Source organism: Moschus berezovskii, chromosome 5, assembly GCF_049115385.1.
Source record: "Moschus berezovskii isolate FMDL1 chromosome 5, NW_MosBer_1.0, whole genome shotgun sequence".
NCBI lineage: Eukaryota > Metazoa > Chordata > Mammalia > Artiodactyla > Moschidae > Moschus > Moschus berezovskii.
In genome coordinates, this window is record NC_142464.1 from 53,096,580 (window position 1) to 53,157,527 (window position 60,948).

At 39.5% G+C, this 60,948-nt stretch overlaps 1 protein-coding gene across 2 annotated transcripts; it reads left to right on the forward strand.

Moving 5' to 3' along the window:
* The first annotated feature begins 13,299 nt into the window (after nucleotides 1-13,299).
* Nucleotides 13,300-60,665, forward strand: PI4K2B (phosphatidylinositol 4-kinase type 2 beta). 2 transcript variants are annotated; one of them, XM_055434423.2, is made up of 10 exons: nucleotides 13,300-13,788; nucleotides 38,311-38,447; nucleotides 40,135-40,335; nucleotides 41,119-41,250; nucleotides 43,428-43,581; nucleotides 48,657-48,718; nucleotides 52,768-52,867; nucleotides 56,166-56,299; nucleotides 56,848-56,907; nucleotides 58,597-60,665. In XM_055434423.2, exons 1-10 carry the CDS (start codon nucleotides 13,479-13,481, stop codon nucleotides 58,768-58,770), a joined length of 1,464 nt encoding a protein of 487 aa, XP_055290398.1. In that variant the 5' UTR covers nucleotides 13,300-13,478; the 3' UTR covers nucleotides 58,771-60,665. The 2 variants fall into 2 exon arrangements, with proteins under 2 accessions (XP_055290398.1, XP_055290399.1); XM_055434424.2 differs by lacking the exon at nucleotides 13,300-13,788 and adding an exon at nucleotides 19,882-20,102.
* The last annotated feature ends 283 nt before the right edge of the window (nucleotides 60,666-60,948 follow it).

Here is a 60,948-nt window from a genome sequence, read left to right on the forward strand (position 1 = left end):
AGAGATACATAGAGAAGAGCAGGCTGCGTGACATTGGAGCAGAGATTAGAGTGATGTGTCCACAAGACCAGGGGTTTCTAGGAGCTAACAGAAGCTGGGAGAAACAGGGATGATTTTCCCTAAGAGCCTTTGGAGAGAGCATGGCTCTGCCAACATCTTGATTTCAAACTTCTTGCCTCCTGAACTGTGAGAGAATAAATTCTGTTGTTTCACAGCACCCAGTTTGTGATGGTTTGTTAGGGCAGTTCCAGGAAACTAATACAGGTTTCAAAGGTTGAGCCCCAGATCTCTTTGCAGGCCCACACTTGCTCGCCTTAGTTCTTCCTCTTTCCTAGGGGCGTAAGGATTGGACCAGTTTTCCTTTTCTTTCAACAACATCACCATCTGTTTGTCTCCCCTCACCCAGACCCAGCAGCAGCATGGTACCCAATTTCCCAGCTCCTTATTTTCTTGCTAACAAGCTAACTGTCCTCTCTCTGCTTTCACTGATTTTTCAGTAAGTACTCTGGACAGGCAACCACACAAGTAAGAATACCAGGGAAGTTACAAGGTATACAAAACTTGTTAAAACCACAGTTCCTGAAGTCTGTCTTGTCCCTGGATTTATCTAGTGTCTGCAATTAGATTGGCATTTGGCTAGTTTTGCTTTCTGTCTATTGAAATAAAAATAAGACAAAAAATTGAATTATATACTTCTACACAGTTATAAAAAGTTTAAATATTTCGTAAAAATGATATTAAACTGCACAAACTGGAAGTACCAGTGTATTTTCATCAAGTACCTATATTTGTAACCACTATCACAGTTTTGTATGGCATGAACCCATTGCCCTTCCCAACCAGGATTTTGGAAAAGAAATTCTGGCAACTCTTTGCTTAACTCTCTTCTGAGATGGCCTCTGAGGAACTCGGCTTCTGTCCTTCATCTCATTCTGGAGCATGGGGCTAGCCAGCCCTTTTCCTCTTTTCTTGCTGAGGTGTAATTCTTTCCTGTGAGAGCTCTTCTTCTCATTTGGCAAGTGTGATTATTGCATGGCCCTTGACTGACATCTGGGATTCTCACTGACAACCTGGGTTCCCACCATTTCTGGTAAGAGTGACTCACTGTGCCTGAAATGTTTATGCAAACATTATGGTTTACGCTGAACACATGCATTGTTTCTAGGGATCTGGAATTTTGACTGATGCTAGGCAGAGGATGCCTGCATGACCAGCCCCAGTATAAACCTCTTACACCGAGTCTCTGAGCTTTGCTGGTAGACAGGATTTCACACTTGTTGTCATAACCTGTAGTCTAGGGAGGTGAGAGTGTCCTGTGTGCCTCCACTGGGAGATGGCTCTTGGAAGTGAGTGCCTGGTTTCCTCTCAACTTCATCTCAGGTGCCTTTTCCCTTTGCTAATTCTGCTTTGTGTCCTTTCACTCTAATAAGTCATAGATATAAATATGACCATATGCTGAGTCCTATGAGTCCTCCCACTGAATCATCAAACCTGGGATGCTCTTGGGGACCTCTCAACACAGGCTTTCTTGGTGATATTTTGGAAGCAAGTAGCAATATTATCAAAGAAAAGTTGAGGATTAATGGCTTTCATTACAGAATTTATTTACAGACCCCTTTAAATATAATTTTACTGATTTGTTCGTTTGTTCATGAATTTATAAAACCTTTGTCAAGCACACATTATGTTCTAGTCACTTTCCTAGGAACTGGGGGAAGTGAGAGAGAAATACAGAGAGAACATCACCTCCTTTGCTGCACGGACTTGCACTTTCACAGCACCTTTGAATAGAAAAATGAAGAAACTTTAGTGGGGGGGCACTGGAGGAAGTCAGAGCAAGGATTTAGGGAGAATGTAGGATAGAGACAGGATGATCTCTGTTTAGGTAGCGGGGTTTTAGAGGTGACGTAGATGACGGCCACGTGGAGGAGATGGTAGAGACATCCTGTCAGCAAGATTAAAGACAGGGACAGGGAAGCCGGGTGTGCTGCAGTCCATGGGTCACAAAGGGTCGGACACAACTGAGCGACTGAACTGAAGATTAAAGACACAGAGACATGAAACAACTGGTCCGAGAAATAGGAAATCACTCAGGATGGCTGCAGCCAGGGTGGATGTGAAGGGTTAGAGCCCAGTTTGGGGGGAATCACATGCCGTGGTAAATTTTTAGGTTTGCTTCTGTTTTCGTTTTTAAGTGGGCAGCGAGGATGGCATTAGAAGCTAGCGACTGTCTGTCAACAGATGAATGGATAAAGGAGATGGGAGATATATAATGGAGTGTTCAGCAACAATAAAGAATGAAATAATGCCATTCGCAGCAACATAAATGGACCTAGAATTTATTATCTTTAAGTAAGTCGGAGAGGACAAATATCATATGATATCAGTTATATGTGGTATCTAAAAAAAATGATGAAAATGAACTTATTTAAAGAACAGAGATAGACTCACCAATGCAGAAAACAAACTTATGGTTACCAAAGGGGGAAGGGAGAGGAGGGATAAATTAGGAGTTTGGCATTAACATATACATACTGCTACATTTAAAATAGATTATCAACAGGACCTACTGTATAGCACAGGGAATGATATTCGATATCTTATAATAACCTATAATGAAAAAGAATCTGAAAAATAATACATATATATATATATGTATTGTATACTGAATAGGGTTTTCCTGGTGGCTTAGTGTAGAAAATCTGCCTGCCAATGCAGGAGATGCAGGTTCAATCCCTGGGTCGGGAAGTTCCCCTGGAGGAGGAAATGACAACCCACTCCAGTATTCTTGCCTGGGAAATCCCATGGACAGAGGAGCCTGGAGAGCTATGGTCCAGGGGGCCACAGAGTCAGACACAACTGAGTGACTAAACAATAGTAATAACAATATAAATGAATCGCTTTGCTGTACATCTGAAACTAACACAATATTATAAATCAACTATACTTCATTAAAAGAAAAAAAAAGATCTCCTGAAGAAAAAAAAGAAGTTAGTGACAACGATCAGAACCGTGATTTAGAAAGAAACTTCCTTCGGTTCCCTAAGCCAAGAGAGGCTGTAGAATGGAACGACTGAAAGGGTGGAGTCTGACCACTGGTGTTCCAACATGAACTCTTCCACTTACATCTGGGTGACCTGGGGCAAATCACTGTCACCTGTACATGCCTTAGTTTTCCCAGGTGTAAAGAGGGGATGATAAGAACCCTGCCACAGTGGGTTGTTGTGAGGGTATGTATGCTAATTAACTCAAAGCACGTGGAACAGCATCTGGCTCTCAATAAACTGTAGCTTTCATTATCACTGCATTAAAGCAGCATTTGTTTCAGAAGTGTTTTATCTGCATGTAAGTTTTTGGGAACAGATTCTGCTTAAAGCAGGATCCAATATTAGTATGAGATAAATTTGGGAAATGACAGAAAATTGGGAATTATGTTTTTCTTTCATATGTCTGTATTCAAATTACAACATATACATATAAATATTGAAGTGGAGCCGAATACAAAGATTGGAGGGCTCATCTAGAGGATCTTTGTGTTTCTTCAAGGCAATAATAGATTCCCCATGAAGTAAAAGTCCACTGCAGCTAGCTGAACAAAGCCAATATAGATGATCAAGCAGCTATTATCAGATTTACTCAAAGGCTAGTAGTGTTCTGTTTTCTGGGGTTACACATGGCATATCAATTGAATCATAGCCTTAAAATCAACCTCATCTAATTAAGACATTCACCTAGAACCAGTAGTCTTTGTTTCTTTTTTCCCGCATTGCTATAAAAACCTTCTAGTGCACTAAACGGAGAAGGCAATGGCACCCCACTCCAGTACTCTTGCCTGGAAAATCCCGTGGATGGGGGAGCCTGGTGGGCTGCAGTCCATGGGGTCGCGAAGAGCTGGACACAGCTGAGTGACTTCACTTTCACTTTTCAATTTCATGCATTGGAGAAGGAAATGGCAACCCACTCCAGTGTTCTTGCCTGGAGAATCCCAGGGACGGGGGAGCCTGGTGGGCTGCCGTCTATGGCGTCGCACAGAGTTGGACACGACTGAAGCGACTTAGCAGCAGCAGCAGCAGCAGTGTACTAAAATCACTGTAATGTAACTTTTTAATTAAAAAAAAACACACAAAAATTAAAACAGAGCCAAAAAATTCACAGAAGAAGCTCCAGAATTTTCACATATACAGGATTCAGAAGGAACCATGTATTTGGAGCACTCATCTCAGATAGCCTAATAGCTATCATATCGTTGTCCAGTCTGTCTTTGAGTGTTTGACTGTTGTATTATTTTCTTGTTACTGCTGGCAGTTCTTGGATTCTTTGGCTTGTGGCCACATCTGTGTCTCATCTTCACATTTGCCTCTGTGTGTGTCTTTTCCTCTTTTGTCTTAAACTTTCCCCTGCCTTTCTTTTATAAGGACACTTGCCATTAGATTTAGTGTCATCTGGGATGATACAATCCCCCAGTCCTTAACTTAATTACATCTTCAAAAACTTTTTTTCCAAATAACATAATATTTACAGGTTCCAGGGATTTGACATGGAAATATCTTCTGGGGGAAATAACCATCCAAACCATTACAACCACCTTTTACGCAATAGCACCCACTTGTTTGTACCACTATCATTCTGTACTCTTCACCCTGCATCATTATTTTTCATAACATTTGTCATCATTTCACATTGTAACATTCTATTGGCTATTTTTTATTATTTGTCTCCCTCATGAGAATGGAAGCCTCATGAGAACAGAGGTGTGTTCTCTTTTCTTTCCCAAGCACTAGAATAGCACTTGGTCCAATTTATTTGTTCAGGGAATGGAGGAATAGAAACTTTCTTCAGTCTTTGTTTGCTTAGTAAGGATAGTTTTCTACTTAGGGGTGAAAATAAAGATCATTTGGGGTACCTGGGAGAGAGGAGGGTTGTTGACGGAGCCCAGCCAATACCACTAGCAAGAAACAACAGTTAGATTGCTGAAAAACATGATCAGAAATTTCAGGTGGGATTCTACTCCAGCCAAGTCTCTTCCCTACCCCTATATCCTCTTTCTTAGCCCTCTTTTCTGATTGGTCTTCCTCATATACTCTCCCAGCAGCCTGTACTTCCTCCACAAAGCTCTTAGGATACTGTATTGCAACTGCCTATTTGTCTGTAAGTTGCATTTCATCATAATTTCCATTAAGGCAAAAACCTTCAGATCTTTGCTGAGTTCTGTGAGTTGCTCTAGCAAATTACAGAACCTAAGGAGGTGATGGGCACCCCCCAAATATAGAGCCAGTTGGTTATAAATGAAGGTGGCCTGAGGACCATGAAGGGTAGCTGACATCTGAAGTAAGGATGGTCTCATGGAGGACTGACCCTTTAACTTGTAAGGCCTGTGCTAACTCTGTGTGATTAGTGGTAGATTTGAATTCCAGTTGGTGCTGGAATATACCTATCCTGAATCTTCCAGTGGTTCCTTGTGCTGGGGTGTAAAAAACCTGAGGCTCACAATGAAGATTGGATTTTGAAATACAGATGTTGGTGGAACCTTGATTAATGAACGCCCCATGAAGTAGCAACAGTGCTTCATGTCTTCTCTTATTAAGGGAGCAAAATTAGAGATTCCAAGGCAACATTTCATGCAAAGATGGGCTCGATAAACGACAGAAATGGTATGGACCTAACAGAAGCAGAAGATATTAAGAAGAGGTGGCAAGAATACACAGAAGAACTGTACAAAAAAGATCTTCACGACCAAGATAGTCATGATAATGTGATCACTGACCTAGAGCCAGACATCTTGGAATGTGAAGTCAAGTGGGCCTTAGAAAGCATCACTAGGAACACAGCTAGTGGAGGTGATGGAATTCCAGTTGAGCTACTTCAAATCTTGAAAGATGATGCTGTGAAAGTGCTGCACTCAATATGCCAGCAAATTTGGAAAACTCAGCAGTGGCCATAGGACTGGAAGAGGTCAGTCTTCATTCCAATTCCAAAGAAAGGCAATGCCAAAGAATGCTCAAACTACCGCACAATTGTACTCATCTCACACACTAGTAAAGTCATGCTCAAAATTCTCCAAGCCAGGCTTCAGCAATATGTGAACCGTGAACTCCCAGATGTTCAAGCAGGTTTTAGAAAAAGCAGAGGCACCAGAGATCAAATTGCCAACATCCGCTGGATCATGGAGAAAGCAAGAGAGTTCCAGGAAAACATCTATTTCTGCTTCATTGACTATGCCAAAGCCTTTGACTGTGTGGATAACAATAAACTGTGGGACATTCTGAAAGAGATGGGAATCCTAGACCACCTGACCTGCCTCTTGAGAAACCTGTATGCAGATCAGGAAGCAACAGTCAGAACTGTACATGGAATAACAGACTGGGTTGAGTTTGGGCTTCCCTGGTCGTTCAGAGGTTAAAGCATCTGCCTCCAATGCGGGAGACCCGGGTTCGATCCCTGGGTTGGGAAGATCCCCTGGAGAAGGAAATGGCCACTCCAGTATTCTTGCCTGGAGAATCCCATGGACAGAGAAGCCTGGTAGGCTACAGTCCACGGGGTCGCAAAGAGTTGGATACGACTGAGAGACTTCACTTCACTTCACTTCCAAATAGGAAAAGGAGTACGTCAAGGTTGTATATTGTCACCTTGCTTATTTAACTTCTATGCAGAGTACATCATGAGGAACGCTGGGCTGGAAGAAGCAAAAGCTGGAATCAAGATTGCTGGGAGAAATATCAATAACCTCAGATATGCAGATGACACCACCCTTATGGCAGAAAGTGAAGAGGAACTCAAAAGCCTCTTGATGAAAGTGAAAGAGGAGAGTGAAAAGGTTGGCTTGAAGCTCAACATTCAGAAAATAAAGATCATGGCATCTGGTCCCATCACTTCATGGGAAATGGATGGAAAAACAGTGGAAACAGTGTCAGACTTATTTTTTGGGACTCTAAAATCACTGCGGATGCTGATTGCAGCCATGAAATTAAAAGACGCTTACTCCTTGGAAGGAAAGTTATGACCAACCTAGATAGCATATTAAAAAGCAGAGACATTACTTTGCCAACCAAGGTCCATCTAGTCAAGGCTATGGTTTTTCCAGTGGTCATGTATGGATGTGAGAGTTGGACTGTGAAGAAAGCTGATCGCTGAAGAATTGATGCTTTTGAACTGTGGTGCTGGAGAAGACTCTTGAGAGTCCCTTGGACTGCAAGGAGATCCAACCAGTCCATTCTAAAGGAGATCAACCCTGGGTGTTCATTCGAACGACTGATGCTAAAGCTGAAACTCCAATACTTTGGCCACCTCATGCGACGAGTTGACTCACTGGAAAAGACTCTGATGCTGGGAAAGGTTGGGGGCGGGAGGAGAAGGGGACGACAGAGAATGAGATGGCTGGATGGCATCACCGACTCGATGGACATGAGTTTGAGTGAACTCCGGGATTTGGTGATGGACAGGGAGGCCTGGCGTGCTGTGATTCATGGGGTTGCGGAGAGTCGGATATGATTGAGCGACTGAACTGAACTGAACTGAAAGGTGATGGTGACATTGGACATGGTGCATTTAGTCCTGTGTTAAGTCAGTTCAATTCAGTTGAGTCACTCAGTCGTGTCCGACTCTCCGCGACCCAATGAATCACAGCATGCCAGGCCTCCCTGTCCATCACCAACTCCCGGAGTTCACTCAAACTCATGTCCACAGAGTCGGTGATGCCATCCAGCCATCTCATTCTCTGTCGTCCCCTTCTCCTCCCGCCCCCAACCTTTCCCAGTATCAGAGTCTTTTCCAGTGAGTCAACTCTTCGCATGAGGTGGCCAAAGTATTGCAGTTTCAGCTTTAGCATCAGTCCTTCCAATGAACACCCAGGATTGATCTCCTTTAGAATGGACTGGTTGGATCTCCTTGCAGTACAAGGGACTCTCAAGAGTCTTCTCCAACACCACAGTTCAAAAGCATCAATTCTTCGGCGATCAGCTTTCTTCACAGATGTAAGAGTCCTGTGTTAGGATGTTCTTAATACATAGGTATTGACTGTTAGATTGCAAGAGTGATGCCAAGTTTCATTTAAAGATCTTGCATCTTCAAAATACCAATACAGTATATTAACGCACATATATGGAATTTAGAAAGATGGTAACGATGACCCTTTATGCAAGACAGCAAAACAGACACAGATATAAACAACAGACATTTAGATTCTGTGGGAGAAAGCAAGGGTGGGATGATTTTAGAGAATAGCATTGAAACATGTATGTTATCATATGTGAAATAGATGGCCAGTCCAGATTAGATGCATGAGACAGGGTGCCCAGGGCTGCTGCACTGGGGTGACCCTGAGGGATGGGATGGGGAAGGAGTTGGGAGGGAGCATCAGGATGGGGAACACATGTACACCCATGGCTGATTCATGTGAATGCATGGCAAAAACCACCACAGTATTGTAAAATAATTAGCCTCCAATTAAAATTAAAAATAAATAAATAAAGATCTTGCATCTTCTGAACCCTGACTACTATCAAAGAATGGACTCCTAAGGAAATGTTCTGTGGGAACAAAGTTAAGAAATATCTGTGAGAAATTCTAGAGGCAGCAGAGCCCTAGAATTTTAAAACTGAGATGCTGACACAGGGGTATATTTTACCATGTTTGTGCTTGTGTTAAGTTGCTTCAGTCATGTTTGACTCTTTGCCATCCTGTGGACTGTAGCCCGCCAGGCTCCTCTGTTCATGGGATTCTCCAGCAAGAATACTGGAGTGGGTTGCCATGCCCTCCTCCAGGGTTTACCATATTTGTTGTTGTGAAAGTCACTCAGTCGTGTCCGACTCTTTTCAACCCCAAGGATTATACAGTCCATGGAATTCTCCAGGCCAGAATACTGGAGTGGGTAGCCTTCCCCTTCCCAGGGCATCTTCCCAACCCAGGGATCAAACCCAGGTCTCCCGCATTGCGGGCAGATTCTTTACCACCTGAGCCACAAGGGAAGCCCAAGAATACTGGAGTGGGTAGCCTATCCCTTCTCCAGTGGATCGTCCCGAATCAGGAATCAAACCAGGGTCTCCTGCATTGCAGGCAGATTCTTTACCAACTGAGCTATCATGAATTGAAAAAATACTTGTTTTCACTGACTGATTTGATTGTGGATATTGGCTTTACCAATTAGCTTTTAAGTTAGACATTTTTTTAACATACATTGAATGAACTAAATCTGTAGTCCTAAAGTTTTGGCAAAAATATACTTAAAACTCATGATAAGATAAATGCATTTTAACAAGTAATATTGTATTGCCAAAATTCTATAGATATGTTAATATTTTTATTTTCTCAACTCAATTAAAAAAATTGTGTCTTGAAAGAGTTACAGAACAATTATTAATGACTGATAAGTCTTTTAAAAGTCTTTTTGGTATACTTGCCAGAGATCGAATAACCAAAAGAGTGAATTCGGTTCAGTTCAGTCGCTCAGTCGTGTCCGACTCTTTGCATGAAAGAAAGTGAATAACTCAAACAAAAGAGGACCTAAATGAATTGCCTGATGATAGATAATAAAAAATAATTTTTGATGATAGAGCGCTGTATGACTTTTAGCATATATCTTGAAAGATAAAAAATTTGAGTGACATTGCTATTTCAAATAATCATCTACTTATTTGAACATATTTTCTCAGTGTTCATATCTGTGAATAGAATTGATGCTGAATCCTGTCTTATCTAGCAGTAAGTAGTATCCCTCTACTAACATGTGCATGTGAGTTCAGTCACTTCAGTTGTGTCCGACTCTTTGTGACCCCATGGACTATCGCCTGCCAGGCTTATTTGTCCATGGGATTATCTAGGTGGCAAGAATACTGGAGTGGGTTGCCATTTCCTCCTCCAGAGGATCTTTGCAACCCAGGGATTGAACGTGGGTCTCCTGAATTGTAGGCAGATTCTTTACCGTCTGAGCCACCAGGAAAGCCCACTAACGTAAACTACAGACAAAAAAAAAATAGCACCAGCACCATTCACCTCACTAAAAGATACATTTCCGTAAAAATATGTCATAGGAAGTTACATCAGACTAAGCCTTATACGGGCTTCCCTGGTGGCTCAGAGGTTAAAGTGTCTGCCTCCAATGCGGGAGACCCGGGTTCGATCCCTGGGTCGAGAAAACCCCCTGGAGAAGGAAATGGTAACCCACTCCAGTATTCTTGCCTGGAGAATCCCATGGACGGAGAAGCCTGGTAGGCTACAGTCCACAGGGTCGCAAAGAGTCAGACACGACTGAGCGACTGAACAGAACAGAAGCCTTTTATAGATAAAGTCATAAACTTTGGATAAAACATAAAAGCAATTATTTGAAGATGCTGAAAAGTAACCCAAAGCAGGCAGGTGGAATTTTAAGGGATGGCCACTGTTCAAAGAATTGAAATATAATGAGTGTGATTTTATGCTCAATACATCTTTTTATCTGAGGGCATTGCTCAGTCTGCACTGTGAAAAGCAGCTGGAACTCAGAAAACTACAATATTAGTGGCTTAAGGAATTAGAGAATGGAGCCTGGGGCTTCCAGAGCAGCTGGAAATTGAAGATGAAATTCCTGAAAAGGAAAGAGTAGTAGAGGAAAAGGCAACCCACTCCAGTATTCTTGCCTGGAGAATCCCAGGGACGGGGGAGCCTGATGGGCTGCCGTCTATGGGTTGCACAGAGTCAGACACGACTGAAGCGACTTAGCAGTAGCAGCAGCACTAAAGGAAAAGAACTCCAAAGCTGACACATACACTCTGCCAAAATCCTTGGTTGATTCCTAAACTCTGTGTGCATAGGGTAAAAATTAACTACCTACTAGAATACATCAGCATTTATCAGAGGAAGGATAGCAGCATCTAGAGGCTCTACAATATGCATATATATACATCTGTAATATCTTGTACACAATAAAAAGTTAGCAAATATATAAGGAACAGGAAAGTTTGACTCACAGTTTAGAGAGAAGGTAGTCAATAGAAACTGACTCCAAGATGACTCAGATGTAAGAATTAGCAAAGACTTATTAAAAATTATAGTTGATTTACAAAGTTGTATTATTTAGGTTCACAGCAAAGTGATTATATATATCCTTTTCAGATTCTTTTCCATTATAGATTCTTATAAGATACTGAATGTAACTTTCTGTGTTATACAGTAAGTCCTTATTGCTTATTTTCTATTTAGTAGTTGTATATGTTAAACTTCCAATTTATCCCTCCCTCACATTTTCCCTTTGGCAACCATAAGATTGTTTTCTATTTCTGTTAGTCTATTTCTATCTAATAAATAAGTTCTTTGTATCATTTTTTGAATCACATATAAATGATATCATATGATATTTCTCTTTCTCTGTCTGACTTACTCCACCTAGGATGATAAATTCTAGGTCCATCTGTGTTGCTGTAAATGGCATTATTTCATTCTTTTTTAAGGCTGAGTAATACTCCTTTGTGTGTGTGTCTGTGTGTGTATCTTCTTTAACCATTTCATCTTCAGTGGACATTTAGGTTGCTTTCATGTTTTGGCTATTGTAAATAGTGCTGCTATGAACACTGGGGTCCATGTATCTTTTTGAATTAGAGTGTTCTGTGGATACATGCCCAGGAGTGGGATTGCTAGATCATATTGCAATTCTATTTTTAGTTTCTTAAGGAATCTCTATATGGTTCTCCATCAGTTCAGTTCAGTCGCTCAGTCGTGTCCGACTCTTTGCGACCCCATGAATCACAGCACGCCAGGCCTCCCTGTCCATCACCAACTCCCGGAGTTCACTCAAACTCATGTCCACAGAGTCGGTGATGCCATCCAGCCATCTCATTCTCCGTCGTCCCCTTCTCCTCCTGCCCCCAACCTTTCCCAGCATCAGAGTCTTTTCCAGTGAGTCAACTCGTCGCATGAGGTGGCCAAAGTATTGCAGTTTCAGCTTCAGCATCAGTCCTTCCAATGAACACCCAGGATTGATCTCCTTTAGAATGGACTGGTTAGATCTCCTTGCAGTACAAGGGACTCCATAGAGGCTAGCAAAGAGTTTTAAACGGTTATTATACATTAGGCAGGAGGAGAAGGGGACAATAGAGGGAAAGATGGTTGGATGGCATCACCGACTCAATGGACATGAGTTTGAACAAGCTCCAGGAGTTGGTAACGGACAGGGAAGCCTGGTGTGCTGCAGTCCATGGGACTGCAAAGAGTCGGAGAGGACTGAGCAACTGAACTGAACTGAACTGATACACCATACAAGGACATGAAAAAGTATATGGTCATAATAACGAGTTAGCAGAAAAACTTAGCAGAGGTACAGAAACTCTAAAAAGAGAAGGGGGGAATGGAAATTCTAGAACTGAAAAGTACAAATTTTGAAATAAAAAATTCACTGGGTGGGTCCAGCAGCTAATTAGAAATTGCTGAAGGGTTGGCAAACTTAAAAAACAGATTAAGAGAAATTATTCCAGCTGAGAAACAGAGATAAAAACTATTGAAAACAATGGACAGAGCTATCCTAATCTTTAAGATGATATTGAAGAGCTTAAGGTACCTGTAATAGGAATCACAGAAAGGGAAGAGTGGAGTAGAAAATTTTTTGAAAAAATAATGGCTGAGATTTCCCCAAATTTGGTAAACTTACAAATTAAGAAACCGAGCAAAAACCAAACAAGGTACATATATTTAAAAAAGAAAAAGGAAGAAAATTATTAAAACGTCAATGAACTAGAGAACAGATAATCAATGGACCCATAGATGGCTTTTGGAAAAAACTAAAAATTTATATAAACTTCTAGCTAGATTAACCAGTGTTTAAAAAGAGAAAATGCAAACTACAATATCAGGAATGTTTGGAAAAAATGACGAGGCCCTGGCTCTCCGGGACTTCTAGTGGGGGAACCATATTGTTAGCCATACAAAGAAATACACAGGTATACATGGTGGGAACATGACTGAGCGACTTCACTTTCACTTTTCACTTTGACACATTGGAGAAGGAAATGGCGACCCACTCCAGTGTTCTTGCCTGGAGAATCCCAGGGACGGGGGAGCCTGGTGGGCTGCCGTCTATGGGGTCACACAGAGTCGGACACGACTGAAGTGACTTAGCAGTAGCAGCACATGGTGGGAAACAGGAGAGAACTCTGCAGGGGAGGGAGAGGCCGATTTGGGTTAGAGAGGGGCTCCTCTGCAATTAACAACCACCCGCGCGCTCCACAAGCAGTAACTTCAGCCCCGCCGGGCGTCTTCCGCAGCTTAGGGAGACAGGTGGCGGCCAGGCCCCCGCACAGCGCCCCCGCACTTCCGCGCAGGCGCGGGGGAGGCGCGAGGTGGGGCTCGTCCGGCGGGCGGGGCAACCGCCTGGCGGGCGCCGAGCTGGACAGTGCACTGGCTGGGTCTCTACGTCGGGCTGACCCAGAGGCTCCGGTTCCCCGCGATGCCCAGACCAGACCCGAACGCCTCGCCGCTCTGAGTCGGTCTCCGCGCGGAAGGTACAGGGGGAGGCCATGGCGGAGGCCTCCGAGCCCGGGAGGCCAGAGTCCGCCGGCAGCGGGAGCCTGGAGGAAGACGAGGAGGACGAGGAGCGGGAGCCGCTGCTGCCGCGGATCGCCTGGGCCCAGCGGCGGAAGGTCGCTCCGGGGGGCGCCGTGAGGCTGGAGACGGCTGCTGGGGAGGAAGGTGCGGCCTCCCCGAGCCAGGCCAGCGACCGGGGACTGCCGCTTCTGCCCCGGGACGCGGCTTTCTCCTCCTCCCCGGGCTTGGGGCGCCAGCGGAGCTCGCCCACCAACCTGGACCGGAACCGCCCCGTGGGTTCAGGTGCGACCCGACTCCTCCCTACCCCCGCGCCCTGCCAGAGTGCCCCTCTCCGCCGCGCTCAGCATTCAAGCTCCTCCTCGGGTCGCTGCCCGGGCTTCTTTCTCTGTCGCCCGCTAGCCCTTGCCTAGTAGGAAAAGCTGTTCGGAGCACCGGCCGAGGGTTCAGCTGTCTCTCACACCTTGGTCACCTCGCCTTTTTCTCCCCCATCCCCGCTCCCACGTCTGCTGTCACCTTCTCCAGGGACTTTATAGGCTGCTTCTCCTGACGCCCGAGGTTGTCATTAACTGATCCTTGGGGCCGCCCCTAAGAGTGATCCTGAACTTTTGGAACCAGACAGGAAATCTTAACACTGTAAAATGACCTAAGTTGTTTGCTGAAGTTTCGCTTTGAAGTTTTGACTTAAGAACCCTGAACTACCAAGAAAGTTCGTGAATTTGCAAGGTGGATGACAGTCAAGAGATAGCAAGAATATCCGGTTGCCACTGGGACACGTTTCAAAAACTTTTGAAATACTGTTATTGTGACATTAGCCAGAGGGGGCAGAAACAGTTGAACTTCTGTATCTGCTTTCTATCTTGCAAAGTTTTCTTTCTCGAGACTTTTTAATTTTTATACAGAAAAAGGAAAAACCTTTTTCACTATTAAGCAGACTGACAGCCTCAGATGAAAGAGAGGGTTACTGAAATGTTGAAAGGTACTAAAATTTAGGCACGAAGCTGCAGCCATGGGTATTTGTTGGTAAATGGAATTTTTTGGCATAGATGGGTTGAATTAGGCTTATTTGAAAAATAGAATAGACTTGTAAGGGTCCTAGGTAGCGCTGGGACAAGCTTGTTGTGTAAAATGGTCCTGATGGTGGTAAGGATGGTTTAAATGAGGTAATGTTTGCGTTCTGCCTGGAATATCGCTCTGCACATGACAACTTAAGGAAAAAGCACAGAAAATGTAGTTTGCATTATGCTGCTGCAGTTTTTGTGGAGTAGTTAGATTTTACATGTTCTGCTACTGGTACACTAATGGGGCTTCTGCTCTTGATAGAGTAGCTTACTCTAGTTGTAGTTATGGTCAAATGGCAGAGTAAATGAATCAATGAGGCCCAAGGGAAGCAGACTTTAATGAAGAAAGCTTTAACAAACTGGTCTGACTTACAGGTCAGCTAGCTACCATTATAATGTTAACTTTTGGATGCATTGACAGTACAACATTTAACAGAACAAACAAACATGGCTTTGGAACCAGATCACAAATGGATCCACATTCACCCAGATACATTGACTATAATGGTATATATTACCTAGAACCTGTCTGTGAAGTCACTGATATTTGTGTGGCAAACTTGCCTTTTTCTACCCAAAGTTACCTGTGTAGCTAGATATTAAAAGATACTAAAACCTTGAAAATGCATTTATCCTGTGAAGGTAAGGTTTTGCAAACAAGTGCTATTAAAACTGCTGCTCCTGCTAAGTCGCTTCAGTCATGTCCGACTCTTTGCGACCCCATAGATGGCAGCCCGCCAGGCTCCCCTGTCCCTGGGATTCTCCAAGCAAGAAAACTGGAGTGGGTTGCCATTTCCTTCTCTAATGCATGAAAGTGAAAAGTGAAAGTGAAGTCGCTCAGTTGTGTCCGACTCTTAGCGACCCCATGGACAGCAGCCTACCAGGCTCCTCTGTCCGTGGGATTTTCCAGGCAAGAGTAGGGTGCCATTGCCTTCTCCTGATATTAAAGCTAGAAAAAGTAAAAGTGAGGATAGAGCGTCATATTGGAATACAAATGGATTATTAAAGAGAATTTTAACCTTTTTAAATGGCAATAGCATTTATATCTCAATTGATGGTTTTCTGAGATCTTCCCTGATGGTTCAGATGGTAAAGAATCTGCCTGCAATGCAGGAGACCTGGTTTTGATCCCTGGGTCAGGAAGACTCCCTGGAAAAGTGAATGGCCACCCACTCCAGTATTCTTGCCTGGAGAATTCCATGGACAGAGGAGTTGGTGGACTACAGTCCGTGGGGTTGCAAAGAGTTGGACACAACTGAGCAACTATCACTTTTTTAAATATATATTTCATTAATTCTTAAAGTAACACAACAAGTTAGCTGGGTTGTCATCCTGGGTATGAGGATGGGAAATGAATGAAAACTGCATTGACTAGTAGTTGATAGAACTTCAGCTGTAAACCAAAGTCAAGGTCCAGAAAGTGGAAAAGCCAGACTGAACCTAGTTCTTTCATATCCTGCATTTTTCTATAGATCCCCAACTGTTATAAAATAATTGTTACCTTTATTTATTTATTACCAAGGTCTTATTTTTAATGGATTTAAAAATAGTTTTGAACTACAAAAGCTATTTTTAAAATTTCAAACCATTCTCCTAAAATGTTTGATTAATTTAACTAGATAATTCATTATTTTTTGAATTCATTAATTTCCTTTGTCCTTTACCATCCAATTTCCGTGAAGCCACCTCTCTAGTTCCAAGGTATTCTTGTCTTTAGATTGGTATTAGCATCATTTATCAAGCTTAACTATTTTGTGTATGTAAACGGGAGCTTTATGTACTTTAACCAGTGGAAGAATGACCTAGCTCTGTTATCTTTACTTGAACAAAGTGTGTGTCAAAGTCTAGAACCAGCGTAAACATCAGGTTGTTAGATCAGTGTCAAAGTAGAAGAATTAGTGGTATTCCTTTTGCTAGTTGTCATTTTAATCAATGAGTTAGAGAGTAGTAAAGATAATATTAGTTAATACTCACAAAACAGTATGTGCAGGGCATAGTGCATGTGTTTCATATATACTAATTTATAAACAACCCTATGATATGAGCACTTTTTTTAAATTCTCATTTTAAAGAAGCACAGAGGTGAATTGAAGGTTCCAGTTAATATAAACCAGAAGTACTTATCAGTTTTTGTTGGAGAGCCTAGTGATTAGAGAATGGTGTTAGAAATTACAAGCTACCAAAGTAAAAGAAAGTGTGTGTTTATAAGCCATTTAATGATTTCATGGTGGCTTATAAATGTATGAACAAAATAAAGTCATTTAAAAGTAAGGAAGAATTATGAAATGGGAAGTAAGAGTAATGAAATAAATAAGAAGGAGGCCAGAACAAGACTACACAAAATTAACATCACACACTTGATGCAGGCAGTGCATGAATTTGATTTTTAAGATTACTGACCTGGCAGCTTGAGAGAAACACAATCACTGTGCCCGTAAAATTAAAGCAGACTAGTTATTTGAAACAAAACAAAACTGGCAAAGGATAAACTGTTAGGTATTCTCTTGGAGAAGAGACTATATGTTGAATAATATCTTGGTAATAAAAGTGATGACTTTCATAAGAGTGTTTCATACAACTTCCCTGAAGTTCATTTCAGTGGAAGTAATTCTAGTGGGTGATGTTATCAGTATTGCTGGATAAGATTCAAGATGCTGATAGTCTGGCCTAATTTAGAGGAAGGTATTAGAACTAAAAAGCCTCTTGATGAAAGTGAAAGAGGAGAGTGAAAAAGTTGTCTTGAAGCTCAACATTCAGAAAACTAAGATCATGGCATATGGTCCTATCACTTCATGGGAAATAGATGGAGAAACAGTGGAAACCATGTCAGACTTTATTTTTTTGGGCTCCAGAATCACTGTGGATGCTGATAGCAGCCATGATATTAAAAGACGCTTACTCCTTGGAAGGAAAGTTATGACCAACCTAGAGAGCATATTAAAAAGCAGAGACAGTACTTTGCCAACAAAGGTCTGTCTAGTCAACGCTGTGGTTTTTCCAGTGGTCACATATGGATGTGAGAGTTGGACTGTGAAGAAAGCTGATCGCTGAAGAATTGATGCTTTTGAACTGTGGTGTTGGAGAAGACTCTTTGAGAGTCCCTTGGACTGCAAGGAGATCCAACCAGTCCATTCTAAAGGAGATCAGTCCTGGGTGTTCACTGGAAGGACTGATGCTGAAGCTGAAACTCCAATACTTTGGGCACCTCATGTGACGAATTGACTCACTGGAAAAGACTCTGATTCTGGGAGGGATTAGGGGCAGGAGGAGAAGGGGACGACAGAGAATGAGATGGCTGGATGGCATCACCGACTCGATGGACATGAGTTTGAGTGAACTCCGGGAGTTGGTGATGGACAGGGAGGCCTGGAGTGCTGTGATTCATGGGGTCTCAAAGAGTCGGACACGATTGAGCAGCTGAACTGACTGACTGACTGATTAGAAGAATAGATAATCTCATGGGTCTTGACAATCTTCCAAAACTGAGCTTTTGAAAAGTAGTGTGTGTTTTCCTCAAACCACTAATTAGAGTGCACTTGTTGCAGAGATTCATCATTCAGTCAGCAAATGTTTCAGTGCCTTCAGGCACCAGTGGAAATCCAGCCCTTAGGGAAACAGTGGTGACCAGATACCAAATGGATGTCCAGTCACCATCCCTGTCCTTATGTAACCTTATAACTTAATTTAGGAGACAGGCAATTAAAATAGTTCTAACAGGATATATGTGCTTCATGGGGAAAGCTGACAGTTCCTTGGAGCCCTGCCCTGGATATAGGGGCCAGGGAAGACTTAGCAGAGGAAATAGCGTCCAGTTTGAGACTTGAATAGCACTGGCACCCCTGAGGGTTCCAGTTTAGTTCGGATCATCAAACTTGTGAACCAGCTACTTTACAATTTAGAAGATATTCTGGCCAGTGGGTAAGATATATTCCCAGCACTTAGGTGAGGAAGAGTTCATCTTGATTTACTTATTTAAAATGAGAATTTGATAAGTTGCTATGCATACTTATATAAAAGTAGTTAACAGGTTATACAATGGGTTCTCTTAATCCATTTTCATTTCTACTTACCAGAGGATCAACTGTAGCCCTTAAGTGTGGTTAAGGGTTTGTTGATAAGTATTTCTCACATTATTGAAGGTCTGCCATGTGTCAGGCACAGGTTTAAGTACTTGGCATATATCACAGAACAGAAAAAAGATTTCTGCCCTCCTGGGACCAAGATCATTTTGTTGCAGCATTACAAGTGGTCACATGGAGCTGAAGGATGGATAAAAATTAGCCATAGGAAAAAAACTTGGCATGTACATCAGAACAGCATGGGTGAAAGTTCAGAGGGTCGGCTGGATGCCTTGTGAAAAGTGAGGAATTTGAATAGGACTGGAGCTTGACTGGAAAGAAGGCCACCGCTCCTTAGGTGATTCCCAAAGGGAGTATACAGAGGTAGAACTGACAGTCTCCTCAGAAAATCTGAATATTTTCTAATACAGAGACAAATCAAAGTTTCACAGTTTATTCCTTAGAAGGAGTAAAAGTAATATTAACAGAACAAAATTTAAAGAAAATACAGCTATTTAAGCCCCTCAGCTATTAACAATCAAACCAAACAATGACAGTAAACCTTCAAACCAAATATCCATAGCACATATATCTTGAAGTGGTATAACTTAGAATGTATTCTCCAAGCTAAACTCATGGCTAAATATACATTTAAGTAACTAAAATGAAAGTTGTAGGATGTAATTGTGAGTTACAGAAAAATCTACTGAAAAATAATTCTTTTTATTTTTAGAAGAGTTGGTATGTAATCATGTTGCTTTTTTTCTTTTCCGGTAGTAATTAGACAGGACCAGTTGTCTTCCAAGTGCCTTTCTGGGCTGTGATGATATATCCAGACCATCTTCAAAGAACGCCAGTTTTCATGTAGGGAGATAGTCTCTTTTATCCAAAAGAATTCTTCAGTGAAGGGACAAGGTAAAGAGAAAGGGATTGAAAACATGCGGGCTGACTGTATAGGAATGGTTCAGGTTTGGGTTGAAGCTGAATTATTAAGTGTCCAGAGTATGATCCTGGGCTCCATGAGAGTAACAAAGGCAGGTTCTATGATGAACTCATAAAGCTTAACCCATAAAGCAACCTGAAAACATGTAATAGTATTGTCAAAGTCTGCACATAGTTTCCAGAAGAACTGCTTTATTACAGGATGGGAGAGACCAAAAGTGGTCCAAGAGTTTAGCCAGTTCAACGTGAATTAGTATGACAGGACTCCTAAACAACGATCGTAATACTAGAGTACTTCTTATTTTGGTATAGTGTCAAGACTGAGAGCTGTCTCTGTTCTCCTCAATGGGTTGCTCGATTCTGGAGACCATATTTTTAAAAGGCACATTGGAAAACTGAAGCATGAAGCCGGAGGGCAACTCGGATGCTGAAAAACCTGAGAACACCTCCATGTGGAAGGAGGCAGAGAATAGAGGAATCTTAGGGGAGCATGAAATGGTCTGCAGCTATGTGAAGGCCTCTCCCTGGGAAGAGAGGAGTAAGTAGACTTTTGTCTTGCTCCAAGCGGCAAGTCTAGTACTTTGGGTGAAGCTACAAGGAGACCTGTTTCTAAAAAAGAAAAGTTTTATATTTATTTTCAAAAAAACACAAAAAGTATCAACAACAATAAAATGAGTATCTCTTTTTGGAAGTGTTTAAGCATTAGCCCAGAGACCACCTGCTGGAGATGTATTATAGAAAATATGCCAGTTCTGGGAGCAAAGTTGAGATAGATAACTTTCCGACTTCTTTCTTGTTAAGAGCCTTGACCTAGAAGAAGCATCATTGGATTAATGTAGTAATTATTAGCACATTCTGCCATATAGGTAAGACTTTATTCATTGAAGTGTTTATTAAGAACCCACTAAATGCTGATCCCTCTTCCAGGTGCTAGGATACACAGTGAATGAGAAAGACAAAGTTTCTCCCTTCATTTTTTTTTATATAAATTTATTTATTTTAATTGGAAGCTTATTACTTTACAATATAGTATTGGTTTTGCCATACATTGATATGAATCTGCCCCGGGTGTACATGTGTTCCCCATCCTGAACCCCCCTCCCACTTCCCTCCCCATCCCATCCCTCTGGGTCATCCCAGTGCACCAGCCCCGAGCATCCTGTATCATGCATCAAACCTGGACTGGTGATTCATTTCATATATGATAATTTACATGTTTCAATGCCATTCTCCAAAATCATCCCACCCTCACCCTCTCCCACAGAGTCCAAAAGACTGTTTTATACATCTGTGTCTCTTTTGCTGTCTTATATACAGGGTTATTGTTACCATCTTTCTAAATTCCATATATATGCATTATTATACTGTATTGGTGTTTTTCTTTCTGGCTTAGGCTCCAGTTTCATCCACCTCATTAGAACTGATTCAAATGTATTCTTTTTAATGGCTGAGTAATACTCTGTTGTGTATATATACCACAGCTTTCTTATCCATTCATCTGCTGATGGAAATCTAGGTTGCTTTCATGTCCTGGCTATTATAAACAGTGCTGCGATGAACATTGGGGAAATGTGTCTCTTTCGATTCTGGTTTCCTCGGTGTGTATGCCCAGAAGTGGGATTGCTGGGTCGTATGGCAGTTCTATTTCCAGTTTTTTAAGGAATCTCCACACTGTTCTCCAAAGTGGCTGTACTTTGCATTCCCACCAACAGTGTAAGAGGGTTCCCTTTTCTCCACACCCTCTCCAGCATTTATTGCTTGTAGACTTTTGGATAGCAGCCATTCTGATTGACATGAAATGGTACCTCATTGTGGTTTTGAATTGCATTTCTCTGATAATGATTGATGTTGAGAATTTTTTCATGTGTTTGCTAGCCATCTGTATGTCTTCTTTTTTTTTTTTTCCCCACCCGCTCCAACCGCCCCCCCCGCCCCCTCCCCCGCTCACCCGCACGCGCGCGCACACACGCACATTCCCACCCGCCCCCCTGTATGTCTTCTTTGGAGAAATGTCTGTTTAGTTCTTTGGTCCATTTTTTGATTGGGTCGTTTATTTTTCTGGAATTGAGCTGCAGGTGTTGCTTGTATATTTTTGAGATTAATTCTTTGTCAGTTGCTTCATTTGCTATTATTTTCTCCCATTCTGAAGGCTGTCTTTTCACCTTGCTTATAGTTTCCTTTGTTGTGCAAAAGTTTTTAAGTTTAATTAGGTCCCTTTTGTTTATTTTTGTTTTTATTTCCAGTATTCTGGGAGGTGGGTCATAGAGGATCCTGCTGTGATTTATGTCAGAGAGTGTTTTGCCTATGTTCTCCTCTAGGAGTTTTATAGTTTCTGGTTTTATGTTTAGATCTTTAATCCATTTTGAATTTATTTTTGTGTATGGTGTTAGAAAGTGTTCTAGTTTCATTCTTTTACAAGTGGTTGACCAGTTTTCCCAGCACCACTTGTTAAAGAGATTGTCTTTTCTCTATTGTATATTCTTACTTCCTTTGTCAAAGATAAGGTGTCCATAGGTGTGTGGATTTATCTCTGGGCTTTCTATTTTGTTCCATTAATCTATATTTCTGTCTTTATGCCAGTACCATACTGTCTTGATGACTGTGGCTTTGTAGTAGAGCCTGAAGTCAGGCAGGTTGATTCCTCCAGTTCCATTCTTCTTTCTCAGGATTGCTTTGGCTATTCGAGGTTTTTTGTATTTCGATACAAATTGTGAAATTATTTGTTCTAGCTCTGTGAAAAATACCGTTGGTAGCTTGATAGGGATTGCATTGAATCTATAGATTGCTTTGGGTAGTATACTCATTTTCACTATATTGATTCTTCTGATCCATGAACATGGTATATTTCTCCATCTATTAGTGTCCTCTTTGATTTCTTTCACCAGTGTTTTATAGTTTTCTATATATAGGTCTTTTGTTTCTTTAGGTAGATATATTCCTAAGTATTTTATTCTTTTTGTTGCAATGGTGAATGGAACTGTTTCCTTAATTTCTCTTTCTGATTTCTCGTTGTTAGTGTGTGGGAATGCAAGGGATTTTTGTGTGTTGATTTTATATCCTGCAACTTTACTATATTCATTGATTAGCTCTAGTAATTTTCTGGTGGAGTCTTTAGGGTTTTCTATGTAGAGGAGCATGTCATCTGCAAACAGTGAGAGTTTTACTTCTTTTCCAATTTGGATTCCTTTTATGTCTTTTTCTGCTCTGACTGCTGTGGCCAAAACTTCCAAAACTATGTTGAATAGTAGTGGTGAGAGTGGGCACCCTTGTCTTGTTCCTGACTTTAGGGGAAACACTTTCAATTTTTCATCATTGAAGATAATCACTTGACATACATAACTTTTATTATGTTGAGGTATGTTCTTTCTATGCCTGCTTTCTGGAGGGTTTTTATCATAAATGAATGTTGAATTTTGTCAAAGACTTTCTCTGCATCTATTGATATAATTATATGGCTTTTCTTTTTCTTTTTTTTTTACAAAAAATTTAATAAATGGTACAAAACACAATGCCATAAACATTAACAGTTAAAATTTCACCAAATGAAAAAAATACTATAGAATACACAGTTGCAAAAAGCTACATTAAGTTATTTTACAACTGCCTCAAGTTGCAAAAAGAAAAAAGACCCAATGCCATACCTAAGTTATCCTTCAATTTGTTAATGTGGTGTATTACATTGATTGGTTTGCAGATATTGGAGAATCCTTGCATCCCTGGGATAAAACCCACTTGGTCATGATGCATGATCTTTTTAATGTGTTGTTGGATTCTGTTTGTAGAATTTTGTTAAGGATTTTTGCATCTATGTTCATTAGTGATATTGGCCTGTAGTTCTCTTTTTTTGTGGCATCTTTGTCAGGTTTTGGTATTAGGGTGATGGTGGCCTCATAAAATGAGTTTGGAAGTTTACCTTCCTCTGCAATTTTCTGGAAGAGTTTGAGTAGGATAGGTGTTAGCTCTTCTCTAAACTTTTCGGAGAATTCAGCTGTGAAGCTGTCTGGACCTGGGCTTTTGTTTGCTGGAAGATTTCTGATTACAGTTTCAATTTCCGTGCTTCTGATGGGTCTGTTAAGATTTTCTATTTCTTCCTAGTTCAGTTTTGGAAAGTTGTACTTTTCTAAGAATTTGTCCATTTCTTCCAAATTGTCCACTTTGTTGGCATATAATTGCTGATAGAAGTCTCTTATGAACCTTTGTATTTCTGTGTTGTCGGTTGTGATCTCTCCATTTTCATTTCTAATTTTTTTGATTTGGTTTTTCTCCCTTTGTTTCTTTTTTTTTTTTAATTTATTTTTTTTTATTGGAGGCAAATTATTTTACAATATTATATTGGTTGGTTTTGCCATACACTGACATGAATTTGCCCCGGGTTTACATAAGTTCCCCCTCCTGAACCCCACTCCCACCTCCCTCCTCCCTTTATCCTCCCTCTGGGTCATCCCTGCATGCCAGCCCCGAGCATCCTGTAACATGCATTGACCCTGAACTAGTGATTCATTTCACATATGACAACATACGTGTTTCAATGCCATTCTCCCAAATCATCCCACCCTCACCCTCTCCCATAGAGTCCCAAAGACTGTTCTATACATCTGTGTCTCTTTTGCTGTCTCGTATACAGGGTTATCATTTGCATCTTTCTAAATTCCATATATATGCGTTAGTATATTGTATTGGTGTTTGTCTTTCTGGCTTACTTCACTCTGTATGATAGGCTCCAGTTTCATCCACCTCATTAGAACTGATTCAAATGTATTCTTTTTAATGGCTGAGTAATACTCCATTGTGTATATGCACCAAAGTTTTCTTATCCATTCATCTGCAGATGGACATCTATGTTGCTTCCATGTCCTGGCTATTATAAACAGTGCTGCAGTGAACATTGGAGTACATGTGTCTCTTTCAATTCTGGTTTCCTCGGTGTGTATGCCCAGGAGTGCGATTGCTGGATCATATGGCAGTTCTATTTCCAGTTTTTTGAGGAATCTCGACACTGTTCTCCATAGTGGCTGTACTAGTTTGCATTCCCACCAACAGTGTAAGAGGGTTCCTTTCTCTCCACATCCTCTCCAGCATTTATTGCATGTAGACTTTTGGATAGCAGCCATTCTGACTGGTGTGAAATGGTATCTCATTGTGGTTTTGATTTGCATTTCTCTGATTATGAGGGATGTTGAGCATTGTTTCATGTGTTTGTTAGCCATCTTTATGTCTTCTTTGGAGAAATGTCTGTTTAGTTCTTTGGCCCATTTTTTGATTGGGTCGTTTATTTTTCTGGAATTGAGCTGCAGGAGCTGCTTGTATATTTTGGAGATTAATCCTTTATCCGTTGCTTCATTTGCTATTATTTTCTCCCATTCTGAAGGCTGTCTTTTCACCTTACTTATAGTTTCCTTTGGTGTGCAGAAGCTTTTGATTTTAATTAGGTCCCATTTGTTTATTTTTGCTTTTATTTCCAATATTCTGGGAGGTGGGTCATGGAGGATCCTGCTGTGATTTATGTCGGAGAGTGTTTTGCCTACGTTCTCCTCTAGGAGTTTTATAGTTTCTGGTCTTACATTTAGCTCTCTAATCCATTTTGAATTTATTTTTGTGTATGGTGTTAGGAAGTGTTCTAGTTTCATTCTTTTACAGGTGGCTGACCCGTTTTCCCAGCACCACTTGTTAAAGAGACTGTCTTTTCTCCATTTTGTATTCTTGCCTCCTTTGTCAAAGATAAGGTGTCCATAGGTGCGTAGATTTATCTCTGGGCTTTCTATTTTGTTCCATTGATCTATACTTCTGTCTTTATCCAGTACCATACTGTCTTGATGACTGTGGCTTTGTAGTAGAGCCTGAAGTCCGGCAGGTTAATTCCCCCAGTTCCATTTTTCTTCCTCAAGATTGCTTTGGCTATTCGAGGTTTTTTGTATTTCCATATAAATTGTGAGATTATTTGTTCTAGTTCTGTGAAAAATATCTTTGGTAGCTTGATAGGGATTGCATTGAATGTATAAATTACTTTGGGTAGTATACTCATTTTTACAATATTTATTCTTCCAATCCATGAACATGGTATATTTCTCCATCTATTAGTGTCCTCTTTGATTGCTTTCAGTAGTGTTTTATAGTTTTCTATGTACAAGTCTTTTGTTTCTTTAGGTAGATATATTCCTAAGTATTTAATTCTTTTCGTTGCAACAGTGAATGGAATAGTTTCCTTAATTTCTCTTTCTATTTTCTCATTATTAGTGTATAGGAATGCAAGGGATTTCTGTGTGTTGATTTTATATCCTGCAACATTACTGTAATCATTGATTAGCTCTAGTAGTTTTCTGGTAGAGTGTCTAGGGTTTTCTGTGTAGAGGATCATGTCATCAGCGAACAGTGAAAGTTTTACTTCTTCTTTTCCAATTTGGATTCCTTTTATGTCTTTTTCTGCTCTGATTGCTGTGGCCAAAACTTCCAGAACTATGTTGAATAGTAGTGGTGAGAGTGGGCACCCTTGTCTTGTTCCTGACTTTAGGGGAAATGCTTTCAGTTTTTCACCATTGAGGATAATGTTTGCTGTGGGTTTGTCATATATAGCTTTTATTATGTTGAGGTATGTCCCTTCTATTCCCACTTTCTGGAGGGTTTTTATCATAAATGGATGTTGAATTTTGTCGAAGGCTTTCTCTGCATCTATTGAGATAATCATATGATTTTTATTTTTCAGTTTGTTAATGTGGTGTATTACGTTGATTGATTTGCGGATATTGAAGAATCCTTGCATTCCTGGGATAAAGCCCACTTGGTCATGATGTATGATCTTCTTAATGTGTTGTTGGATTCTGATTGCTAGAATTTTGTTAAGGATTTTTGCATCTATGTTCATCAGTGATATTGGCCTGTAGTTTCCTTTTTTGGTGGGGTCTTTACCAGGTTTTGGGATTAGGGTGATGGTGGCCTCATACAATGAGTTTGGAAGTTTCCCTTCCTCAGCAATTTTCTGGAAGAGTTTGAGTAGAATAGGTGTTAGCTCTTCTCTAAATTTTTGGTAGAATTCGGCTGTGAAGCCGTCTGGACCTGGGCTTTTGTTTGCTGGAAGATTCTTGATTACAGCCTCTAGTTCCGTGCTTGTGATGGGTCTGTTCAGATTTTCTATGTCTTCCTGGTTCAGTTTTGGAAAGTTGTACTTTTCTAGGAATTTGTCCATTTCTTCCACGTTATTCATTTTATTGCCATATAATTGCTGATAGTATTCTCTAATAATCCTTTGTATTTCTGTGTTGTCAGTTGTGATCTCTCCATTTTCATTTCTAATTTTATTGATTTGGTTCTTCTCCCTTTGTTTCTTGATAAGTCTGGCTAGTGGTTTGTCAATTTTGTTTACCTTCTCAAAGAACCAGCTTTTGGCTTTGTTGATTTTTGCTATGGTCTCTTTTGTTTCTTTTGCATTTATCTCTGCCCTAATTTTTACAGTTTCTTTCCTTCTACTGACCCTGGGGTTCTTCATTTCTTCCTTTTCTAGTTGCTTTAGATGTAGAGTTAGGTTATTTAGTTGACTTTTTTCTTGTTTCTTGATGTGTGCCTGTATTGCTATGAACTTCCCCCTTAGTACTGCTTTTACAGTGTCCCAGAGGTTTTGGGTTGTTGTGTTTTCATTTTCATTCATTTCTATGCATATTTTGATTTCTCTTTTGATTTCTTCTATGATTTGTTCATTATTCAGCAGCGTGTTGTTCAGCCTCCATATGTTGGCATTTTTAATAGTTTTTCTCCCGTAATTGAGATCTAATCTTACTGCATTGTGGTCAGAAAAGATGCATGGAATGATTTCAACTTTTTTGAATTTACCAAGGCTAGATTTATGGCCCAGGATGTTATCTATCCTGGAAAAGGTTCCGTGTGCACTTGAGAAAAAGGTGAAATTCATTGTTTTGGGGTGAAATGTCCTATAGATATCTATTAGGTCTAACTGGTCTATTGTATCATTTAAAGTTTGTGTTTCCTTGTTAATTTTCTGTTTAGTTGATCTATCCATAGATGTAAGTGGGGTATTAAAATCTCCCACTATTATTGCATTATTGTTAATTTCCCCTTTCACACTTGTTAGTAATTGTCTTACATATTGCGGTGCTCCTATGTTGGGTGCATAAATATTTATAATTGTTATATCTTCTTCTTGGATTGATCCTTTGATCATTATGTAGTTTCCTTCTTTGTCTCTTTTCACAGCCTTTGTTTTAAAGTCTATTTTATCTGATATGAGTATTGCTACTCCTGCTTTCTTTTGGTCTCTATTTGCATGGAATATCTTCATTTTCAGTCTGTATGTGTCCCTCATTTTGAGGTGGATCTCTTGCAGACAACATATATGGGGGTCTTGTTTTTGTATCCATTCAGCCAGCCTTTGTCTTTTGGTTGGGGCATTCAACCCATTTACCTTTAAGGGAGTTATTGATAAGTACGATTCCGTAGCCATTTTCTTTATTGGTTTGGGTTCGAGTTTATACACCCTTTCTGTGTTTCCTATCTAGAAAAGATCCTTTAGCATTTGTTGGAGAGCTGGTTTGGTAATGCTGAATTCTCTCAGCTTTTGCTTGTCTGTAAAGCTTTTGATTTCTCCTTCATATTTGAATGAGATCCTTGCTGGGTACAGTAGTCTGGGCTGTAGGTTATTTTCTTTCATCACTTTAAGTATGTCTTGCCATTCCCTCCTGGCCTGAAGAGTTTCTGTTGAAAGATCAGCTGTTATCCTTATGGGAATCCCCTTGTGTGTTATTTGCTGTTTTTCCCTTGCTGCTTTTAATATTTGTTCTTTGTGTTTGATCTTTGTTAATTTGATTAATATGTGTCTTGGAGTATTTCGCCTTGGGTTTATCCTGTTGGGGACTCTCTGGGTTTCTTGGACTTGGGTGATTATTTCTTTCCCTATTTTAGGGAAGTTTTCAACTATTATCTCCTCAAGTATTCTTTCATGGTCTTTCTTTTTGTCTTCTTCTTCTGGGACTCCTATGATTCGAATGTTGGAGCGTTTAACATTGTCCCAGAGGTCTCTAATATTGTTCTCATTTCTTTTAATTTGTTTTTCTTTTTTCCTCTCTGTTTCATTTATTTCTACAATTCTATCTTCTAGTTCGCTTATCCTGTCTTCTGCCTCTGTTATTCTACTGTTTGTTCCCTCCAGAGTGTTTCTGATCTCATCTATTGCATTATTCATTGTATATTGACTCTTTTTTATTTCCTTTAAGTCCTTCTTAAACCTTTCTTCCATCTTCTCAATCCTTTTCTCCAGGTTATTTATCTGTAACTCCATTTTGCTTTCAAGATTTTGAATCATTTTCACCACCAAAATTCGAAATTCTTTATCAGGTAGATTCCCTATATCTTCCTCTTTTGTTTGTGTTGGTGGGCATTTATCTTGTTCCTTTACTTGCTGGGTATTTCTCTGCTTCTTCATCTTGCTTATATTGCTTTGCTTGGGGTGGCCTTTCCCTCTTCTGGCCGTTTGTGGAGATCTCTTTATTATGTAGTTTCCTCACTGTGTGTGGGGTTGGACAGGTGACTTGTCAAGGTTCCCTGGTTAGGGAAGCTTGTGTCGATGTTCTGGTGGGTGCAGCTGGATTTGTTCTCTCTGGAGTGCAATGAAGTGTCCAGTAAGGAGTTATGAGATGTCAGTGGGTTTGGAGTGACTTTGGGCAGCCGGTATATTGAAGCTCAGGGCTAGTTTCCTGTGTTACTGGAGAATTTGCGTGGTATGTCTTGCTCTGGAACTTGTTGACCCTTGGGTGGTGCTTGGTTTTAGTGTAGGTATGGAGACGTTTGATGAGCTCCTATCGATTAATGTTCCCTGGAGTCAGGACTTCTCTGGTGTTCTCAGGATTCGGCCTTAAGCCTCTTGCCTCTGGTTTTTGGTCTTATTCTTGGAGTAGCCTCTAGACGTCTCTATCTGTCATTTCCAAGGTGGTTCCCTCTGTTTTAGCTTCTGTTTGCTGGTCTCTTCAGTGTCTAATTTCTGCCCTGATACTAAGGGGTGGGTGGACACTTTTTAAGGCTCAGTTGTTCAGTCTTGTTCTGGGAAGGGAGGGACGCTGCAGTCGAATATCTCTGGCGTCTGTGGGGAGTGCTCGCAGCGTCTCGGCCACACTGGGTTTGCCCCCGCTCACAGCACGTATGCTGTCCCAGTCTACACTGCACAGGCTCTAGGTTGCTCTGCCGGGAACTGTCCGAGGCCGGAGCTGGGTTGTATGCACTTCCCAGGTCTGAGCGGCTCAAGTTCAGGTTCTCAGGTACTCCACAAAGGCGCAGACTTGGTTGGGCCTGCGTTTTGTGCCTTCCCCAGTCCGAGCAGCTCAGGGGACCAGGTGTTTGGCGAGCGCTGTCTCTGTGACTTATCGCCTCCCCAGTCCCCGCCACTCAGTTTTCTGGGTGTACAACCGGCGCACCTTCTCAGGGGGAGATCGACCGGCCCGAGCCCAAGAAGTCCTGAATAGCAACAAGCCTGTCTGCAGTTTGTATCAGACGCCTTTCTGGGGCCGCGGTTGCCCGCTCCGGCTCTGGCTGCGCTCCCTGCCTGTCTCGGCGGGGGATGGGGGATGGGCCAGCCACAGCCAGCTCACTCTGCTCAGTCTTTTATTCTGTGAGCGGGGCTGGCCGTGTCGTAGGTTAGAGCTTTCCGCCTTTTCGTGGGGAAGGTATCCCACAGTCTGCTTTGCTCTCCCCAGTTCTCTCAAATTGTTCTCGCGGCATTCAAGCCCAGTCCTCTCTCTAAGCAGTTCAGCCGGCTCCTCCCTGCCCAGCCCCCGCTTGCTAATGGCGTCTGCAGGCGTCTGCGCTGCTTCTCCGCTGGGAGTTACCATTTGGCGGGTAATCTGTGGGTTTTTAAGAAATCTTAAAAAAAAAAAAGAGGGTTATGTGGCCCTCTGAGCTTCCAAGGCTCGCCACAGATTCGCCAGTGAGAGTGTTTCCTGGTGTTTGGAAACTTCTCTCTTTTTAAAGCCTCCCTACCCGGGACGGAGCTCCGTCCTTACTTCTTCTGTCTCGCTTTTTATCTTTTATGTTTTTTCCTACCTCCTTTCGAAGACAATGGGCTGCTTTTCTGGGTGCCTGACGACCTCTGCCAGCATTCAGAGGTTGTTTTGTGGACTTTACTCCGCGTTCAAATGTTCCTTTGATGAATTGTGGGGGAGAGAGTGGTCTCGCCGTCCTATTCCTCCGCCATCTTGTTTCTCTCCTCCCTTTGTTTCTTGATTAACCTGGCTAATGGTTTGTCAATTTTATTTATCCTCTCAAAGAACCAGCTTTTGGCTTTAATGATTTTTGCTATGGTCTCTTTTGTTTCTTTTGCATTTATTTCTGCCCTAATTTTTAAGATTTCTTTCCTTCTACTAACCCTGGGGTTCTTCATTTCTTCCTTTTTTAGTTGCTTTAGGTGTAGAGTTATTTATTTGACTTTTTTCTTGTTTCTTGAAGTATGCCTGTATTGCTATGAACCTTCCCTTTAGCACTGCTTTTACAGTGTCCCACAGGTTTTGGGTTGTAGTGTTTTCATTTTCATTCATTTCTATGAATATTTTGATTTCTTTTTTGATTTCTGTGATTTGTTGGTTATATTGCAGCGTGTTGTTCAGCCTCCATATGTTGGAATTTTTAATATGTTTTCTCCTGTAATTGAGATCTAATCTTACTGCATTGTGGTCAGAAAAGATGCTTGGAATGATTTCAGTATTTTTGAATTTACCAAGACTAGATTTATGGCCCAGGATGTGATCTATCCTGGAGACAGTTCCATGTTCACTTGAGAAAAAGGTGAAATGTCCTATAGATATCAATTAGGTCTAACTGGTCTATTGTATCATTTAATGTTTGTGTTTTCTTATTAACTTTATGTTTAGTTGATCTATTCATAGGTGTGAGTGGGGTATTAAATTCTCCCACTATTATTGCATTGTTGTTAATTTCCCCTTTCACACTTGTTAGTGTTTGTCTTACATATTGCGGTGCTCCTATGTTGGGTGTATAAATATTTATAATTGTTATATCTTCATCTTGGATTGATCCTTTGATCATTATGTAGTCTCCCTCTTTGTCTCTTTTCACAGCCTTTATTTCAAAGTCTATTTTATCCGATATGAATATTGTACTCCTGCTTTCTCTTGGTCTCTATTTGTGTGGAATATCGTTTTCCAGCCCTTCACTTTCAGTCTGTGTGTGTCCCTCGTTTTGAGGTGGGTCTCTTGTAGACAACATATATGGGGTCTTGTTTTTGTATCCATTCAGCCAGCCTTTGTCTTTTGGTTGGGGCATTCAACCCATTTACGTTTAAGGTAATTATTGATAAGTATGATCCCGTTGCCATTTTCTTTATTGCTTTGGGTTCGAGTTTATACACCCTTTCTGTGTTTCTTGTCTAGAGAAGGTCCTTTAGCATTTGTTGGAGAGCTGGTTTGGTGATGCTGAATTCTCTCAGCTTTTGCTTGTCTGTAAAGCTTTTAATTTCTCCTTCATATTTGAATGAGATCCTTGCTGGGTACAGTAATCTGGGCTGTAGGTTATTTCTTTCATCACTTTAAGTATGCCCTGCCATTCCCTCCTGGCCTGAAGAGTTTCTATTGAAAGATCAGCTGTTATCCTTATGGGGATCCCCTTGTGTGTTATTTGTTGTTTTTCCCTTGCTGCTTTTCTTTTTCTTTTTTGAACAAAAATAAAAAGTGGTTTATTGATTACATAAGATTTCAGCTCTAATAATATATATTATAAACTTTAGGAATTAGAAATAAATGACTTTATATTTTACCAAGAATAATCTAAGTTATGGCAGCATGTTTGATGAATATTAAAATCCTGCAGTTATCATATATCTGTTTTTCAGAAAATCAGGAAGTCTTCATCCAAGTTTTATATTATGTCATGATACAGTAACCCCCATACACACATTTAAGTAGAAATAAGACATTCTATGTTTTCTGTTTTGGCAAATCCTCCTTTTGTCATACAGATATACCCTCCTAAAGTTAATTTCTTACAAGATATGAATTTCAGAGAAGTTCAGAGAAGCATTTGGTTGCTGCCTCATGCCCTTGCTGCTTTTAATATTTGTTGTCTGTGTTTGATCTTTGTTAATTTGATTAATATGTGTCTTAGGGTGTTTAACCTTGGGTTTATCCTGTTTGGGACTCTCTGAGTTTCTTGGACTTGAGTGATTATTTTCTTTCCCATTTTAGGGAAGTTTTCAACTATTATCTCCTCAAGTATTTTTTCATGGTCTTTCTCTTTGTCTTCTTCTTCTGGGACTCCTATGATTCAAATGTTGGGGCATTTAACATTGTCCCAGAGGGCTCTGAGATTGTCCTCATTTCTTTTAATTTGTTTTTCTTTTTTCCTCTCTGTGTCATTTATTTCTACCATTCTATCTTCTACCTCACTTATCCTATCTTCTGCTTCCGTTATTCTATTGTTGGTTCCCTCCAGAGTGTTTCTGATCTCATTTATTGCATTATTCATTATATATTGACTCTTTTTTATTTCTTCTAGGTCCTTGTTAAACCTTTCTTGCATCTTCTCAATCCCTGTTTCCAGGCTATTTATCTGTAACTCCATTTTGTTTTCAATATTTTGGATCATTTTCACTATTATCATTCATTATTCTTTATCAGGTAGATTCCCTATCTCTTCCTCTTTTGTTTGGTTTGGTGAGCATTTATCCTGTTCCTTTACTGCTGGATATTTCTCTGCCTCTTCATCTTGTTTATATTGCTGTGTTTGGGGTGGCCTTTCCATATTCTGGCAGTTTGTGGAGTTCTCTTTATTGTGGAATTTCCTCGCTGTGTGTGGGGTTGGATGGGTGGCTTGTCAAGGTTCCCTGGTTAGGGAAGCTTGCATCATTGTTCTGTTGGGTGGAGCTGAATTTCTTCTTTCTGGAGTGCAGTGAAGTGTTCAGTAATGGCCCTTGGGTGGTGCTTGGTTTCAGTGTAGGTAAAGATGATGCTGTGAAAGTGCTGCACTCAATATGCCAGCAAATTTGGAAAACTCAGCAGTGGCCACAGGACTGGAAAAGGTCAGTCTTCATTCCAATCCCAAAGAAAGGCAATGCCAAAGAATGCTCAAACTACCACACAATGGCACTCATCTCACACGCTAGTAAAGTCATGCTCAAAATTCTCCAAGCCAGGCTTCAGCAATATGTGAACCGTGAACTCCCAGATGTTCAAGCAGGTTTTAGAAAAGGCAGAGGAACCAGAGATCAAATGCCAACATCCGCTGGATCATGGAGAAAGCAAGAGAGTTCCAGAAAAACATCTATTTCTGCTTCATTGACTATGCCAAAGCCTTTGACTGTGTGGATCACAGTAAACTGTGGAAAATTCTGAAAGACATGGGAATACCAGACCACCTGACCTGCCTCTTGAGAAACCTGTATGCAGGTCAGGAAGCAACAGTCAGAACTGTACATGGAACAACAGACTGGTTCCAAATTGGGAAAGGGGTATGTCAAGGCTGTATATTGTCACCCTACTTATTTAGCTTATATGCAGAGCACATCATGAGAAACGCTGGGCTGGAAGAAGCACAAGCTGGAATCAAGATTGCCAGGAGAAATATCAATAACCTCAGATATGCAGATGACACTACCCTTATGGCAGAAAGTGAAGAGGAACTCAAAAGCCTCTTGATGAAAGTGAAAGAGGAGAGTGAAAAGGTTGGCTTGAAGCTCAACATTCAGAAAACAAAGATCATGGCATCTGGTCCCATCACTTCATGGGAAATAGATGGAAAAACAGTGGAAACAGTGTCGGACTTTGTTTTTTTGGGCTCCAAAATCACTGCAGATGTTGATTGCAGCCATGAAATAAAAAGACGCTTGCTCCTTGGAAGGAAAGTTATGACCAACCTAGATAGCATATTAAAAAGCAGAGACATTACTTTGCCAACCAAGGTCCTTCTAGTCAAGGCTATGGTTTTTCTCGTGGTCATGCATGGATGTGAGAAAGCTTGGACTATGAAGAAAGCTGATCGCTGAAGAATTGATGCTTTTGAACTGTGGTGTTGGAGAAGACTCTTGAGAGTCCCTTGTACTGCAAGGAGATCCAACCAGTCTATTCTGGAGATCAACCCTGGGTGTTCATTGGAAGGACTGATGCTAAAGCTGAAACTGCAATACTTTGGCCACCTCATGCGACGAGTTGACTCACTGGAAAAGACTCTGATGCTGGGAAAGGTTGGGGGTGGGAGGAGAAGGGGACGACAGAGAATGAGATGGCTGGATGGCATCACCGACTCTGTGGACATGAGTTTGAGTGAACTCCGGGAGTTGGTGATGGACAGGGAGGCCTGGCGTGCTGTGATTCATGGGGTCGCAAAGAGTCAGACACGACTGAGCGACTGAACTGAACTGAACTGAACTGATGGAGGCATTTGATGAGCTTCTGTCGATTAATGTTCCCTGCAGTCAGGAGTTCTCTGGTGTTCTCAGGATTTGGACTTAAGCCTCCTGCCTCTGGTTTTCAGTCTTATTCTTACAGTAGCCTCAAGACTTCTCCATCTCCTTTCGAAGACAATGGTCTGCTTTTCTGGGTACCTGATGTCCTTTGCCAGCATTCAGAAGTTGTTTTGTGGAATTTACTCAGCGTTCAAATGTTCTTTTGATGAATTTGTGGGGGAGAAAGTGGTCTCCCCATCCTATTCCTCTGTCATCTTAGGGCTGCCTCATCTCCCTTCATTCTTAAGAATTTTCATGGACTAGATCTGAAAATAGTATATCAATTTTATGAACATGACTAAATACTTGGATTATTTATTGTTTTAAGTAGGTTAAATAAGCCCAAGGGCCCTTTTTGCAATATTCTTCTCAGCATAAGCTTTTAAAAATTAGTGAATAATAGTTCTATGTCTGAATTAAGGCAAGTTTTAAATTAAGGAAATTTTTCATAATATTTACATGTAAAAACATTTATATGCCTTTCAAGAAAGATGTGAGTATTGAACTTGTCTGCCATTTTAAATGATTAATTATTAATTCTTCAAATATTTATTGAATGCCTCTTACGTTCCAGGAACTGTAAAAAGTTGGGTATGTAGCAGTGAAAGATATACTTGTTCTTGGAACTCACAAAATAGCTAAGTTGTGTGATAGGTTAGGTGATAAGTGCTAAGCAGAAAAATGAAGTGGAGGTTAGGGGAGATTGGGTAGAGTCTTGGGGGCCAATATTAGAACTTAGATTTTTTTCTTTTGAATGAGATGGAGAGTCACTGGACTGCCCCATGAGTGAAAGTGCTGGGTCCTCACCACTAGACTGCCAGGCAATTAACTGACTTAGGTTTTAGAAGGATTCTATAACTTCCCTGTTGAGTATAGAGAGGAGACCCATTAAGAGACTCTTGTGACAGTCTAAGCTAGAGTTGATAGTGATTTGAATCACATGGAAGGAATGGAGATTGTAAGAAGTGGTTAGATTCTGGATGTTCATTTAAGGTGGAGCTACACAACCTGCTGATGGATTGGATGTGGAGGGTGAGAGAGTGAGGTCATGGATGATTCCAAAGCTTTTCACAAGACACCTAGATTTTCAATTGCCAGTAATACAGGGAATACTGTGAGTGAGGCAGTCGAGAGAAAATGAATTGAGTTTGAGGCAGTAAAGTTTGAGCTGTCTGCTAAACATACAAGTGGAGAAGCTGGGTATAGTAATCTGGGGTTCAGGGCAGAAGTGCAGGCTTGAGATATTAATCTGAAAGTCATAAGTGCTAATGAGGAAGAAGAGGACCATGAACTGAACCTGGGCTTTCCAGAGTTAAGCTGCTAGGAAGGTGAAAATGAGCCCACAAGAGACTGAAAAAGAGGAGCCGTTGAAATGGAAGGACAACCTGGGGAAATGGCATCTTGACAGTCAAGTGAAGTCAAGTCAAGTTTCATGTGTTTGTGGAAATGATCCAATAGCGAGGGAAATACTGATTCAGGAAAGAACTGCTAAAGAAACGTCCTGGGGTAGGGCTTCCCTGGTAGGGGTCAGATGGTAAAGAATCCACCTGCAATGTGGGACACCTGGGTTCAATCCCTGGGTTGGAAAGATCTCCTGAAGGAGGGCATGGCAGCCCACTCCAGTATTCTTGCCTGGAGAATCCCCATGGACAGGGGAGCCTGGCAGGCTACAGTCCATGGGGTCACAAAGTTGGACACAACTGAGCAACTAAGCACACAGTCAGAGAGATAGGCCTAGTATACAAAGTGGAAGAGTCAACCTTAGATTTTGGATCATTTCTGTACAGTAATAAGCAGAAGGCAGAGAATGCGAAGGGGTAAGTATGATGCTGAGGGCGGATGATCATTTTTCCTGCCTGCTTCTGTTTTCTTCTTGAAATAGGAAGCTAGATCATCTGCTAAGATGAAAGAGTTGTTGGGAATATGAGGAGAGGAGAGGGTATGAGATAGTTGTTCAGAAGAGTGGGAGAGTCTGTGTGTCAGGGAAGTTGTCCTAGTTTAGGATATTATAACAAAATACCCTAGCCTACGTGGCTTTTTAACAACAGATTTATTGCTAAGTTCTGGAGGCTGGGAAGTCCAAAATCAGGGTGTCAGCATGATCAGGTTCTTGGCAAGGGCTCACTTCTTGGCTTGCAGATGGCAGCCTTCTCCCCGGCTCTTCACATGGCCTAACTCTATCATGGAATCCCCACCCTCGTGGCCTCATCTGAGCCTAATTACTTCCCCCCAAGTCCCGCTCCATATGTGGTCACATTGGAGATTAAGGCCTAGAAGTATTTCAGAGGAACACAAGCATTCAGTCTTTAACTGGAATGTAGTATGCTCCCCAGACAACATGAAGAGTCCAGCTGAGGTTTGTGGGTTTTTTTAAAAGGGGAGACACCAGGCATTTAAGGGAAGACACCAGGCGTTGTGTTTGGCAAGTTCAGCTGTCCAGGTACAGGCACAGTCAGTAGACAGTTGGATTTAACCAGGATTGAGATTTTACAGGTAGCTATGATGAGGAGTGGGAATAAGAGAGTGATTTTAGTGATGATTAACCATAATTTATGCTGTCCAAGGAGGGACACAAAGTGGGTGAAGACCCTTGAGCAGTATTTGGTAGATCAGTGCTTTAAAGGCCCTAGTGGGATGGAAGAATTTTTGGACTCAGGATGCCAGAGGCAGTGAACTAGGAAAATAGAAGATGACTGAAATGCTAAGTGTGATGCGGTTTCAGGTATTGGTGATGATATATCTGAGGAATGACTGCAAATGCAGGCTGAGGCTGGTTGAAGAACAAAATCACTGGGAGGGAGGAGTTCAAGTTAACACAGGGAAATTGTGTGATTTTTTCTTCAGGATAGGAAATCTTGTTTTCCTTGTGTCTTAACTTGATACTTAAAGTGGGGTTAGAAAAGAAAAAAAAGACATCAAAATACTCCATGGGAAAAAAAGTGAAAGCATTAGTCGCTCAGTCGTGTCCAATTCTTTGTGACCCTATGGCCTGTAGCCCTCCAGGCTCCTCTGTCCTAGCCAGAATACTGGAGTGGGTAACCATTCTCTTCTCCAGGGGATCTTCCCATCCCAAGCATTGAACCCGGGTCTCCTGCATTGCAGGTAGATTCTTTCCTGTCTGAGCCACCAGGAAAGTCTACATTTTTCTGTGCCTAAATGTCTTAACACTGGTAACCTAATCTAGTATTACAGGTCCATGTTGTGAGCTCATATGTTGTCAGCTATTCTCATAGCTGGTCTTTCTTCTTTTTTGCATTCTGTATTAATGTTTTTCTTAATGCAATAATTGTTGATTCTTCAGAGTTGAACACATTTTTGGATGATCCAGAATTTGCCGATGTTATATTGAAAGCAGAACAAGCAATAGAATTTGAAGTTTATCCAGAAAGAATCTCTCAAGGTTCAAGTGGAAGTTACTTTGTGAAGGATCCTAAGAGGGTGAGAATTTCATAGACCTACTATACATAACAGACCTTTTGGAAAACACTAATTTTAATGTGAAGTCATTATGAGTTTCTGAAGATATTTTCCTAATAAAACTGGTGCACCCTCTTTTCAGAAATAAAGGTCAGTTTATTTTTAACTAAAGCACCCTACTGTTTAAAACTAGAGCTGTTTGTATAATTTCTGTTTTATTATTTTAATACTTGGCTTCAAGTGTTTATTGAATACTCAACATTCAGCTCTGGATTTGTGGGGTTTATATTCACAAGTCCTTGTTGTTGAGTTGCTAAGGTGTGTCCGACTCTTTGTGAGTCCATGGACTTCAGCACACAGGGCTCATCTTTCTTCCACTATCTCCCGGAGTTTGCTCGAATTCATGTCCATTGCGTCGAGTGCTATCAAAGCAGAGGTTTCTTTTACCCTCAGAATATTTTTTCCAGCATTATTATACCAAAGAAGGATCCTGGGCAGTGTGAAGTTTGAAGGCATTGGAATGTAACAAAATGAAATGAACCAAAGAATAATCCTAAGGCAGAAAAGAGAGCCTGATATGGACTTTGTTCAACTCCATTTAGAATTTTTAAAAAATCTGTATTATCATTTCTAAAAGCTTTCTGAATGATTCATAGCCATCAGTTCTTTTTTCAGGAGGAAAAACAGATTACAATTCTACCCAAATATTTTTTCAAAGACTGAAGTTATATTTTTTAAAACAGTCTTTTTGAGATTTTAATATATATATGTAGGTAGTGTCAATGTCTCAATCTTTATTCCAAGCTTGATTTCTTGATTTGTTCTTGTTGACTTCTTTATTAGTGACTCAGACTTTACTGCATTATAAAGCAATTATATACTTATAATAAGATTTTTTATTTCTTATCTAAGGATAATTCAGCTTCTAAATTTAACATGAATATGTTTTATCAGACCAATAATAAAGACAATTCTAACAGGATATATATGCTTGATGGGGAAAGACTTTTAGACATCCATAAGCAGTTTTTTTTAAGAGGAGAGAATTTATTTAAAATTGGTTCATAAAAAAAAATTGAAAAAAGAGTAGCAGAATCTGGCAGCATAGATGTCACTATATCTTGTCATTTCCTTTGTATCTTAGAGATGACTTTTTGTCACTGGATTTATTCATTTAACAAATGCTTGAATGCCTACTGTATGCCAGGTACTGTTCTGAGTACTGGTGATACAGCCCTCACAGAGAAAGTCCCTGCCCTTTTAGAATGCACACCTGCTGGGAAGGTAGATAATGAATGAACATAGAATTTGAATATTTAATAGATATTGAATAATAACACTGTTTGACCTAGGTCGCTGATTTTCAAACATTTTAAAATCAGCAGAACCCTTTTTTAACTACGGCATCCATTATGTTAAATGGGTGAAACCAGAGGATAGGGTCACAGAGCTCTTGCCCCTCACCTTCTCTAGGGTTTCTCAGAGCACAGTTTGAAAACCACTAGCTCAAAAGATTATTGATTTTAGATTGTTGAATGAGAAGGAGTGTAAAACTGTGACTGGAATTAAAACTCTTAATTGTTAAGGGTTATGCCCAAATCTGTGGTGGGAAGAGTAGAAAAAGACCAGAATGCATTTTATGGATTATCATCTCTTTTAATTTGTTAGATTAAAAGTCTAACAAAGTGTTTACTTTCTTCCTATATAGAAAATTATTGGTGTGTTTAAACCCAAATCAGAAGAGCCTTATGGTCACCTGAATCCAAAATGGACCAAATACGTTCACAAGGTCTGCTGCCCTTGCTGCTTTGGCAGGGGCTGCCTGCTTCCTAACCAGGGATACCTTTCCGAAGCTGGTGCCTACCTTGTGGACGAAAAGCTTCATCTGGGCATTGTACCAAAAACAAGGGTAAAGGAGGCATTCTTTCTGTCATTCTTTCTATCATGTACTTCTAGTATACAGAATCTAAAGTCACGGTTGGTGATCCTGAGTCACAAATGACCAGTAAATTTATTCTAGTGTCAGTCAGTTGGTTCAGTCACTCAGTCATGTCCAGCTCTTTGTGACCCAAGGACTTCAGCACGCCAGGCCTCCCTGTCCATCACCGACTCCTGGAGCTTGCTCAAACTCATGTCCATCGAGTCAATGATGCCATCCAACCATCTCATCCTCTGTTGTCACCTTCTTCTACTGCCTTCAATCTTTCCCAGCATCAGGATCTTTTCCAATAATGTAGACACACAGAATATCCAAGGGAATATCTCTTTCTCACGTGAGCTGAGATGATGCTGACAAAAAGAAGAGAAAGAACCAGCATTTAGAAAGCAGAAAGAAAGCAGTGATCTACAGATTCTGTTGAAGGTAGAGATAACTAACATACTCAGAAGATTCCTGTCTTTTTGGCCTTTATACATTTTTACTTAAAGTTCTCTAAATCTTCCTTCCTAATTCTACATACTTCTTTCTTCCACTGGCCAATTTTAGGCTACCTCTCTCAGAAAAAAATACATGTGTGCCATTTAACTAACTTTGCAAAGTCTCTTAGCTTTTCTGTTTTAGAGTCTCAGGGACATTTAGTATAGCATTAAACTTCACTCATTTACAGCATTAGTGTGAGTTCCACGGTATATGTGAATAGACATACTATAATGCAAATTCTAATAGCCATTTCTCTAAACTGTACATTTCTAGGTGGTTTGGCTTGTCAGTGAGACGTTTAACTACAGTGCAATTGACCGTGCAAAATCTAGAGGCAAAAAGTATGCTTTAGAGAAAGTGCCAAAAGTAGGTAGAAAATTTCATCGGATAGGACTTCCTCCTAAGGTAAGTTACTGTGATGAGCTTTGTTGGGGGTGGGGCGGTGTGGCGAAGGGCGGGCAATTCATCACATATTGGGCTTCCCAGATGGCACAGTGGTAAAGAATCTGCCTGCCAATACAGGAGGTACAAGAGACACAGGTTCAATCCCTGGGTCGGGAAGACCCCCTGGAGAAGGAAATGGCAACCCACTCCAGTATTCTTGCCTGGAGAATCCCATGGACAGAGGAGCCTGGTGGACTACAGTCCATGGGGTCACAAAAAGTCAGACAAAACGAAGCACACAAAAACTTCAACAAACTTCATCACATATTACCAGAGCTCTGTAGGCTCTGTGCTTTGGGCTGTGGATATATTAGTAAAAACGTTTTTCTCATCTTCAAGAGCTTGTAGTAACAAGCAGCCTCAACACAATATGATAAAACTGTTAATGATGATTAAGTGCGGAGAGCTTAGAGTGGGTAGAGGAGGGATATTTAACCCAGTTCGGAGAGCTGGGGAATTTCAAGAGGAGATTGCACCTAAGGCTTTATAAAGTTACAGCTGAAAGTATAGGCCGAGAATTAGACCTAGACTGTACTCCAAGCCTCTTCACCAGTTAGCTCTGAGACCTTGGACAAGTCACTTATTCTCCAAGCTCCAGTTTCTATAAATCGAGGATGACAGAAACTACTAGGGTTGTGATAATATCAGGTACTTGGTATAGTCCCTGGCACATAGTAAATGGTAGTAACCAGGTTTACTCACTATATATTAGATTTTGTTTTTTCCTTATCATAGGTTTTAAATAAACCTAAGGGATGATTCACTTCACTTCAAGGGATGATTAGCAACTAGCTCAGCAAGGGTAGTGAAGGTTAATGGAAAAAGCATACTAAAAAAAGTACTAGACTTCTTATTTTTTCTAATATATTTAACCTGCAATTTTTTTTGTTTTGTTGTTGCTATGCATTTATCTATATAAAAGAATTAGAGTAAGAACTACATAGTTAACTTGTCTTTAATATTGTACTCCAAGTAAGCAGGAAAATTTGAAAACATTGACAAGGCTTGTTACTCCTTGCATATGCTGAGGTAATTTCCCTATTTATGACTGCTAGGACCTTATTATGAGTGCTTTAGAGAAAACATTTAGGAAGTCATTAAAATTTCATGCCAACAACAAGTCACATAAAGTGTTAAGAGATGTCTATTTTTGGCATCACCATCCAGCTTGTAGGATTTTAATTCCCCAACCAGGGATCGAACCCCCAGCCCCTCAGCGGTGAAAGCAGGTAGTCCTAACCACTGGACTGCCGGGGAATTCCTGAGATAGATTTTCTTTGTAGTGATTTGTTTGTATTTATGAAGCCAGCTTCCCTGATGGCTCAGACTGTAAAGAACCTGCCTCAAGGCAGGAGGCCTGGGTTCGATCCCTCAGTAAGGATGATCCCCTGGAGGAGGAGATGGCAACCCACTCCAGTATTCTTGCCTGGAGAATCCCATGGACAAAGGAGGCCAACTAGGTTACCATTATCTATGTATTCTGTGCTGTTTAAATTTGTATTTTCTTCTTTAAAAAAATTGTTTAATGTTAACAGCTCATAATTTTAGTGATAGGAAACCTTATAATATAGATATATCTTTAAGGAAAGGACTTTTTTAAAAACCACTGTAGAGGTTATGATTAAGTCTTTAAAATTTATTACAGGATCTTTAAGCTGCATAGTTAAATAATTCATTCATTTTAAAAAATAAAGTTATTTTCTGTTGTAAAAAAGAATCTTAATGTATTTTTCCAGTAAGATAAAATTACACTATTATTAAATAGCCAAGATAGGTACAGATTTTGGTCTTCATAATTGAATTCATTTTAATAAATATTTTTAGAAAATAGCATTCTCGTTGAGAAAAGTGCCTCAAGGACATGTGTGTATTTTCCTTTTCAATTATCCTAAAATAGCTTCTATGCTCCTTAAAAGTCTAGGATTGATCATTTTTTATTTGCTATGTATTCTTTATGTGATTATTTTAAATTAATGTATAAAAATAGTTTTCTTGATAAATGTGGCTTATGTAAATTAGTGTTAATTTCAGTTTTTCTTATTGTGTTTATATAAATATGACAGTACTGCTGAGAAATTTTAAAGGTAATTCCTTTGTTCTTGTATTTTCTTTTCTAACTATAATTCTTTAAATTATAGATTGGTTCCTTTCAGTTATTTGTTGAAGGTTACAAGGAGGCTGAATGTTGGCTTAGGAAATTTGAAGCTGACCCTTTGCCTGAGAATATTAGAAAACAGTTTCAGTCACAGTTTGAAAGATTAGTTGTTTTGGATTACATCATCAGAAATACAGGTATGGAAGTTCTCTCATTTGTTTACTCACATCTTCTTAACTTTCAAACTGTATTCAGCTCTTGTTTATCCAAATCAAAGATGTAAAGTTTTGCTGTAGTAGTCTTAAGGCTACTTTTTGAAAAAGACAAAGTCTTTTTCTTTGCCTGCCTTGGAAAGCAGAGATGTAGTGCCGACTCTCCCAGGCAGAATTAACCTCATACTGGAGATTCTGACTCAGGGTGGGCTCCTGCCCCAGTGATAGTGATGAGTACCTGTCCTTCAGGTGGAGTTTCTTGGCAGCAGTACAAAGCCTGCTGGAAATTGGAGATGTTATCTGCATAATATGAATAATTAAAACTTGATTGTGTAAGTTATTTTAGATGCTTATTTTGAAATTAGATGACTGTAGTACAGTCTGTAAGCACAACAAACTCTTAATTTTTTCTGTGATGGCAGGGAGCAGTGACGTTGTTGATCACTTGAAGCAGTGATTCCCAAATGTGGTTCCCTGGTCTGTTTTAGGGTCAGTGTTATGTGGGCCCAAATGCATCTTTTGGGAACCCATCCCAATCCACTGAATGTGGGTCCAGCAGTTAGTGTTTTAACAGGTCCTATTGGAGAAGGAAATGGCAACCCACTCCAGTGTTCTTGCCTGGAGAATCCCAGGGACGGGGAAGCCTGGTGGGCTGCCGTCTGTGGGGTCGCACAGAGTCGGACACAACTGAAGCGACTTAGCAGCAGCAGCAGCATGGGGCTTCCCTGGTAGTTCAGTCGGTGAAGAATCTGCCTGCAGTGCAGGAGACCCGGGTTCAGTCCCTGGGTCAGGAAGATCCACTGGAGAAGGAAAAGGCAACCCACTCCAGTATTCTTGCTTGGAAGATCCTATGGACAGAGGAGCCTGGCAGGCTACAGTTCATAGGGTCACAAAGAGTTGGACATAGCTGAAGGGACTAAATTTCCACCCACCAGGTAATTCTGATGTACTCTGAAACTTGAAAACTCTAGTTCAGACTTTTTGCTCATTTATATTAGTTTCTGAAAAAACATTATGTACCTCTTTAGATTCATCTTTTAAAATCATATAGTCTTTTTTTTTAATTTTTTAATTTAATTTTTTAAAATTTATTGGAGGCTAATTATTTTACAATATTATATTGGTTGGTTTTGCCATACATTGACATGAATCCACCCCGGGTGTACATGAGTTCCCCCTCCTGAACCCCCCTCCCACCTCCCTGCTCCCCTTATCTTCCCTCTGGGTCATCCCCCAACGCCAGCCCCGAGCATCCTGTAACATGCATCGACCCCGAACTGGCGATTCATTTCACATATGATAATATACATGTTTCAATGCCATTCTCCCAAATCATCCCACCCTCACCCTCTCCCACAGAGTCCCAAAGACTGTTCTATACATCTGTGTCTCTTTTGCTGTCTCGTATACAGGGTTATCATTTGCATCTTTCTAAATTCCATATATATGCGTTAGTATATTGTATTGGAGAAGGCAATGGCACCCCACTCCAGTACTCTTGCCTGGAAAATCCCATGGACGGAGGAGCCTGGTAGGCTGCAGTCCATGGGGTCGCTAAGAGTTGGACACGACTGAGCGACTTCAGTTTTACTTTTCACTTTCATGCATTGGAGAAGGAAATGGCAACCCACTCCAGTGTTCTTGCCTGGAGAATCCCAGGGATGGCGGAGCCTGGTGGGCTGCCGTCTATGGGGTCGCACAGAGTCGGACACGACTGAAGTGACTTAGCAGCAGCAGCAGCATATTGTATTGGTGTTTGTCTTTCTGGCTTACTTCACTCTGTATAATAGGCTCTAGTTTCATCCACCTCATTAGAACTGGTTCAAATGCATTCTTTTTAATGGCTGAGTAATACTCCATTGTGTATATGTACCAAAGCTTTCTTATCCGTTCGTCTGCAGATGGACATCTAGGTTGCTTCCATGTCCTGGCTATTATAAACAGTGCTGCGATGAACATTGGAGTACACGTGTCTCTTTCAATTCTGGTTTCCTCGGTGTGTATGCCCAGGAGTACGATTGCTGGATCATATGGCAGTTCTATTTCCAGTTTTTTGAGGAATCTCCACACTGTTCACCATAGTGGCTGTACTAGCTTGCATTCCCACCAACAGTGTAAGAGGGTTCCCTTCTCTCCACACCCTCTCCAGCATTTATTGCATGTAGACTTTTGGATAGTAGCTATTCTGACTGGTGTGAAATGGTATCTCATTGTGGTTTTGATTTGCATTTCTCTGATTATGAGGGATGTTGAGCATTTTTTCATGTGTTTGTTAGCCATCTTTATATCTTCTTTGGAGAAATGTCTGTTTAGTTCTTTGGCCCATTTTTTGATTGGGTCATTTATTTTTCTGGAATTGAGTTGCAGGAGTTGCTTGTATATTTTTGAGATTAATTCTTTGTCAGTTGCTTCATTTGCTATTATTTTCTCCCATTCTGAAGGCTGTCTTTTCACCTTGCTTATGGTTTCCTTTGCTGTGCAGAAGCTTTTAATTTTAATTAGGTCCCATTCGTTTATTTTTGCTTTTATTTCCAATATTCTGGGAGGTGGGTCATGGAGGATCCTGCTGTGATTTATGTCGGAGAGTGTTTTGCCTATGTTCTCCTCTAGGAGTTTTATAGTTTCTGGTCTTACATTTAGCTCTCTAATCCATTTTGAGTTTATTTTTGTGTATGGTGTTAGGAAGTGTTCTAGTTTCATTCTTTTACAAGTAGCTGACCAGTTTTCCCAGCACCACTTGTTAAAGAGACTGTCTTTTCTCCATTTTGTATTCTTGCCTCCTTTGTCAAAGATAAGGTATCATAAGTGCGTGGATTCATCTCTGGGCTTTCTATTTTGTTCCATTGATCTATATTTCTGTCTTTATGCCAGTACCATACTGTCTTGATGACTGTGGCTTTGTAGTAGAGCCTGAAGTCCGGCAGGTTAATTCCCCCAGTTCCATTCTTCTTCCTCAAGATTGCTTTGGCTATTCGAGGTTTTTTGTATTTCCATACAAATTGTGAGATTATTTGTTCTAGCTCTGTGAAAAATATCGTTGGTAGCTTGATAGGCATTGCACTGAATGTATAAATTACTTTGGGTAGTATACTCATTTTCACAATATTTATTCTTCCAATCCACGAACACAGTATATTTCTCCATCTATTAGTGTCCTGATTTCTTTCACCAGTGTTTTATAGTTCTCTATGTACAGGTCTTTTGTTTCTTTAGGTAGATATAAAGTGTTTTATTCTTTTCATTGCAACAGTGAATGGAATAGTTTCCTTAATTTCTCTTTCTATTTTCTCATTATTAGCGTATAGGAATGCAAGGGATTTCTGTGTGTTGATTTTATATCCTGCAACTTTACTGTATTCATTGATTAGCTCTAGTAGTTTTCTGGTAGAGTCTTTAGGGTTTTCTGTGTAGAGGATCATGTCATCAGCGAACAGTGAAAGTTTTATTTCTTCTTTTCCAATTTGGATTCCTTTTATGTCTTTTTCTGCTCTGATTGCTGTGGCCAAAACTTCCAGAACTATGTTGAATAGTAGTGGTGAGAGTGGGCACCCTTGTCTTGTTCCTGACTTTAGGGGAAATGCTTTCAGTTTTTCACCATTGAGGATAATGTTTGCTGTGGGTTTGTCATATATAGCTTTTATTATGTTGAGGTATGTCCCTTCTATTCCCATCTTCTGGAGGGTTTTTATCATAAATGGATGTTGAATTTTGTCGAAGTCTTTCTCTGCATCTATTGAGAAAATCATATGATTTTTATTTTTCAGTTTGTTAATGTGGTGTATTACATTGATTGATTTGCGGATATTGAAGAATCCTTGCATTCCTGGGATAAAGCCCACTTGGTCATGATGTATCATCTTAATGTGTTGTTGGATTCTGATTGCTAGAATTTTGTTAAGGATTTTTGCATCTATATTCATCAGTGAAATTGGCCTGTAGTTTTCTCTTTCTGTGGGATCTTTACCAGGTTTTGGGATTAGGGTGATGGTGACCTCATACAATGAGTTTGGAAGTTTCCCTTCCTCAGCAATTTTCTTGAAGAGTTTGAGTAGAATAGGTGTTAGCTCTTCTCTAAATTTTTGATAGAATTCAGCTGTGAAGCCATCCGACCTGGGCTTACAAATAAAATCATACAGTCTTAAATTAATGGTAAAATTAGTGTAGAGTCCAATGGAGTATAGTACTCAATCACAAAAAAGAATGAAATATTGCCATTTGCAGCAATGTGGATGGACCTAGAAAATGTTATACTTAGTGAAGTAAATCAGACTGAGACGGACAAAAATTATATGGTCAGTTATATGCGGAATCTAAAAAAAGTAATACCAGTGAATCTGCATACAAAACAGAAACAAACTTGCAGACGTAGGAAACAAACTTATGGTTACCCAAGGGGAGAAGGCAGGAAGGAGGGACAAATTAGGAGTATGGGATTAACAGGTACAAACTGCTATACATAAAATAAATAGGCAACAAGGAGATGGTATAGCTTAGGAAATTATATTATATCTTGTAATAACTGTAATGGAAAATAATCTGATAAACTTGTATATTTCCCTGAATCACTTTATTGTACACCTGAAACTAACACAATGTTGTATTCATCAAATCAACTCTATTTCAGTTTTTTAAAAAATTTGTGTCTAGAGTACTCTTGTCGTGACATTTGGTAAGAGCCCATTCAGAAATTTGCTTGGTAACGGGGGTAGATAGTTTTTCCTCCCTAAGGTGAAGAGAAATTATCCTTTCTAATAAAGTTGATTTAAAAGTTCTTGACAGTAACTGTACCTACTTTACAGAGTTTTTGTAAGAATTTGATGAGTTAATACATGGTAAGCACTTAACAACAATGTCTGGCACAGAATAAACAATAAATGTTAACTAACATTTATGAGTATTTTTAGTTTGTATGTATTAAATTGAAGCCTTTAATGTGTTAATATGCTGCAGATAACAAATGAAGGTCTCAACGTCGAAGAGGTGACTAGGTTTTTCTGCTTGATATTAAGCTATGATATCTATAAAAAATGAAGTAATAGATTTTTCATTTGTTTTGAAAGACAGGGGAAATGATAACTGGTTAATCAGATGTGAAAAGCAGACACATGAAGATGAAATTACGGTGAGGGAATTTTAATATATATGCATATATAAACACAGTATCAGTGTCTATTAAAAATTCCTTGAAGTTATTCTTCGTCACTTCATCACTTCCTCATTTCCTTCACCTTGATCCTTGGTTTTTATCTCCTTTTTCTGTTTTTATCATCTTTTTTCTTTCCTTCGCCTGCTTATGTTACATTTTTTATTCTATTTTTGAAATCTCTGTGCAATTTTATTTTGTATGTTGTATTAGCATAGAAGAATAATATCAGCTCAGTACTGATATTCTTTTTACTGGAAAAGGTCAGTTTTCATTCCAGTCCCAAAGAAAGGCAATGCCAAAGAATGATCAAACCACCACACAATTGCACTCATCCCACATGCTAGTAAAATAATGCTCAAAATTCCCCATGCCAGGTCTCAACAGTACGTGAACTGTGAACTTCCAGATGTTCAAGCTGGGTTTAGAAAAGGCAGAGGAACCAGAGATCAAATTGTCAACATCCGTTGGATCATCTAAAAAGCAAGAGAGTTCCAGAAAAACATCTACTTCCGCTTTATTGACTATGCCAAAGCCTTTGACTGTGTGGATCACAATAAACTGTGGAAAATTCTGAAAGAGATGGGAATACCAGACTACCTGACCTGCCTCTTGAGAAACCTGTATGCAGGTCAGGAAGCAACAGTTAGAACTGGACATGAAACAATATACTGGTTCCAAATAGGAAAAGGAGTACATCCAGGCTGTATATTGTCACCCTGCTTATTTAACTTATATGCAGTGTACATCATGAGAAACGCTTGGCTGGAAGAAGCACAAGCTGGAATGAAGATTGCTGGGAGAAATATCAATAACCTCAGATATGCAGATAATACCATCCTTATGGCAGAAAGTGAAGAGGAACTCATAAGCCTCTTGATGAAAGTGAAAGAGGAGAGTGAAAAGGTTGCCTTGATGCTCAACATTCAGAAAACAAAGATCATGGCATCAGGTCCCATCACTTCATGGGAAATAGATGGAACAACAGTGGAAACAGTGTCAGAATTTATTTTGGGGACCTCCAAAATCCCTGTAGATGGTGACTGCAGCCATGAAATTAAAAGACGCTTGCTCCTTGGAAGATAAGTTATGACCAACCTAGACAGCATATTAAAAAGCAGACATTACTTTGCCAACAAAGGTCCATCTAGTCAAAGCTATAGTTTTTCCAGTAGTCACGTATGGATGTGAGAGTTGGAGTATAAGAAAGCTGAGCACTGAAGAATTGATGCTTTTGAACTGTGGTGTTGGAGAAGACTCTTGAGAGTCCCTTGGACTGCAAGGAGATCCAACCAGTCCATCCTAAAGGAAATCAGTCCTGAATATTCATTGGAAGGACTGATGCTGAAGCTGAAACTCCAATCCTTTGGCCCCCTGATGCAAAAAACTGACTCATTTGAAAAGACCCTGATACTGGGAAAGATTGAAGGTGAGAGGAGAAGGGGACAGCAGAGGACGAGATGGTTGGATGGCATCACCGACTCAATGGACATGAGTTTGAGTAAACTCCGGGAGTTGTTGTTGGACAGGGAGGCCTGGTGTGCTGCAGTCCATGGGGTCGCAGAGAGTTGGACATGACTGAGTGAACTGAACTGAATTGATTCTCATCATTTAAAGCTGTTACATCACTTTTAAAAATTTGTAGTTTTCATAGTTCATCAAAGAATTTTGAAATTACATATTCAAAGTACTCAGCAATAAATAAAGAACACGTTTGATACACGCAATAATGTGGATGAATCTCAAAACCCTGCTGAGTGAAAGAAGCTAAACAAAAGGGAAGATACTGTCTGATTCCTTTTATATAAAAATCTAGAAAGTGCAAACTAATCCCTAGGGACAGAAAGCAGACAATGCTTGCCATGGGTGGGATAGAGGGAGGAAGGAGACTGCTAAAGGACACAGGGAAACATCTGGGTGGTTTCATATCTTTCAGTGCTTATCAACTTGTACACTTTAATTTGTAAAGTTTATTGTGTGTAAATTATACCTCAATGAAGTTGTAAATAGAAAAAAATGATAAAATAAATGACAGTTATAGCAGAAATGGATTTAAAATTACATATATAAAAATATACATGTTTATAATAGTTTCTAAATATATTTTTTTGGTATATCTAAAGCAACTGGATTTTACTGAAAACGTTATTCTTTTCCTCTTAAGTATTTTGTGCATTCTCATTGAGATAAGATATTTGATATAAACTAACAGAAACAGCTCTGGCAGGTGTCACCTGTACCTTTACTCTAATACTTTTAATTTAAAAATTGTCTTTTTCACCTTTTCAAAATCCAGACCAGTTAATAATGACAATGTCTATTTTTAGATAATAAGAAGTACTCTTCAACATGAAAACTCTCTTGCTTCTGAGGCTTGCATGTCCATTACAGGAGAATGGAGAAGTTAGAAATAGCCTACATTCTGTAATCAAGAGTATCTTGAGGTTCCTTCTACTGGACCTTATTACATTTAGCCATGGTTGTTGGAGAGTTTTATTTAGAAACATTTTGTATTTGAACTAATTATTTCTATGACACCCTAGGAAAGATTTTATTTTAGTAAGGTACCTTCGTCATTATCTTAAAAATATCAGTATTTTGCAAATACCATACATTTAAGCGCTGGTGGCTCAGTCAGTAAGGAATCGGCCTGCCAGTGCAAGAGACCCAGATTTAATCCCTGGGTTGGGAAGATCCCCTAGAGAAGGAAATGGCAACCCACTCCTGTATTCTTGCCTGGAGAATCCCATGGACAAAGGAACCTGGAAGGTTACAGTCCATGGGAGTCACAGAGTCAGGCACACACACATCCATTTAAGCAACACATCTAACAGTGAATTACCCAGAACTACACTTTTTATTTATTTTTCTCCCCAACTTTATTGAGGTATTATTGACATGCATGCAGTTTTAAGGTGTACAATATGATGATTTGATACAAGTACATACTGTGAAATGACTATCACAGTATGGTTAGTTAACACCTCCATCCCATCACATAATTAACATTTGTTGGTATACATGGTCATAGCATTTATTTTAAAAACATTTTTTAATTGGAGGAACGTTGCTTTACGGTGTTGTGTTGGCTTCTGCTATGCAACAACGGAAATCAATCATAATTATACGTATATCCTCTCCCTCTTGAGCCTCCCTCCCCTCCCCCGCATCTCACCTCTCCCTCTAGGTCATTACGGAGCACCAGGCTGGACTTCCTGTGTTATGAAGCAACTTCCCTCTAGTTTTCTGTTTTACACATAATAGTGTATACATGTCAATGCTACTTTCTTAGTTCATCCCACCCTTTCCTTACCCAGCTGTGTCCATAAGTCCTTTCTCTACATCTGCATCTCCATTCCTTCACTGCAGATAGGTTCATCAGTACCATTTTTCTAGATTCCATATATATGCGTTAATATATAATATTTTTCTCTTTCTGACTTACCTTACTCTATACAAAACTACCATATAACCCAGCCATCCCACTACTGGGCATATACCCTGAGAAAAACCACAATTCTAAAAGACACATGTTCCCCAGGGTTCATTGCAGCACTATTTAACAATAGCCAGGACACGGAAGGAACCTAAATGTCCATCACCAGGTGAACGGATAAAGAAGATGTGGTACACACACACATATATATATATAAAATAAAATGGAATATTACTTAGCATAAAAAGGAACGAATTTGAGTCAGTTGGAGTGAGGTGGATAAACCTAGAGCCTGTTACACAGAACTACACATTTTGAAGTCTTAATAATATCAAGCCTTCTTCCCCATAGATGAAAAGAATGAAACTATTACTGTATAACTTTGTAATAGCAAATTTAAAAAGTAGTGATTATGAAGCTTTTATTGGTTCTTAAGACCCTGTCTTCCCTTAAATGGTAAATTGGTACTTTCTGGTAACTTTATTTTTATAGACTCTTCAGATAAAATGTCTTTAAAGCTCAATAATTATTATACATTTTCCTTTTGGAAATACACATATAAATTGGTTTATCAACTATTTTCTCCTTTTAGGATACAAAATGGACTGATGATAAAGAAACACTTATTAAAATAGCTGCAATTGATAATGGTCTAGCGTTTCCTTTTAAACATCCTGATGAGTGGAGAGCATGTGAGTATTTAGAAATTTTTATAGAATCTCTAGTGATCCCTTTTTCAGAATAGGATGGGAATGAAATTTTATGGATATCAAAATAGCAGAGGAAAAGCTGGGTATATTACAGTCATTCAGGCTCAGTTCTAGGCACTTGGGATGCAAAGATGTGTAATACTGTGAGCCTTGCCATGTATTGTTCCTTATTTTTGGGTGACTATGTCTGATTTTGATTTCTTGGCTTGTGTTAGCCTTGTAAAATAAATTCGATAGCTTTCCAAATTTGAAATTTGTTAGTCATTCTTTGCTAATTTGATCTATGGCAAATTTAAAGGACTATTTTTGAGAAGAATGTGGTTGAGCACCAAGTCTGTCTTCTAATGAAAACTTGTTAGTTAGTCAAATCATATTCTTAACCTATTTTTTAACCACTTAATCTGCTAATTTTTGAGAGACAGAATTCACTGTGATTGCGATTTTGTCAATTTCTTCTTGTATTTCTATGCACTTTTTGCTTTGTATTTCACACTCAAAGTCCCAGTGTTTTATCTTGATGGGGTGACTTGTTCTTTTTGTTAGTGTAAAATATATCCCTCACAGTGTTTTTAGCATTTCTTATTTTGTCTGTTGTAACATTACTATACCTAGTTTCTTTTTACGAGTATTTACCTGTATTATTCTATACTTTTATTTTCAACTTCCATCATTTAAGTATATGACATATAAATAGCTCCTAGCTGAAGGTTTTTTGCCCAATCTGAGATCCTTTTAATAGATACATTTAACTCTGTAGTTTGTCTCAGTAAACTCCTGATGTGTTTGAACTTTTTCTACCATCTTTTTTTTTTTCTATTTACCATGAATTTCATTTTTTTTCTTTTTTTCCTTCCCTATCTTTGGTTGAACTGACTTGAGATGTCTTTGTTCTGTGTTTTTTTTTTACCTCTAATGGTTTGGAATCTATATACAAATTGCCTTTTAAAGGTGTCAAGTTTAAGATGCCTACAATACACCTGGAAAATTTTACCAAACACAAACACCAAAAAATAAGGATCTAGAACTTGAAAGAGTAATTGGTATTGAGGATGTAATTTTTAAACTGTTACTTTGGTAAGTGGAAGCCGTGGCGGTGTTGCTATCACCTGGGAAAATCATAGTGAACAAATGCCATCACTAGGGCAATGTAAGATACATAGGTACTCAATAAATGTTTCATGAATGTTTGGTGGGGCTTCTCTGATAGCTCAGCTGGTAAAGAATCTGCCTGCAATTTAGGAGACTCCAGTTCGATTCCTGGGTCAGGAATCGCCTGGAGAAGGGACAGGCTACCTACTCGAGTATCCTTGGGCTTCCCTGGTAGCTCAGTCAGTAAAAAATCTGCCTGCAATGCAGAAGATCTGAAGTCAGTCCCTAGGTTGGAAGAGTAATTGGTATTGAGGATATCATTGTTAAACTGTCACCTTGTTAAGTGGAAGACATGGTGGTGTTGCACCTGGGAAAATCATGGTGAACAAATGCCATCACTCAGGCAATGTGAGATATGTAGGTACTCAGTAGACATTTCATGAATGTTTAGTAAATGAAGGAGAGAAAAGACAAAGTGTAGAGTCTGGCAACGGTGGTGTTGAAACCGGGAGAAAAAGCCAGCAAAAGGGAAATGGCTTAAAAGACAGAAGGTAGAGTTTGAGACAGTGGTAGCACCAGAAACCACATAGGGGAGCATTTCACAGAGGGAGACGATAGAGAGCAGTGCTGCTTACTGCAGAGACAGGTGAAGTAGCATGAGGACTGCATGCGGACTTTTGGAAAGAGCCTTAAGAGATGACTGGTGGCCTTAGGGGAGAGTGTGAATGGTGGTAGAAGTTGAGAGGCAGAGATTGGAATTAGAGACAGGCAGAGAATCAGAGCTTTTCTTTTACGTAACTGGTCAGGGGAAGGCTTTCTTTGGAATGGACTGTACTTTCCATTGTATTCAAAGAGATAAAGGAGAATTCAGAGGAAATGACTCTAAAGGCAAAGTTTTTTTCCTCGGGGCTTTCTGAGTAGTAAGAGCTAGAGATTCTCCTTGAATGAACTGTAGTTCTGTGGGGAATCATACTGTCATAAACCTTACATTTTCTTGCAAGAATCTGAATATGCACCCTATATCTAAATTATCTCACTACTTTACTAATCTTTCTAGTCCTGGCACTGTGTATATTTAATGGTCTTCTTGGGCGAGAACTAGAGTTAGCCCAAAATCATGAGTCTTTTCTCTCTCAAAGTGGCTTACCTAATGACCTGAAAGTGAAAGTTGCTCAGTTGTGTCCGACTCTTTGCCACCCCATGGACTATACAGTCCATGAAATTCTCCAGGCCAGAATACTAGAGTGGGGATAGCCTTTCCCTCTTCCAGGGGATCTTCCCAACCCAGGGATCGAACCCAGGTCTCCCGCATTGCGGGCAGATTCTTCACCAGCTGAGCCACAGGGAAGCCCAAGAATATTGGAGTGGGTAGCCTATCCCTTCTCCAGCAGATCTTCCCAACCCAGGAATCGAATTGGGGTCTCCTGCATAGCAGGCGGATTCTTTACCAACTGAGCTATCAGGGAAGCCCACCTATTGACCTACAAATGATTTAAAATTTTAGAACATTTTACCTGTTGACCTACTAGTGATTTAAAATTTTAAGCACAGACACATACACACACACCAATGAGTCATCAGTTCCTGACCATTTGTGGCTGAAACTGCAGGGAGACCTCAGCCATGATATCTGGGGCTGTGAACAAATTATAGGTACCGCTCAATTTCCAAACACAGCCACCAGACATTCAGATATGATATAGGGCTGTTGGAGATATACTCATTATCAAAACTTACTGTTTTCCTGTTTAAAACTCAGAAACCTAACCAACTCAGGTAAATACCTTACTGTGCTTTACCATCTGAAAGTGAAAGTGTTAGTTGCTCAGTCCTGTCCAGCTTTTTGTGACTGTATGGTCTGGAGCCTGCCAGACTTCTCTGTCCATGGAATTCTCCAGGCAAGAATACCAGAGTAGGTTGCCATTCCCTTCTCCAGGGGATCTTCTCGACCCAGGGATCAAATCTGGGTCTCCCGCATTGCAGGCAGATTCTTTACCTTCTGAGCCACCAAGAAAGCCATCTGAATTAACCATCTAATCTTAGAAATTTGAATAACTTAGATGGTAAAGAATAAGTGTTCCAATAACTTCTCCTGTCTTTTTGTTAACCCAGGAATTATAGAGAAAAATACAGAATGAATGTGAGTCTAAATAAACCATTTGCCCTCACTGATAAGAATCCTTTTTTTTAGATCCATTTCACTGGGCTTGGCTTCCTCAAGCAAAAGTTCCTTTTTCTGAAGAAATAAAAAACTTGGTTCTGCCATATATTTCAGACATGAACTTTGTGCAAGATTTATGTGAAGATCTTTATGAACTTTTTAAGGTAAATAGATTTTTAGTTTTAAGTATTTCAGAAAGTGAAATCTTAAAAGAGTTTTTCCTAATAGAGCTAATTTGCAGTTTACTGCTTCTGATATCACTGCTTGCAATAGAACCTGACATAACAGAAAGGAGTTAGCATTTTTCTTTATAGGAGCATAAATTTGTGTAGTTAAACTTTGAGTTTTCTTTGAAATGAGACTACATTATAATTTGGGAAGTTGTTTTCTTCTAAAGTTGAACTTTTACAAAATTACTCTGTGAATTATAAGAAATGTTTGGTGATCTGTTATTATTTAATTCTCTTTAAAAGAGCCTAAAGCTGTTGGCTGGAATAAATCCTATCTGGAACAAGTTGGAGTATAAGAGTATTTATTGTCATTCTAGAGGTACACAAAAATGCATCAAGTAAAAATAATCTTTTCGTGTAACTTTTTCTGTTAGGAATGGTTTGTAATGATCTCATGTGCTAAGTTGAGTTCATTTGTTTTCAAGTGTTTTTTTCAAAGAGCTTGATTTTTATAATAATGTTTCCTTTTCTGTTTGTGATAGACTGACAGAAAATTTGACAAAGCCACTTTTGAAAAGCAGATGTCTGTGATGAGGGGTCAGGTAGGTCACTTTTTTAAGATCTTGTTCATTACTGAAAGCTCTCTCTGAAACAGTAGTCAACTTGTTTCCTCCATTGTGACACAGAGACCACTCTCAGTACTATCCTTTATTCTGAACCAAAATAGCGCAGATGATTAGAAATAAAGTTGATTTCATTACTCTTTTTTTTTTCCCGTATTGTTTCCATATTAGTTTTTTTTTTTTTTTACTTTATTATTTGGTCAGTTTCCTGCTACTGCTAATTCTTGTCCTCACTTTAATAACTGTTTTCCTGAGTGTTAGTATCTTTCTCCTTCTCAAATCCACTTGCTTGAATGTTTCAATACCAAGTTCTGTTCCCTGTGGATGATTTTCCTCAGAGAACATGTTTGGCGAGAGCAGTCAGTAAATAGCCATGTCACCAAGGACGAGCACTACTTGGGACATAAAAGTACTAGTTGTCACACAATCTTCTCTCTCCTTTTCCTCTCCTTTAATTAGAAACACTGGGTATTAATTACACCTGCTGGTGTGGACCTAAAGGCTAGGCTGACCTGCAGGTGACTCTGCTTCTGCTGCTCTACTACTAGTATTTAGATTCCGAAAGAAAGACTTGAAATAAAAATAAACTATAGTGCTAACATGGTTATTCAGTGACTTACTAATTAATTTTTTCTTTCTAAAAGATGCATTTCATTTAAGGTAGCTGCTGCAGACCTGTGACCAAGAAGACAAGTCTAGTTTTTGCACTATTTATTATGTAAGATTAACAAATGGATATAATTATTCATTAATTGCTTATTGACAGAACCAGTGCCAGAAACTGTCCTAGTGATTGAGAGAAAGCAGTGAGTAAAACCAAGTTCCTCCTGTCCTGGAGCCCTTGCTCTGATGAGGCCGGGAGCTAGGGAAGAGGACGGATTATTAGCTTGAATACCTCTCAGTGTTCTGTTGTGCTTACATAGGGCTTTGCTGGAGTCATAAGTTTTAAATAGTAAGTGAAATGGTTGGAGAAGCAGGCTAGAGAGTCAGATTTTGGAGGGCCTTAGATTCCACATGGAAAGAATTGGAGTAGTTATTCATCATTTCTGCCATTTTTTTCAGATAATGTGTAAAAATATATTTCAAGTAAATTAGTATTTCTGAGGTCCAGTGTTCCAAATAGGCACAGGTAGAATAGGAAATGAATACTCTTCTTGAGATTGATCGTGACCCTACTGCTATTTAATGTAAAATTCAAAAGTTTTAACTTAATAAATATTATTAGTCAAATTTTAAAAGAAATGCCTTAATACTAGGTCCTATTAATAATTTGAGTGAACATGCAATAAATTTATTTGTTGAGTGAGTGGGTAAGGCAAGTATTTAGTAAAAATGAGACTATTTAGACCACTATCTGTTTAGGACCAGTGTCAATGGAGTATGTATGTGGAACCATTCACTTTATTCCGTCTCTGATTCAATTCTTCTGGATGTAGATGCATTCTAGAATATTTCTCTTGTGCATTTGTTTGTGTATATGGATGTGTATGTACATGCATACATACCTCCACATATTTGTATTGATAGCGGGTACTACTCATCACCGTCTCTGCTGGGCATAAATGGATGAAACAAAAGCTGTAGTTATGAATAGATAGTTAAAATAATATCAATGAACTGAGGCCTTTACCTTTTTGGAGCTGATGAAAACCTCTCTTCCTTCCACAGATCTTAAACCTCACTCAGGCACTGAGAGACAGGAAGACTCCTGTCCAGCTGGTGCAGATGCCCTGTGTGGTTGTGGAGCGCAGTCAGGGTGGAGGGCAGGGTCGGATCATCCAGCTCAGCAATTCATTCACCCAGACTGTCCACTGCAGGAAGCCATTTTTTTCCTCCTGGTAGCAGCTGTGAGAGAAACAACTGTTTCGCCTTGTGTGGTTAAAACATACTGTCACGTAAATCTGCTGGTAAGAGCTCCAGCTGCCAGAGCCTCAAATAATATAAGTTTCTAAAAGGCTGTCTTTTGAATGTAATCAGAGTTTACAGTTTTTTGTCCAAATATTAAATTTCTATTTCAGGGAAGAAGTGATATATCTCTTATATTGTTATTTTTGTAGAAAAATTGTATTTTATGTTGTTGATGTTAGTTTAAGGTAATTTCATAGTTTACACATTCTGAAATGACTGTAATTACTCTTGAATTCCAAACAGAAAAATAAGGTGTTTGTTGACTTTGAATATAGTAACTTTTTATATACTTTTTAAACATTGACAAGAATGGTCATGTTAATTCTTCTTACATTATAAAAGCCTTTTGAGGATAAAAGTGCTCTTATGAACTGTAATAGAGTAGTTAATAAAACATAGGTAAGAATAAAGCAATGTTGCCTTAATTTAAAAAGCTGCTGTTTCAGAACTTGAATAAATACTCCTAACGTGACCATTATTAGGGACCAGAAAATTATATTTTAAGTAACTGATGACCATTTTCTTTTTCATACTTCAGAATATTTTTGTCAATTATTTTTTTTACAGTGAGGGAAAAAAGATCTAATGATGTCTCCCACCTTTAAAAAAAAGTGGAAACACTCAATTGAGACTTGAGAGAAATCATATGAAATGAAGATGGATCCCCAATATTCTGAAATCCAACATAGCATTAAAAAATCCCTTCTGTTTCTTGCATGGGATCAGTACTTAATCAGTTAATACTTCCGAGTACTGATCTGGTTCAATTTAGTACGTCAGTTAGTATTAAACTTCACTGAAAAGTAAAACATAACTCAAACTGTATATTGGATGCCATTTTGAGGTCCTAGGATATAACCTCTTAAAAATAATAGTAGTTTTATAGAGTACTTGAAATTACTGATGTTGTTATAATTACAGTCAATTTTAGAATATCAGCCCCAATTAAAGGGGAACATGACAGAGATAACCATAAAGTCATTTTTATTTTAAACACCAGTATATCTGACATGCTGGGAATTTGTAGTACTTTTAGCTCACTGAATAATTTAAATTGAGATGAGCTCCATGTGAAGATTTGATCCAAGAGAAGCAAGCAGAAGCCTCTTTCTCTTCTTAGGCTGCAAACAAGTAACATCAGCACTCAGGCTAAACTGGGCAGTTTGTGGTCTTGGCCTTGTGTTTTTCAAGCTTTCTGTCCTGTAATCTTTTAAACTAAGTTATTTTTATGTAAAAAGTCTTTCCTGAAGGTTGAATTAGAATAGAATCCTCCCTTCCTCTACATTTTTCTCATGGTCTTTGTGGATGTGACGAGTAGGAATACTGCTGTCCTGGTGATGTCCATTGGAAACCTGTGTTCTCTTACCTTCTCCAACCCTCCATGGTCTTCATATTGAGATAATGAAAAATTGACTAGAAATTCAAAACTTAAGCTACTATCTTTAGATAAACGTCAGTAATTAAAATGTGCCTTTTGAAGATGTTTTCTTAATGACATAAGTTTTTATGATCTGGATACTGCTCTTATAAGACAGTTTTTTCAGTATTTTGATAATTGCTATATTAATTTTTATAACATAAACTTAGTAAGTTGCTACTGTTTTATATCCTAAAATTAAATAGTGCGAAAATATTTTTAAATGATCTGACCAGGTCAGAAAAATAAAGCTGAAATATTTAAGATATGATTACAAGTCAGAATACATTGGTTGTATTTTGTAAATTTTCATGAACTTCGTTTTTATTTAAATATCATTAATTTTTTCAATGAGTATATTTGTTGTGTTAAACATGTAGACTAAAGGTAATAAAAAGGATTGATTTCTAGATTTCTCCTGAAGTATGTATGTTGAATATTTAGAATGTTTGTGAATATGTTTATGTTTATGAATGATGCCAAACCATCATTTTCTTACTTTATGTGTTAGTACAGTTTAATACATTATCATTCCAAAAGACATTTAACTGGAATCTTTATAATTAGAAGCATTTTAATTTTTATTTAAATATAAGCTGCCTTATTCTCCACATTTGTCAGCAAACATGGAGACATGTTTTTTTGTAGTCTTTAGAACAACTTGATTCACAAATTTTTTTTAAGTTTTGTACTAA

Excerpts from the sequence above, each read along its gene's own strand:
- PI4K2B (XM_055434423.2), top strand. The coding sequence starts at position 13,479 with ATGGCGGAGGCCTCCGAGCCCGGGAGGCCAGAGTCCGCCGGCAGCGGG. Across the intron at positions 56,300-56,847 it reads ATCTTTATGAACTTTTTAAG|ACTGACAGAAAATTTGACAA; the intron begins GTAAATAGATTT and ends TGTTTGTGATAG. Across the intron at positions 56,908-58,596 it reads TGTCTGTGATGAGGGGTCAG|ATCTTAAACCTCACTCAGGC; the intron begins GTAGGTCACTTT and ends TTCCTTCCACAG.